A 71,370-nucleotide genomic window follows, 5' to 3' on the forward strand; every position below is an offset into this window, starting at 1 on the left:
GTAGCAAGACTTTTAACGGATAGATCGGTGGTACAGGAATTAGACGTAGGAAAGGAAACCAGGGCTTCGGAATCCCCGCCAGTACACGATCTAAGCAAAGGCCAAAAGGTTAGACTAGAATCCGTGATCCATTCGTTTCCTTCGTTTGAAAGGGAAGGATTAGGACGTACGAAAGCTATCCAACACACGATCGAAATGGTACCCGATAGACCAGTCAAACAACGTCATTGGCCGATTTCACCCGCGAAGGAAAAGTTAATGTTTGACGAAGTGGAGAAAATGCTGGCATTAGACGTGATCGAGGAATCGAATAGCTCCTGGAGTAGCAATTGCGTTTTAGTTAAGAAAGGTACGAAAAATCGATTATGTTTAGATTCTCGAGAAATTAATAAGAACACTCGCAAAGATGCCTACCCTTTACCACATATTGATGGCATTCTTAGTAGATTACCACCAGCCAAATACATAACGGGACTTGACATGAAACACGCATACTGGCAGATTCCTTTGGAAGAAAAATCTCGGCACTATACAGCTTTTACCATTCCCAATAGGCCGCTTTACCAGTATAAGGTAATGCCGTTTGGCTTAACTAATGCCGCTCAAACGTTGTGCCGACTTATGGATCAGGTGATACCTGCACACCTCAGGAATCGGGTTTTTGTCTATTTGGACGATTTACTGGTGCTCTCAGATGACTTTGATTCACACTTGGTGCTGTTACAAGAGGTAGCGATGCATTTGCGTAAGGCAAATCTCACGATTAATATAGCCAAGTCAAACTTTTGTATACGGGAGATTAAATATCTGGGGTTCATAATAGGTTATGGTCAGTTAAAGACAGATCCGGGGAAAATAAAATCCATAATGGAGTTCCCGATCCCAAAAACGGTGAAACAGATAAGGAGATTTCTAGGACTGGCTGGATGGTACAGACGCTTTGTCGATAACTATGCCACCGTCAGCTACCCCTTAACGGAACTACTAAAAAAGCATCAACCACTTAAGTGGAACGCATCAGCTGAAGAAGCTTTCAATAAACTCAAATCCTGCTTAACATCTGCTCCAATCCTAGCCACCCCCGATTTTAAGAAACCCTTTTTGTTAATATGTGACGCAAGCACCTTTGGTTTGGGCTGCGTACTAGCTCAATTAAACGAGGAAGGGATAGAATTACCTATAGCGTTTATGTCCGAGAAACTTTCCAAGGCGCAACGAAACTATTCGGTCACTGAACTCGAGTGCTTGGCAGTGATTAAAGGAATAAAGAAGTTTAGAGCTTACGTAGAAGGACAGGATTTCCAAGTTATAACGGACCATGCGTCCCTACAATGGCTTATGAGGCAAAAAGATTTGTCAGGTCGCTTGGCCCGCTGGGCTATAAAATTACAGGGATTTAATTTTCAAATATCACATCGAAAAGGGTCCGAAAACGTAGTGGCCGACGCGTTGTCACGCCAAGATGGACCCGAGGTAAGAGAGCTGAACGGCAACGGACCCATAGTCGACCTTACTTCTACAGAGTTTAAATCGAACGAATACATGGATCTAATAGAACACATAAGGCTTAATCAACTTAAGTTACCCGATTTGAAAATTGACGATAATTTGGTGTATAAAAGAACCGAACCATCTTCAGGGGACGTGATAGCAGATAAACAAACTTGGAAGCTTTGGATTCCATCAGGCCTTACCAGCGATATAATTTCCAGGGCTCATGACCCCCCAGACGCTTCCCACAGTGGTATTGGGAAAACCGTTGAAAAGGTGAAAAGGTACTTGTTTTGGCCAAAAATGGTTACACAAATACGAGCCTATGTATCAAAATGCGACGTTTGTCGCCAGACCAAAAGTGCTAATGTCGTGCTAAGACCACCAATGGGTAAGCCAATGATTTCAGAAAGACCTTTTCAAAAGCTTTATCTAGATTTGTTGGGCCCGTATCCGCGTTCCAAGCAAGGGAATATTGGTATCTTAATAATTGTAGATCACAACACCAAATTTCATTTCTTATGTCCGCTCAAAAAGTTTACCTCAAGTAAAGTGTGTGACTTCCTAGAAAATATGTTATTTAGTACTTTCGGGGTCCCTGAGACTATACTTACCGATAATGGTTCGCAGTTTGTCTCTGGGAATTTCAAGTCATTTCTTACCAGATTCGGGGTAACTCACCGCTGCACTGCCATATATTCACCGCAAGCCAATGCCAGTGAACGGTTAAACCGATCCGTGTTAGCGGCTATAAGAGCGTACGTCGGCAAAGATCATACTAATTGGGACAACAAGTTACCTGAAATTAGTGCAGCGTTACGAGCCAATATCCATAGAAGCACAGGGTATTCGCCATATTTTCTTGCTTTTGGGCAGAATATGATTCTTAACGGAAAGGATTATGAACTACTTAGACGACTAAATCTCCTATCGGATGACACCAGAGTCGAATATCCAAATGTAGTACAAGTATGTCGACAAGCCGCCCAACAAAAGGTAGCTGAATCACACGAGCAGAATGCGAGGACATACAACTTACGTAGCCGGGTCCGTCAACTTAAAGTCGGAGACGCCGTGTATGCCCGGAATTTTTGTCAGAGCAACGCTTTAAAAAAGTTCAGCGCTAAGCTGGCGCCTGTGTTTATATCAGCCAAGGTTATTCGCCGAGTGGGGACAATGTATTACCAATTAGCTAGCGAAGATAAGAAAAACTTAGGAGTCTATCACTTGAAAGATATTCAGCTTAAACCTTAGTAAATGGCCTTCTTCAGTTTAAGTCTCATTGTGAGAACAATTACGTCTTCAACTGTGGTGTAGGGGCCGGATTAAGGGAACGAGTGTAGAACATCACGGATAAGCATAGTTTTCTTTTGGTAATGCTTAAAAGTGCAGAGACATAGTAACTCCGAAAGTGGATCGTAAGCTGCAAGCTTTCCGAAAAGCTTTCTAAAGAGAGTCGGCGCGCAGCGCACGCATTTAAGCGAAAGACGTCACGTTTACCTTGACCCAAGAGAGTAGCGTAGCGTAGGGAGAGCATAGATTAAAAGCTTGCCCAAAAGTTCGCTCAAATGGGCGAAAGATCATCCGATTATGCAGTTTAAATTCCCAACATCATCCGATTATGCAGTTAAAGTTCCTAAGATCATCCGATTATGCAGTTAAAATTCCCCAAATATCATCCGATCTTCGAGCTTTTGGTTCGGTACCGCTTGGCTGAACTTGCAGAAGTTGGGCTGGAGTATTGACAAAGAATCGATTGATTAAAGCGGACGTGTTTGTGCTATACTCGGGAATAAATAAATATATATATATATATATTTAGCCAACGAACAGTTCTGGCAACTACGCCATACCTCGTGAACCGAGTTCAATAAAGACGCCAAATCAGGAGTAATTAACCAGGAAAGCAGTGTAAAGAAAAGAAAACATAGCTGGTATGTCCGTGATTAATTTGGAAAGTGTTCGTGGTAAAATATATATATATGAATTTGTGTTATAGGACGGCGGCCCGTAGCCACGGTACCGCTCGTGCGATCATCAGTCGCATAGGAGTGCATATACGGTGTGGTCTATGAGAGGAGTGTTGCCGGTGGATTGATAAGACAAGTAGTAAACCCGCGGGAGGCACCGAGCAGCGAAACCTGCAGCTTGACGTTGTCCGTAGAAAGCCTCAACAACCGTGTGGATGCACGGCGAAAACCAAGAGGCGCCTCCGGACCCTTATTTTTGGCGCCGTTGACGCCACCCGTTTATCGAGCCTCCAATGAGAGTGTAGTCCGCAGACCGACGTCAAATTTGATCGGCAACCTGAAGCCCAGCTAAGGAGTTAATTTACCCCATCTTCAAGTGATTTAGCTGCGCCAGCGACACCCAATAATGAACTCGAATTGATTGCATTATTGTTGGATTCTTCCGGAGGCGCAGTCCTACTCAGCCTGGCTGACATGTCTCTCGATCACGGCGATAGAGGACCATAGTTACTCGTGGATGTAACACAAGCCCCTTTTTCCTCTAGATTTCATGTGCCAGGCTAAAAACCATTATGTTGGCTGTGTTACATAACTAACTATAAAACTGTATACATCGTGTGACGAAAGAGAATGGTTTTTAGCCTGGCACATGAAATCTAGAGGAAAAAGGGGCTTGTGTTACATCCACGAGTAACTATGGTCCTCTATCGCCGTGATCGAGAGACATGTCAGCCAGGCTGAGTAGGACTGCGCCTCCGGAAGAATCCAACAATAATGCAATCAATTCGAGTTCATTATTGGGTGTCGCTGGCGCAGCTAAATCACTTGAAGATGGGGTAAATTAACTCCTTAGCTGGGCTTCAGGTTGCCGATCAAATTTGACGTCGGTCTGCGGACTACACTCTCATTGGAGGCTCGATAAACGGGGGGCGTCAACGGCGCCAAAAATAAGGGTCCGGAGGCGCCTCTTGGTTTTCGCCGTGCATCCACACGGTTGTTGAGGCTTTCTACGGACAACGTCAAGCTGCAGGTTTCGCTGCTCGGTGCCTCCCGCGGGTTTACTACTTGTCTTATCAATCCACCGGCAACACTCCTCTCATAGACCACACCGTATATGCACTCCTATGCGACTGATGATCGCACGAGCGGTACCGTGGCTACGGGCCGCCGTCCTATAACACAAATTCATATATATATATTTTACCACGAACACTTTCCAAATTAATCACGGACATACCAGCTATGTTTTCTTTTCTTTACACTGCTTTCCTGGTTAATTACTCCTGATTCTGGGTCTTTATTGAACTCGGTTCACGAGGTATGGCGTAGTTGCCAGAACTGTTCGTTGGCTAAATATATATATATATATATTTATTTATTCCCGAGTATAGCACAAACACGTCCGCTTTAATCAATCGATTCTTTGTCAATACTCCAGCCCAACTTCTGCAAGTTCAGCCAAGCGGTACCGAACCAAAAGCTCGAAGATCGGATGATATTTGGGGAATTTTATTCAAGGGTCTATACGGTCAGGTTACCTGTATAGCATAGGTCGGGAGGGTAGAGAAGATAGAGATACTCACTAACACCGGAGTTTCTCATCATTTGAGTAGAGTAATTGATAAGTATGTCCACACTTTCCACAACCAACTTGTTAGTCCCATAACCAATTCCTGGCTCCGGTTAAACCTGGATTCTGTTGTTAGTTTTATGTTTGGTTCTTCTTTTTTTTTATTATTATTTTATTATTTTTAAATGTGCACCTAAAACATTATGCGAGTGTGTGTCAGTATGTGATAGGAGAGAGTAGAACGAACCCCGACAATCCGGCGAGCTTAGTCAGAGCATAGCTAGAGGTGCACACGAAATCTCTTCATACTAGTATGGGTAAACGACAGCTATCCCACACCTGCACGCTACAAATCGCGAATGAAGATAATCTCATTATTATTTTTCTTTTAAAACTTGTAATAATGTCGTTGGACTCCCTTTCCTTTGTGACACACTTTATTCTCAAATTCCAGAGTGATACGAGTACTTTTTTTTTTACCAGTGTTATAGTATATACATATGTGAGCTCCAAGAGAAGGGGGAATAAAATTCCACTCCAGACTCCGTATACTCTGTGATTTCGACTGGTTTCCGTAGATGAAGCAAATGTTTAAGAGTTTAAGGGCAATTTGTGTTTTTCGAAGCTTTTCGCAATAAGTATAGATTACCTTGACTACATCAATATTTCTGAAAGTAGTGCTCTTAATTGCTAGGGTCAGATGCGACTGAGAGAGGCGTTGCTCACTTTTGAAATCGTTTGCTGTTAAGTTTTCTGTTAATTATTGTGATATTACGCCATTCTGTCAACCGATGTCTTAGTAAGACTTTGGGTCGAGCTTCAGCTTGGACAAACAATGAAGTTGTTTGTCAATTGTTTGGGCAAATACTCGTACTCAGGTGGAAAAACAAATACCAGAATGGGGAAGAGGTTAAGATGGGAGACAAGAAAATATCAAATAAAGGGCCAATTATCTTATCAACGACAAATTTTGACCCCAGGGGCGTCATTTACAATCCTCAATTTGTTTGCATACTAAAGCAACATTAGCCAAAGAGCTACCTACAAAAGAGAAGACGATGTTTCCTGATTCCCAATTCGTAGGCTATTGATAAACAATCAGTGGGGGAATATTCAAATTAGCCAGGTCTCATGTGTGATTAGCCGATTTCTCACACATTTCAAGCATCAAAGCAGACAGCAGACAGAACGGAACAGAACAGAACAGAACACAACAGAGCGGAGAAGACGCTGAGCTGACGGCTGGAGGGATCAGATCCCACAGAAGAAGCCACCTTGAAATTTACGAAAAGAGCCGCCTATAAATCGCAAGATTTCAGCACTGCCCAGGGCTTTATCTAAAGCTCCATTCGGAACAGTATTCAAAGCATAAAGCGTAACCAATTGATTGCTAATTGATATTGATGTGTCGATTATTTTATGATTATTCTTTATGATCGTTAAATTTTGATATACCAAAAGGCGACCGAGATCGAACACCAAACTTGATTCAAATTTGTAGATAACTTTGAACAATCAAGCCACTCCCTGAGTACTTCTCAGGCCTTGTCTTACCTTGTCTTCAGATTGATTGTTATAATTTAATAACTACACGGGAGGGCAAATTAAGTCTGCAGTTCGGGTACCACAAAAACCACTTAAAGACGCTTTCTTTAATTGCCCCCAAAACGAAGATTTGGTTTTTATTTTTCGAGAAACCTGTGGGGTAGCTTTCGGCTGCGGATGTGGCTGTGACTGTGGCTCTGACTGTGGCTCTGCCTCCAGCTGCTGGCCAGCTCCATGGACAGACAGTCATTTGTGTGAAAATCATCGTAGCATGAAGCGTTGTCAAATACCGTTTGATGCGGGGGTCGGTCCTCTCTCATGCTTTTGTTTCGGCCATTTCAAGGTCTGTACAGAAACCGTCTGTTGGGTCAGACCTTCCTCCATTGACCAGAGCAGAGCTCTAATAATGCGGGTTCTGGCATCATTTTCATAGAAACGGCATTAGAAGTTACTCATACGCAGCGTGGGTTGGATAAGATTAACGAAAGCCCACATAGACATATGTAGCTCATCCTCCCCATTTTCACTTGACTCTGTGCAGACAGCAGAATGAGCTCTAACAACTGCGGTTTCATCGATCCGCAGGGCCAGTTGAGCGCAGCCCTCGTTAATCGGGACATACGGGAATTCCACACTGCCCTGGACAGCAGTGCCCAGGCCAATCGCCAGGACGATCGAATGCCTCTCAGGTGGGCTCCTGCATTCAGCTGCTGCTCGAGTACGGAGCCTCTCCGAATTTGGTGGATCAGGGCGAGTTCACGCCCCTCCACCATGTGCTGAAGAATAGAAAGATTGAGGCAGGCACTAAGCTGGAGCTGATCCGACTTTTCCTGAAACAACCACAGTTGGACATTGACAGCTATCGGAACGGGAAGGTACGCCAGATGCTGAGGGATCAGTATCCGGAACTGCCGTTGCCGGAGCTGCGCGAGGCCGGAGCAGAGATCGACTGCGAGCGACTCCTCCGCACGCTGCGGGACGGAGACGAGAACCAGTTCGAGCAACAGTTCGCGGAGTACCACCAGAACGTCAGCGGAAACGCAGACAACCAGTGCAATGCCAACCAGGAGGAGTATCAGTCCATGCTGGCGGAGAGTATCAAGCGGGGCAAGCAGCGAGCCTTTGAGGCCATCCTCGAGACGGGCATCAACATTAATCCTTCAAAATTGAGCGACATCAGCCCCGTAGAGTTGGCCGTAATCTGGGGCAACCACAGGGCGCTAGAGAAGCTGTTGAAGCATCCGCAGCTGAGGCTGACATCGCATTCCAAACTGCTGAACGCGGTTATCAGTCGCCTGGGTGAGCAGCCGCTGGACGACTTCTGTGACCACCAGCGCTGCTTCCAGCTGCTGCTCGAGAGCGATCGTGTGGACATCAATGAGGCGGACAAGGCTGGCCTGGTGCCACTCTCCTATGCGGTCAAGTATCGCAACACAAAGGTGGCACAGGAGCTTCTACGGCAGGGAGCGTAGATCGGGGCGAGAAGCGCGTTCGGAGATCTTCCCATACAGGAGATGGACCCGAAAGTGCTGGAGGAGCACTTCGATTCCTGCATCACCACCAACGGGGAGAAGCCCGGTGACCAGAGTTTCGAGATCATCATCAACTACAAGAATCTGATGAGACGCCAGCGAGGGCCCGGGCAGTCGGACAAGCGGAGCATTGGCCATCCTCACCAATTGGAGGACGAGATGACTCCAATCGCATACATCGCCGATTCCAAGGAGCTGCGTTACCTGAGTGCTCTTAGTGAAATAAAACTGAAGTGCGAAAATAATAGCAATTTCGACACCAAAAAAGTATTCAATGATGTTCTTGCTGAGTAAGTTAATATATTAATTAAAATTTTAATAATACATACTGCCTTGCTACATATGGATGTATGTTTGTACAGTGGCTCACAGCATAAATGAACCAAAGCACGTTAAAAATTTAAAATTTTCATAACTTCTAAACCATCAAACTTACCAATGAAAATCAAATGACAAACAAAACGAACTTCTTATATTTTTTAACATTTTTCTAAGACGTTTTAAATAATAAATAACAAAAATACTGCCTTTTTCCACCCCACAGCTTATTTTGTTCAAAGAGAATTTGAGCCAAATAGGCTGTGGGGGTGTTTTCTAGTGCGCATTTTGTTTTTTTCCTTTTTGCGGGGTAACGGAGAAGAATATCGAACTTTTTTTTTTGGTTGGTAAGATAAGTAAAATTAAAGACTATACAATACCAAGATGTTGCATGAGGAACAAATTCTTTTTCAATTTTTGTTTGACGCTTGAAGGTACGGGCGCGCGGGGCTATTACTTCAATTCCCTTTTTCGCTACTCGGCTTCGTCAATGCCTCGGTCAGCGTCGAGTCGGTGTGTCTCGAGAGAAAGAATACAAGAACAAAATATGAATCGTCTGCGTGCCGAAACCGTAGGGCAGCGTGATCGCTGATGTCTTTGGCGCGGCACAGTGGGGACTCAGCCGAAATAGTAAAAAAAAATGTATGAGTGCTTTAGATAAATTTAATGTACGCATCTAATAGAGAATTTTCCAATCGAATTTTCAAGATTGTTTTAGTTTAAAGTTTAACATTTTTTCAGTGTGCAAATATTTATTGAACTCATATTCACTAACTAATTTAGCAAGCTGAGACGGCCATAGGTCCCACTGTGCCGCTCCAAAGACATCGGCGATCCCCGACCACCGCTTCGACGGTGATGAGGCTCGAGAGTCTAGAATTGCCGAACAGACGAAACCGATGGGCAGCGGGGTCGCGGTAGAGACGAAGTACAGTCGAAAAGGGAATTGAAACCCCGCGCGCTCCCTCGTGCCTTTTGGGTTCTAATGTTAGGACCCGCCATAGAACAGCTTTTTGGGCGCTCATGCAACATCTTGGTATTGTATAGTCTTTGGTAAAATCTTAACAGAATTGTATTACAATTTTTTTTATAGGACTGCTCAATTGATTTTAACAGGGGTTTGAAGTTTGAAAAGTGCTCTGGTTCATTTAAGCTGTGAGGCACATATGTACATACATATATACTTCAGCGGTCGGCACGCACACATTACATTACGTTTGTGTGCGTTGACAGAAGTCAAACTAAAACAAAAAGTATTATTGTGTTGCTGCCGACCACTGTTACAAACGCGTTGTGCCGGGTCGCAGTTTGACATGATCGTTCATGTTCTATTACGTGATCCGGTGTTTCTTGCGAATCATGCCCCTTTAAGTCCGTTTGCGAGACTTTGGTCGTCGCTCGGATTTTGACCGGTAAATGCTCGTTTCGAAGTCCGTCTGCGCGCATTAGCCGTGCCGTCCCCTGATGTACATATGTACATACATACATATGTATGTAAAGGACAGTGTATCAAGCAGTTAGCACTATACCATCTAAATTAACATTTGAACTTAAGATACCATCGATAAGACCTAACCGATATAACCAGACTTAATCGATGTTTAAAAGACCTAACCGATAAGGGGTTATCGATACGGGAGTCGGTTGTTGGAAGTAGAAGCAGAAAGTTGAACAAAAAGTCGGAAGAACAGACTCATTAATTGCACATCTTAAATCATACACTTTGTTCTCTTTTTCGAAAAACACTATTAATAAACGATACATTATTATTAATCTTACATGTATGTACATAGGTGTACATGTATGTACATATGTGCATGCGAGCAGACAAGAAATGCACACAGACTGATGTATTATTTTTCTATTCAATTAATTAGGAAAACAAAAGGTGAAGCGGAGATTGAAATAAATTATGACTCTGTCAAACGCACTTTGCAAAGAAAAAGACAGCCTTTCTTGCCCAAGCCTCCATCTTCTGCAGAGAATGTTCTGGAAGCTTTTCAAGACGAAAATATTATGAACCGTTTTGGAATAACCAAGGGAAATACTGCAAATCAGTTCTATAAAAAAGTGTACGCATCGAGCTCGTTTGCTTATTGCATATTTTCATCAGACAAGGTAATCACCTTGATGCAAGCCAACATTCCGGAGCATAATAGTCATTATTTAATTGATGCTACATTTAAAGTGTGCCCTTTTGGAGATTTTAAGCAACTTTTAATAATTTATATTAAATATTTGCAGAAGGTAAATTTCTTCTTATGCTACACTTTATTTACTAACTCTAATCAAAAATTTTTTGTAATTAAATAACCCCTTTTGTTTTTGTTTTGATGACTCGCAAAACGGAGCTGTGTTATCAGCACTTATTTACATATATAGACTCGAACATTTGCTGCCTTAAAGGAGCATCCTTTATATCAGATTACGAAAAGGCAATGCGTAACGCGTTAAAAGGTCTGCATCCCAACATGAATTTTTACGCCTGTTGGTTTCATTTTACTCAAGCATGCAAGAAAAATGCCAAGCAATCGAGTGGTTTTGAAAAGGCGAAGCAATAAACTTAAATAAGAAGCTGTTTTCTCCATTTTTAAAATACTTTAATAGACAGTGGCTTAAAAAGGTATATTTTATTTATTGTTTAATAATTGAGTTGTATTTTACTTATCAATTTTTAACCCTAATTTTATAGGAGGGACCAAAAAGCATATCCGTGTTTAAGAGGTCAACTAGAACCACGAGCTCAGTAGAAGCTTATAATTTGAATTTGGGAAATAAAATTCGAGCAAATGGCAATAAATTTTTTGTAAATTTGTTCAATGTCTTATTGATGCAGAAAATGAAAAAAGTCGCGAGTTTGCTTTACTCTTTCAAAATGGTGGTAATGGAAATCAGACACAGAAGAAGAAATTACGTGTAAGTTGAATAAATTTTAAGTTAATCGTTCAAAATAATATGTTAGCTTAATTATTTTTGTTCTCAGGATCGCTCAAAAAAAAATAATGGACGCAATGGATCTTTTTTAAAGAGGTGAAATAGATATACAGGGATTTCTGACATGCACTGTTTCCTTAGCTGACCGCTTTTCAAAGCAGGACTTCTTTGAAGGGGTGGACAATGAAAGCAATTTAACTGGAATGTCTTCTGATATGAAATCTTCCACATCGTCACTTTCATCGAATGCTTCTCATTCAAGTCAGTCCTCTGATAAATCATTGGTTCAAATGAATCCATGCAATGTGTGCCTATGTAACCCAAAGTCTGTGTTGATGCGCCCGTGCAATCACGTAAACATTTGTGGTACATGTTGGGATCAAATTGTGGCCCACAACCAAGCAAAAAAAGAGTTGGAAGAAAATGAAAATATAAAGCCAAAATGTCCAAGTTGCAACCGAGAAGTCGAAGAGGCCATACGCAATGTTTTTATTTACAATTAACTTGTGTAAGTTAAGAACGACAAAATTTAAGAAAACTTCTATTATGATTTCTGTGTATTTGGACTATTGCACATTTTTTAATTTCAATAAAATCATGTTATAAAATGAAATGCTGTCAAAAAAATATAAGTGTATTTTACATGCGAAATTAGTTAATTATTTTCTGGCGGACTTAAGTCGTTTTGAAACGACATATCTCCGCCGTTCCACAAACGACATATCTCCGCGCGGAGTTATGACGTTTTGAGACGACATATCTCCGCGCGGAGGTATGTCGCTTTAAAACGACATAATTTCGCGCGGAGATATGTCGTTTGTGGATCGGCGGAGATATGTCGTCGGAGATATGTCGCTACCCCCCCTCCGAGGGAAACAGAGAGATGAAGGGGGATCTGTGTGTGCGTATCCAATGAATTAATATTTCATTCTAGAACGCAGTTGTCTGCGTTAGTTGGGCACACACACACATAGTACATATATGCTGGCAGCGTTCCCATTCAATCTACTCGACGGCTGATGCACGCCAGTAGCCCCCGCTGGAAACTTCCGCAGATTCTGGACCGCAGAGGATGCGGGCTATCGGCGACAGGGGAATACTACTAAGCAGAAAGAGAAGGCGAGTTCATATTATTGCCAATTTAATGCAAGAAAAATGAAGAGAGTGGAGTGGGCGATGCCAAAGGCAGAAGAAAGGCCGTAAACCAAAAGAAGAAGGCCTGTCTCGCTCTCTCTCGTGGGAATTGACTTTGAATTTCGAATATTTCGGTATGTTTTCATTGCGGCCAAAAACGGAGACGATTCCGTGTATTGCGATGCCAGCATCAACGAAAATAGATGCCCAAATGGAAGTGCAAACATCTCTGAGGGGAGGGGTGGAGTGTCGGACGTGTGGCCGTGTGTCTTCTGTCAGTGTGTGATTGGATACTGCTTGCTGCTTTCTGCTCGATGGCTGCCCCTAGAGCACGAGGTGCAGGCGTATCTGGAACACCAGCTGCTCGACGGTCTTCTTCAGGAGCGCCGCCAGGGACAGGATGAATCCCAGGAGGCTGAGGGAGAAGAGCCAGGGCGTGGTCATGAGCACGGCAAGGAAGACGAGCGTCTCGTCGCCCCGGGCATTGGCCATGCGCCACAGCAACTGGCGCTGGATGGTGCGCAGCTTGAACTTGCTGTTCCACAATCGGTGGCGCTTCGAGCCGACGGTTTCGTTGAAGCCCACGGTCTTCTCAACCAGCCAGAACACCGCGCAGCACAGCAGTTGCAGCACCAGCAGCACGACCTTGACCACAGTGGTCTCCAAGACGAGGTGGAACAAGGCCACCATGCGCTGACGGTGCTCCGGCTGCATTGTGGAGAGCACGACTGCGCCGAGGGACTCCAGCGGAGAGACCCTGGGGAAGGGCCGTCGGAGAGCTCCCCACTCCGAGTCCGACTCGGTGCGCTCTATCGAGCTGAACTCGCTCTGGCTCTGACAGGTCTGGCTCTGACAGGTCTGGCTCTGACAGGAGCACGACTCCTCCTCTTGGTCCTCCTCGGTGGGCATCAAGTAGTCGCCCTCGTAGTCGCCCTCGTAGTCGCCCTCGTAGTCGTCCTCGTAGTCGCCCTCGTAGTCGCCCTCGTAGTCGCCCTCGTAGTCGCCCTCGTAGCGGCAGTCGGAGTACTCTTCGTGGTCATCGTAGTAGTCTCCGCGGCTGTCCGGAGAAGCGCCGCCTGTCCAGAGGGAGCTCAACACGGGCGGTAGTCCCATCGAAGCCATCTGTGGCACAGCATTGAATCTGCAGGGGTTGGATTCATCTTATTCCAGCACCTGTGAGGAAATATTCGTTCATGGGCTTTGTTTTGTATTTGTATTTTTATTTACTTTATGTTCCCTGTGCTTTCGATATTTGCTGCCGTTCTCTGTGTTGTGCCGCTCTCTCCAGATATTCGTACTGAATGATTTCCAGAGCCAGTTCTGAACGGCTCCAAGTGAAAGTTCAGGGCCCACTTCGATGTTGTGTTTCGAATCACAGGTCAGGTGACGTACTTTCCCTGGGCAGAGCTGCGACTTGCAATAGTTGATCGGCTTTGTTGGTTTGGGATAGGACTTGCGATAAATACCATGCCACCATACTCCTTGGTGTGGCCGAAATGTTGGCTACCATTCTGGGATTAAGGAGTTAAGGGTTAAGGGTTAAGGAAAGTGGTGGAGGGGGGGGGGGGGGTATATTTTTGCTTGGCTTTACATCTTCCTTAAGCTGCTGTTTTGTGTCACAGCCAACCTGTCATTTGTACATTGAATTGCTGTTCGAGAGGTCTCTTTGGAGTCCTCTGTTCCCCGTGTACAAATTTACATAAAATCACAGGAAGCACTTAGGATTAATAGGGGGCACTCATCCCCCTCTACTCCCTCTCCCCCTTGTGGTGGTGTCATGGGTTAGGCATTTGCTGTGTTCGGCATTCAATTTGTGGCTTGATTTCTTACCTTTTATGATGCGCTATACGGCTGTAATCCATGTAGGACATGCACTTTGTTTATCCATTCAAAGGCGCTAAAGAGGGTAGTCCTGTAATCCAAAAGGGCATCCAGTATATCCAGAGCGAAGGTTAATCCATTCGATGGAGCGCTCAAGCAGACCAGCCAGGCGGTTGACCAGAAGCTTAACGAGCCTTAAAATTTCCAAGAGGCCGCCAGCCGGCAATTGTCCTTGCAGTCCCTCCAGTCGACTCCACTCCAGTCCATTTTTTTCCCAAACTGTGCGACGTGAATAACTTTTATGATTTCTGATTTATGGGCCCAAAGGCGCCCACACAATATAAATACTCCTCCCTTTTTTGTCGATAAGTTTATTTTCAGTCGTTACATTTACGAATAACAGGCGAGTTTTTCTACTCCAATCAAATATTAAAATTTAAAAACGAAACAGTTATTGGTTGATGTCTTTCAGCTTCTCTGAATCCGTCTTGGCGGCCCACAAGCGGCACCCAATTTTTTTAAAGTCATCGCTGCACATGACTATCGCCCTCAAATACTCGGCCGGCACCCCAGTTTCCTCTGATAGTCTTAACACGAACACTTTTTTTTTTCCTTAAAAACGGCAGCAATTTTTTGCATTGTCTTCGAATTCCTTGAAACCATACCTCTTATTGCTGTGTAATGTTGGTTCCTTACGTGGCTTCCCAAGGTGCTCAACCTTCCAATCATTTTGCCGCATAGTTTGCACTTGCAGCCATGCACGGGGGGCGAAGCCTTAGGGAAATCCGTGTTTTCAAATTGTCCTTTCCACTTTCAGTACTAAGAATGTCTTCAGTAAACATGTCTGCAGAATTAAGAAGGTTTTATATGTATTTTTTTTAAATTTTACTTATTTACTTACTTAAGTCCGGATCCTCCCAAACCTCCTGCTCCTGCTTCTCCTCCACGTGGTGCACTGGCTCAGACGAATCATATATTTCATCAGAAATAGTACACTCCATATCATTGACTGTATAATCAGAAATATTGTGAATATTGTCAGAAATGTTGTTAATATTCTTCTCAATATCGTGAGTTGTGGCCGACTCCTCCGTATGACCGTGCATATTGTTGTCAATATCCTCAATATCCTGAGTTGTGGCCGACTCCTCCGTATCACCGTGCATATAGTCAATATCCTCAATATCGTGAGTTGTGGCCGACTCCTCCGTATGACCGTTCATATTGTTGTCAATATCCTCAATATCCTGAGTTGTGGCCGACTCCTCCGTATCACCATGCATATTGTCAATATCCTCAATATCCTGAGTTGTGGCCGACTCCTCCGTATCACCGTTCATATTGTTGTCAATATCCTCAATATCCTGAGATATCATCAGAACAGAAATATTCTGCACCGGAGTAACAGGCTCAGCCTACTTCGCGTGCGTCGTCCCCGCTGAATGGAATACATTATTAGAATATAATATAAATGTAACTAATTTACTTACCCTTACGTTGATGGTCCAGAAAAAAAAAGTACAAATTAATCACTTATGCTGCACTTATGTCGCAAACTTGGGCTCCACCGAACGACAACGTCATGTTGGCAATTTCCTGTGCTTTCGGGCTTTGCACTTTCCGGCCTTGCAGATGGTCCCAGTATATCCCGCATAATACATTAACAAGAGCACTGTCCACCCCGTCAATTCTTACACCTCCCAAATTAATGTACATCTTTGTCTTATTTTGTGTTCTTTATTTATGTTTTAAATAACGGGGCATGTATGGTTTTGGTATTTACTCATCGATAGTATTATAAGAAATACCAATGTACTCGATATGCCAACACACATTTATTCGAATACGATGATCAAGAAGGAAGAACGTTTACAGATATTTTGTCGCTATACGATACGGACCGATAAATATCACATAATTCCGCGTCTAGTTTCCTGATTTCAACATGTATAAAAATAAAAATAAAATAATTGTAAGGCAACATATATTAACCCTAACCGATCGAGATATTATACTGCAATTAGTTTTATGCGATATTATACTGCGATATGATACTGCGATAGATTTTATGCGATATTATACTGCGATAAGTCTGAGGCGAGTTATTCGACGATCGACAAAAATAGAGAAAAGAGTGAAATAAGTTAATAAGAGTAACCCAAGAACCGCGCCAAGATGGATAAAAAGATAGATTCAGAAATGCATAAATTGCCGTGTTTCGATGAGGACATAAATGAACTCAATCTGTTCGAGCCGTATCAGGACAAAGAAGCAGAGGAACATCTGCCGTGTGGACCGCTGGACCGGCTGGTTAGTACATTGCCTATGGATGTTGACGACGACGACACTGAAGGTGAGTAGATTGTGGCAATTACATTGGAGCAGGTGAATCAGACTTTTCTTCCTCCAGGTATCGTCGGTAACGATGATCTGGTCAACGATATTGGTCGCCTTCAAGCGAGCAATGAATTGCACAAAGGTACAGGCCCCCGAAAATCTGGTAACGGACGCATTGGAAGAACTGAAAATGCAAGGAAACATAATGAATGGACGCATTAACATGACTGTAAATTTACAGAAACTAAGCGACTCAGAATTTTCCATTTACATGGATGAGTATCACATGCCGTGGTACCAATATGCAAAAAAAGGACCGGTACATAAATGGAAAATTCTTGCAGTCGCTGCAATCCCAATTAACGGGAATGAAACTCATTATTTGTATTTCCACATTTGTCCCGTTTCCAAAACATCTGCACTAGGCAGGAATGCGGTCAAGGAAGGACTCGATTTAGTATTGAGGGAGGTTGAGAGTGGGGGCTTGTCAAGTCAACTGTTGGCAGTTGGATCCGACCACTGCTTGGCAAATTTCATGCCGTGCAAAAGTGTAAGGGGAAAATTCCCCATATTGTGGGATCTGCCCCACCTCAAAAAGGTTATCCTAAAAAATGATATACATGAGGATGTGTTGTTGTCAAATATGTATGTCAAGGAATACAGGAAAGAAAATTACAAGAGTATCTTTGAGGCTACGAAGTAGGTAGACAACTTGCCCGACTACCTAATGTCTATGGTTAAAGTTAAAGAAATCATTAAAAATGAAATAATGAACTTATTACGCGCTGTTGAAAAACATTTCGAATTTAGAAACGAACCAATATGTTTTAACAACATGAACAGCAATACCTTCGAGGATCGTGCAAGCATTTATCAACAATTTTTATAAACATAATGAAAGTATCGTCTAAAGAAGATTTCAACAGAAACCCAGTATATTATGCTACAACTGTAGTGTTCATGGCTCTCCAAATAATGGACCAAAAAATTAAATTATTAAATAAGACGTTAGAAAATATTTTGTAGTATGTAGTATAATAATAATAATAATAATAATAATAACAATAATAATAATTATAATAATTTGTTTTTTATTTTATTTATTTTATGTAGTATGTATTATACATGTACTATACATAATTAATGTATTTTCAGCTGTAGAATGTAGAATATTTTCAGCCTGTACAAGATTTTCAGCTGTAGAATGTAGAATATTTCAGACTGTACAAGATTTTCAGCTGTAGAATGTGGAATATTTTCAGCCTGTACAAGATTTTCAGCTGTAGAAGCCTGTACAAGATTTTCAGCTGTAGAATGTAGAATATTTTCAGCCTGTACAAGATTTTCAGCTGTAGAATGTAGAATATTTCAGCCTGTACAAGATTTTCAGCTGTAGAAGCCTGTACAAGATTTTCAGCTGTAGAATGTAGAATATTTTCAGCCTGTACAAGATTTTCAGCTGTAGAATGTAGAATATTTCAGCCTGTACAAGATTTTCAGCTGTAGAAGCCTGTACAAGATTTTTAGCTGTAGTGTTCAATTTTTGTTTGTTGTTTGATTGATTTTTGAATTGATTGTTGTTGTTTGATTGATTTTGTTGTTCTGAAGGCTTGATCCACCGGTGACCAGGGACGCAGGATGGCTCTAAGCTATAGTATTTATTGTACGAGTAATAATCAACTAGCACAGCACTAGCATTTAACCCGTATTCAGAGCAGACTGTAAGTTTAAGTTAGTCTGAAATTGTTTTTATTAACATACGAATAATGAAATTGAACAAAACCCTTAATAATTTGTTGTCAGTAAGTAAGTAGTATATAATGGTTATATAGACAGTAAATATTGTATAAACGAATATCTTTACTGTATGTACCGTTTTGTACCAGAGTAAATATTTTGTAATTGCAAATGTTAGATTTATGCATTCTTGGATTTTCATTTCTTTTTCTTTTCGTTATAATAGTTTTATTATCTTTAATTGGTTTTCTGTTTTCTGTTTTCGTTTTTTTATACCCGATACTCAAAATGAGTATTGGGGTATATTAGATTTGTGGTAAAAGTGGATGTGTGTAACGTCCAGAAGGAATCGTTTACGACCCCATAAATTATATATATTCTTGATCAGCATCAATAGCCGAGTCGATTGAGCCCTGTCTGTCTGTCCGTCCGTCCGTCTGTCCGTCTGTCCGTCTGTTCGTCCCCTTTAGCGCCTTGTGCTCAAAGACTATAAGAGCTATAGCAGCGATGTTTTGGATCCAGACTTCTGTGATATGTCACTGCTAAAAGGAAATTTCAAAACTTTGCCCCGCCCACTTCAGCTCCCACAAAAGGCGAAAATCTGTGGCATCCACAATTTTGACGATACGAGAAAACAAAAAACGCAGAGTCGTAGAAGATGACTTTATCTTCTAGAGGGCAAATTCTGAACCAGATCTTATAATTATTATAGCCAGAATCAAGAAAACAATTTCATTCTTTCTCGCTCTGTCTCTTTCTAACACACAGGTTTCATGGTCGGTTTTGCCAATTGCAAAATATGAGTACAAGGATCTCAGAACCCGTAAAAGCTAGAGCAACCAAATTTGGTATCCACACTCCTGTGATATCGGACTTTGACCGTTTTGTGTCAAAATTTCGCCTTACCCCTTTCCGCCCACACAAAGGACGAAAATCTGTTGCATCTGTTAATCCCTCGTAGTCGCCCTCGTAGTCGCCCTCGTAGTCGCCCTCGTAGCGGCAGTCGGAGTACTCTTCGTGGTCATCGTAGTAGTCTCCGCGGCTGTCCGGAGAAGCGCCGCCTGTCCAGAGGGAGCTCAACACGGGCGGTGGTCCCATCGAAGCCATCTGTGGCACAGCATTGAATCTGCAGGGGTTGGATTCATCTTATTCCAGCACCTGTGAGGAAATATTCGTTCATGGGCTTTGTTTTGTATTTGTATTTTTATTTACTTTATGTTCCCTGTGCTTTCGATATTTGCTGCCGTTCTCTGTGTTGTGCCGCTCTCTCCAGATATTCGTACTGAATGATTTCCAGAGCCAGTTCTGAACGGCTCCAAGTGATAGTTCAGGGCCCACTTCGATGTTGTGTTTCGAATCACAGGTCAGGTGACGTACTTTCCCTGGGCAGAGCTGCGACTTGCAATAGTTGATCGGCTTTGTTGGTTTGGGATAGGACTTGCGATAAATACCATGCCACCATACTCCTTGGTGTGGCCGAAATGTTGGCTACCATTCTGGGATTAAGGAGTTAAGGGTTAAGGGTTAAGGAGAGTGGTGGAGGGGGGGGGGGTATATTTTTGCTTGGCTTTACATCTTCCTTAAGCTGCTGTTTTGTGTCACAGCCAACCTGTCATTTGTACATTGAATTGCTGTTCGAGAGGTCTCTTTGGAGTCCTCTGTTCCCCGTGTACAAATTTACATAAAATCACAGGAAGCACTTAGGATTAATAGGGGCACTCATCCCCCTCTACTCCCTCTCCCCCTTGTGGTGGTGTCATGGGTTAGGCATTTGCTGTGTTCGGCATTTAATTTGTGGCTTGATTTCTTACCTTTTATGATGCGCTATACGGCTGTAATCCATGTAGGACATGCACTTTGTTTATCCATTCAAAGGCGCTAAAGAGGGTAGTCCTGTAATCCAAAAGGGCATCCAGTATATCCAGAGCGAAGGTTAATCCATTCGATGGAGCGCTCAAGCAGACCAGCCAGGCGGTTGACCAGAAGCTTAACGAGCCTTAAAATTTCCAAGAGGCCGCCAGCCGGCAATTGTCCTTGCAGTCCCTCCAGTCGACTCCACTCCAGTCCATTTTTTTCCCAAACTGTGCGACGTGAATAACTTTTATGATTTCTTGGCCCAAAGGCGCCCACACAATATAAATACTCCTCCCTTTTTTGTCGATAAGTTTATTTTCAGTCGTTACATTTACGAATAACAGGCGAGTTTTTCTACTCCAATCAAATATTAAAATTTAAAAACGAAACAGTTATTGGTTGATGTCTTTCAGCTTCTCTGAATCCGTCTTGGCGGCCCACAAGCGGCACCCAATTTTTTTAAAGTCATCGCTGCACATGACTATCGCCCTCAAATACTCGGCCGGCACCCCAGTTTCCTCTGATAGTCTTAACACGAACACTTTTTTTTTTCCTTAAAAACGGCAGCAATTTTTTGCATTGTCTTCGAATTCCTTGAAACCATACCTCTTATTGCTGTGTAATGTTGGTTCCTTACGTGGCTTCCCAAGGTGCTCAACCTTCCAATCATTTTGCCGCATAGTTTGCACTTGCAGCCATGCACGGGGGGCGAAGCCTTAGGGGAAATCCGTGTTTTCAAATTGTCCTTTCCACTTTCAGTACTAAGAATGTCTTCAGTAAACATGTCTGCAGAATTAAGAAGTAATTATATGTATTTTTTTTAAATTTTACTTATTTACTTACTTAAGTCCGGATCCTCCCAAACCTCCTGCTCCTGCTTCTCCTCCACGTGGTGCACTGGCTCAGACGAATCATATATTTCATCAGAAATAGTACACTCCATACGATTGACTGTATCATCAGAAATATTGTGAATATTGTCAGAAATGTTAATATTCTTCTCAATATCGTGAGTTGTGGCCGACTCCTCCGTATGACCGTGCATATTGTTGTCAATATCCTCAATATCCTGAGTTGTGGCCGACTCCTCCGTATCACCGTGCATATTGTCAATATCCTCAATATCGTGAGTTGTGGCCGACTCCTCCGTATGACCGTGCATATTGTTGTCAATATCCTCAATATCCTGAGTTGTGGCCGACTCCTCCGTATCACCGTGCATATTGTCAATATCCTCAATATCGTGAGTTGTGGCCGACTCCTCCGTATGACCGTTCATATTGTTGTCAATATCCTCAATATCCTGAGTTGTGGCCGACTCCTCCGTATGACCATGCATATTGTCAATATCCTCAATATCCTGAGTTGTGGCCGACTCCTCCGTATCACCGTTCATATTGTTGTCAATATCCTCAATATCCTGAGATATCATCAGAACAGAAATGTTCTGCTCCGGAGTAACAGGCTCAGCCTACTTCGCGTGCGTCGTCCCCGCTGAATGGAATACATTATTAGAATATAATATAAATGTAACTAATTCACTTACCCTTACGTTGATGGTCCAGAAAAAAAAAGTACAAATTAATCACTTATGCTGCACTTATGTCGCAAACTTGTGCTCCACCGAACGACAACGTCATGTTGGCAATTTCCTGTGCTTTCGGGCTTTGCACTTTCCGGCCTTGCAGATGGTCCCAGTATATCCCGCATAATACATTAACAAGGGCACTGTCCACCCCGTCAATTCTTACACCTCCCAAATTAATGTACATCTTTGTCTTATTTTGTGTTCTTTATTTATGTTTTAAATAACGGGGCATGTATGGTTTTGGTATTTACTCATCGATAGTATTATAAGAAATACCAATGTACTCGATATGCCAACACACATTTATTCGAATACGATGATCAAGAAGGAAGAAAGTTTACAGATATTTTGTCGCTATACGATACGGACCGATAAATATCACATAATACCGCGTCTGTTTCCTGATTTCAACATGTATAAAAATAAAAATAAAATAATTGTAAGGCAACATATATTAACCCTAACCGATCGAGATATTATACTGCAATTAGTTTTATGCGATATTATACTGCGATATGATACTGCGATAGATTTTATGCGATATTATACTGCGATAAGTCTGAGGCGAGTTATTCGACGATCGACAAAAATAGAGAAAAGAGTGAAATAAGTTAATAAGAGTAACCCAAGAACCGCGCCAAGATGGATAAAAAGATAGATTCAGAAATGCATAAATTGCCGTGTTTCGATGAGGACATAAAGGAACTCAATCTGTTGGAGCCGTATCAGGACAAAGAAGCAGAGGAACATCTGCCGTGTGGACCGCTGGACCGGCTGGTTAGTACATTGCCTATGGATGTTGACGACGACGACACTGAAGGTGAGTAGATTGTGGCAATTACATTGGAGCAGGTGAATCAGACTTTTCTTCCTCCAGGTATCGTCGGTAACGATGATCTGGTCAACGATATTGGTCGCCTTCAAGCGAGCAATGAATTGCACAAAGATACAGGCCCCCGAAAATCTGGTAACGGACGCATTGGAAGAACTGAAAATGCACGGAAACATAATGAATGGACGCATTAACATGACTGTAAATTTACAGAAACTAAGCGACTCAGAATTTTCCATTTACATGGATGAGTATCACATGCCGTGGTACCAATATGCAAAAAAAGGACCGGTACATAAATGGAAAATTCTTGCAGTCGCTGCAATCCCAATTAACGGGAATGAAATTCATTATTTGTATTTCCACATTTGTCCCGTTTCCAAAACATCTGCACTAGGCAGGAATGCGGTCAAGGAAGGACTCGATTTAGTATTGAGGGAGGTTGAGAGTGGGGGCTTGTCAAGTCAACTGTTGGCAGTTGGACCCGACCACTGCTTGGCAAATTTCATGCCGTGCAAAAGTGTAAGGGGAAAATTCCCCATATTGTGGGATCTGCCCCACCTCAAAAAGGTTATCCTAAAAAATGATATACATGAGGATGTGTTGTTGTCAAATATGTATGTCAAGGAATACAGGAAAGAAAATTACAAGAGTATCTTTGAGGCTACGAAGTAGGTAGACAACTTGCCCGACTACCTAATGTCTGATAAAGTTAAAGAAATCATTAAAAATGAAATAATGAACTTATTACGCGCTGTTGAAAAACATTTCGAATTTAGAAACGAACCAATATGTTTTAACAACATGAACAGCAATACCTTCGAGGATCGTGCAAGCATTTATCAACAATTTTTATAAACATAATGAAAGTATCGTCTAAAGAAGATTTCAACAGAAACCCAGTATATTATGCTACAACTGTAGTGTTCATGGCTCTCCAAATAATGGCCCAAAAAATTAAATTATTAAATAAGACGTTAGAAAATATTTTGAAGTATGTAGTATAATAATAATAATAATAATAATAATAACAATAATAATAATTATAATATTTTGTTTTTTATTTTATTTATTTTATGTAGTATGTATTATACATGTACTATACATAATTAATGTATTTTCAGCTGTAGAATGTAGAATATTTTCAGCCTGTACAAGATTTTCAGCTGTAGAATGTAGAATATTTCAGCCTGTACAAGATTTTCAGCTGTAGAATGTAGAATATTTTCAGCCTGTACAAGATTTTCAGCTGTAGAAGCCTGTACAAGATTTTCAGCTGTAGAATGTAGAATATTTTCAGCCTGTACAAGATTTTCAGCTGTAGAATGTAGAATATTTCAGCCTGTACAAGATTTTCAGCTGTAGAAGCCTGTACAAGATTTTCAGCTGTAGAATGTAGAATATTTTCAGCCTGTACAAGATTTTCAGCTGTAGAATGTAGAATATTTCAGCCTGTACAAGATTTTCAGCTGTAGAAGCCTGTACAAGATTTTTAGCTGTAGTGTTCAATTTTTGTTTGTTGTTTGATTGATTTTTGAATTGATTGTTGTTGTTTGATTGATTTTGTTGTTCTGAAGGCTTGATCCACCGGTGACCAGGGACGCAGGATGGCTCTAAGCTATAGTATTTATTGTACGAGTAATAATCAACTAGCACAGCACTAGCATTTAACCCGTATTCAGAGCAGACTGTAAGTTTAAGTTAGTCTGAAATTGTTTTTATTAACATACGAATAATGAAATTGAACAAAACCCTTAATAATTTGTTGTCAGTAAGTAAGTAGTATATAATGGTTATATAGACAGTAAATATTGTATAAACGAATATCTTTACTGTATGTACCATTTTGTACCAGAGTAAATATTTTGTAATTGCAAATGTTAGATTTATGCATTCTTGAATTTTCATTTCTTTTTCTTTTCGTTATAATAGTTTTATTATCTTTAATTGGTTTTCTGTTTTCTGTTTTCGTTTTGTTATACCCGATACTCAAAATGAGTATTGGGGTATATTAGATTTGTGGTAAAAGTGGATGTGTGTAACGTCCAGAAGGAATCGTTTACGACCCCATAAAGTATATATATTCTTGATCAGCATCAATAGCCGAGTCGATTGAGCCCTGTCTGTCTGTCCGTCCGTCCGTCTGTCCGTCTGTTCGTCCCCTTCAGCGCCTAGTGCTCAAAGACTATAAGAGCTATAGCAGCGATGTTTTGGATCCAGACTTCTGTGATATGTCACTGCTAAAAGGAAATTTCAAAACTTTGCCCCGCCCACTTCCGCTCCCACAAAAGGCGAAAATCTGTGGCATCCACAATTTTGACGATACGAGAAAACAAAAAACGCAGAATCGTAGAAGATGACTTTATCTTCTAGAGGGCAAATTCTGAACCAGATCGTATAATTATTATAGCCAGAATCAAGAAAACAATTTCATTCTTTCTCGCTCTGTCTCTCTCTAACACACAGGTTTCATGGTCGGTTTTGCCAATTGCAAAATATGAGTTCAAGGATCTCAGAACCCGTAAAAGCTAGAGCAACCAAATTTGGTATCCACACTCCTGTGATATCGGACTTTGACCGTTTTGTGTCAAAATTTCGCCTTACCCCTTTCCGCCCACACAAAGGACGAAAATCTGTTGCATCCACAATATTGCACTTTCGAGAAAACTAAAAACGCAGAATCATAGATATTGACCATATCTATCAGATTGCTGAATCTGGATCAGGTCAGATCATTTTTATAGCCAATAGGAACAAATCAATTTGCAGTGGCTACGCAAATTTTTTCTGTCTCTCTCGCACGCACTCTTTGTCGTGTCGTTTAATATTAGCGGCGTCTGCCGGAGGAGAGCCATACTGACTTAGTATCGGGTATAACCGTAGAGTTGCGGTGTCCGCAGCAACTCACAACGTTCCCCCTCGTTTTTTTTTTGCATTTGATATGATTCGGTTCAAAATGTGTGTGTTGTTTACGCACATATTATGGTTAATGGTTCTTAATCTTGTTCGTTACTCTTTTATTACCTTTTTTGTATATCTTTTGTTTTATAAATTAATTTTTAGCTAAGCTGAGGAGCGTAGCGTATCGGATCAAATCAATCAAAAGTTGATGGGTCTAAGGGGCTAGCTAACGCGGCAGTCAATTTCAATGGCAATGAAAATCCAAATGGAAATTTATGCAAACCATGCGGCAAAAATAAAAAAAAAATTAACTAAAAACGCAGAATCATAGACGAGGGGGAACGTTGTGAGTTGCTGCGGACACCGCAACTCTACAGTTATACCCGATACTAAGTCAGTATGGCTCTCCTCCGGCAGACGCCTCTTCAGAAAATCAGTCTGAGCGTGACGTCGGGCGCTGCGTAGCCACTGCAAATTGATTTGTTCCTTTTGGCTACAAAAATGATCCGATCTGATCCAGATTTAGCAATCTGATAGATATGGTCATTATCTATGATTTTGCGTTTTTAGTTTTCTCGAATCTGCAATATTATGGATGCAACAGATTTTCGTCCTTTGTGTCGGCGGAAGGGGGTGGGACGAAATTATGAGATATACGTTTTATAGTGAGATCTAACAGGAGTGCGGATACTAAATTTGGTTACTCTGGCGTTAATAGTCTCTGAGATTTGTGGATGCCCCAGATTTTCGTCCTTTGCGGTGGCGGAAGGGGGTGTGGCGAAATTTTGACACAAAACGGTCAAGGTCCGATATCACAGGAGTGTGGATACCAAATTTGGTTGCTCTAGCTCTTATGGGTTCTGAGATCCTTGAACTCATATTTTGCAATTGGCAAAACCGACCATGAAACCTGTGTGTTAGAGAGAGACAGAGCAAGAAAGAATGAAATTGTTTTCTTGATTCTGGCTATAATAATTATACGATCTGGTTCAGAATTCGCCCTCTAGAAGATATAGTCATCTTCTACGATTCTGCGTATCGTCGAAATTGTGGATGCCACAGATTTTCGCCCTTTGTGGGAGCGGAAGTGGGCGGGGCAAAGTTTTGAAATTTTCTTGTAGCAGTGACATATCACAGAAGTCTGGATCCAAAACATCGTTGCTATAGCTTTTATAGTCTTTGAGCACTAGGCGCTGAAGGGGACGGACAGACGGACGGACGGACAGACGGACGGACGGACAGACGGACGGACGGACAGACGGACAGACAGACATGGCTCAATCGACTCGGCTATTGATGCTGATCAAGAATATATACTTTATGGGGTCGGAAACGATTCCTTCTGGACGTTACACACATCCACTTTTACCACAAATCTAATATACCCCAATACTCATTTCGAGTATCGGGTATAATAATGCCATAAATTGGATAAACAATCCAAGCACAGTTTGCCAAAACTCAGACTTTATGGACAAGCAATTTAGTTTAGTGTTTACTCTGCTCTCCTCCTCCCACGCAGCTAGAGGGTCTCTCGATCTGATCACATCACGTATTCGGGAAGGGTATGGTAAAATATCATGTGAGAATGTTATAGCAGTGTAAGACAGTACGTATATAGTATAAATTATTGACAGACGATCGGAGAAACGCGGCTGATCCTGTGCAGCTGGACATATACATATTCAGTTTATCGCGTTAAAAACTTTACATTAATCACGTCTGTCCCTCTTCTACTTACTCTTTCCGAAGTGTTGTCATTTGCTGATTTCACTTTTGCAGCTGCACCAACACAAAGAACTTTAGAAGAGGATTCGGTGTGCAGCTCAGAGCCAATTTTGGTGGGCAATTTCCTAGGCTCCAGCTCTCTCAGTCTCCAAATTCCAGATGTTCCCACAGACAGAAAGAAGAACAGGGCTGAAAGGTTTATAAATATAAATTCACTCAAAGAAAAAATTAGAAGTCGAAACAGTTTTCGAATCGCGAATGAAGATAATCTCATTATTATTTTTCTTTTAAAACTAGTAATAATGTCGTTGGACTCCCTTTCCTTTGTGACACACTTTATTCTCAAATTCCAGAGTGATACGAGTACTTTTTTTTTTACCAGTGTTATAGTATATACATATGTGAGCTCCAAGAGAAGGGGGAATAAAATTCCACTCCAGACTCCGTATACTCTGTGATTTCGACTGGTTTCCGTAGATGAACCAAATGTTTAAGAGTTTAAGGGCAATTTGTGTTTTTCGAAGCTTTTCGCAATAAGTATAGATTACCTTGACTACATCAATATTTCTGAAAGCAGTGCTCTTAATTGCTAGGGTCAGATGCGACTGAGAGAGGAGTTGCTCACTTTTGAAATCGTTTGCTGTTAAGTTTTCTGTTAATTATTGTGATATTACGCCATTCTGTCAACCGATGTCTTAGTAAAGCTTTGGGTCGAGCTTCAGCTTGGACAAACAATGAAGTTGTTTGTCAATTGCTTGGGCAAATACTCGTACTCAGGTGGAAAAACAAATACCAGAATGGGGAAAAGGTTAAGATGGGAGACAAGAAAATATCAAATAAAGGGCCAATTAAGGAAGGTGATTGTGCGATTCTGTTTATCTTATCAACGACAAATTTTGACCCCAGGGGCGTCATTTACTATCCTCAATTTGTTTGCATACTAAAGCAACATTAGCCGAAGAGCTACCTACAAAAGAGCTACCTTCCTGATTCCCAATTCGTAGGCTATTGATAAGCAATCAGTGGGGGAATATTCAAATTAGCCAGGTCTCATGTGTGATTAGCCGATTTCTCACACATTTCAAGCATCAAAGCAGACAGCAGACAGAACGGAAAAGAACAGAACAGAACACAACAGAGCGGAGAAGACGTTGAGCTGACGGCTGGAGGGATCAGATCCCACAGAAGAAGCCGCCTTGAAATTTACGAAAAGAGCCGCCTATAAGTCGCAAGATTTCAGCACTGCCCAGGGCTTTATCTAAAGCTCCATTCGGAACAGTATTCAAAGCATAAAGCGTAACCAATTGATTGCTAATTTATATTGATGTGTCGATTATTTTATGATTATTCTTTATGATCGTTAAATTTTGATATACCAAAAGGCGAGCGAGATCGAACACCAAACTTGATTCAAATTTGTAGATCACTTTGAACAATCAAGCCACTCCCTGAGTACTTCTCAGGCCTTGTCTTACCTTGTTTTCAGCTGGATTGTTATAATTTAATAACTACACGGGAGGGCAAATTAAGTCTGTAGATCGGGTACCACAAAAACCACTTAAAGACGCTTTCTTTAATTGCCCCCAAAACGAAGATTTGGTTTTTATTTTTCGAGAAACCTGTGGGATAGCTTTCGGCTGCGGATGTGGCTGTGACTGTGGCTCTGACTGTGGCTCTGCCTCCAGCTGCTGGCCAGCTCCATGGACAGACAGTCATTTGTGTGAAAATCATCGTAGCATGAAGCGTTGTCAAATACCGTTTGATGCGGGGGTCGGTCCACTCTCATGCTTTTGTTTCGGACATTTCAAGGTCTGTACAGAAACCGTCTGTTGGGTCAGACCTCCCTCCATTGACCAGAGCAGAGCTCTAACAATGCGGGTTCTGGCATCATTTTCATAGAAAGGGCATTAGAAGTTACTCATACGCACCGTGGGTTGGATAAGATTAGCGAAAGCCCACATAGACATAGCTCATCCTCCCCATTCTCACTTGACTCTTTGCAGACAGCAGAATGAGCTCTAACAACTGCGGTTTCATCGATCCGCAGGGCCAGTTGAGCGCAGCCCTCGCTAATCGGGACATACGGGAATTCCACACTGCCCTGGACAGCGGTGCCCAGGCCAATCGCCAGGACGATCGAATGCCTCTCAGGTGGGCTCCTGCATTCAGCTGCTGCTCGAGTACGGAGCCTCTCCGAATTTGGTGGATCAGGGTGAGTTCACGCCCCTCCACCATGTGCTGAAGAATAGAAAGATTGAGGCAGGCACTAAGCTGGAGCTGATCCGACTTTTCCTGAAACAACCACAGTTGGACATTGACAGCTATCGGAACGGGCAGGTACGCCAGATGCTGAGGGATTAGTATCCGGAACTGCCGTTGCCGGAGCTGCGCGAGGCCGGAGCAGAGATCGACTGCGAGCGACTCCTCCGCACGCTGCGGGACGGAGACGAGAACCAGCTCGAGCAACAGTTCGCGGAGTACCACCAGAACGTCAGCGGAAACGCAGACAACCAATGCAATGCCAAACAGGAGGAGTATCAGTCCCTGCTGGCGGAGAGTATCAAGCGGGGCAAGCAGCGAGCCTTTGAGGCCATCCTCGAGACGGGCATCAACATTAATCCTTCAAAATTGAGCGACATCAGCCCCGTGGAGTTGGCCATAATCTGGGGCAACCACAGGGCGCTAGAGAAGCTGTTGAAGCATCCGCAGCTGAGGCTGACATCGCATTCCAAGCTGCTGAACGCGGTTATCAGTCGCCTGGGTGAGCAGCCGCTGGACGACTTCTGTGACCACCAGCGCTGCTTCCAGCTGCTGCTCGAGAGCGATCGTGTGGACATCAATGAGGCGGACAAGGCTGGCCTGGTGCCACTCTCCTATGCGGTCAAGTATCGCAACACAAAGGTGGCACAGGAGCGTCTACGGCAGGGAGCGTACATCGGGGCGAGAAGCGCGTTCGGAGATCTTCCCATACAGGAGATGAACCCGAAAGTGCTGGAGGAGCACTCAGGTGGGTTTATATCACCACCAACGGGTAGAAGCCCGGTGACCAGAGTTTCGAGATCATCATCAACTACAAGAATCTGATGAGACGCCAGCGAGAGCCCGGGCGGTCGGACAAGCGGAGCATTGGCCATCCTCACCAATTGGAGGACGAGATGACTCCAATCGCATACATCGCCGATTCCAAGGAGCTGCGTTACCTGCTGCAGCACCCGCTAATCTCGAGTTTCCTCTTCCTCAAGTGGCACCGCCTCTCGGTGATCTTCTATCTGAACTTTCCACTTTACTCTCTCTTCACTGCCTCCATTATCACGCATACGCTCCTTAAGTTCCACGAAAGCGACCACACGGGCCTGACTGCCCTCTTCGGCCTGTTCTCTTGGATAGCGATTGTGTATCTCATGATCCGAGAGGTCATACAGCTTGCCATGTCGCCGCTGCTGTACTTCAGGTCCATCACGAACCTGATGGAGGTGTCTCTCATTGTCTTGTCGATCCTAACCTGCATGGAAGCCAGCTACGACAAGGAGACGCAGCGCATACTGGCCGTCTTCACCATTCTGCTGGTGTCCGTGGAGTTCTGCCTGCTGGTTGGCTCCCTGCCAGTACTCTCAATTTCGACGCACATGCTCATGCTGCGCGCCGTCTCCAGCAGCTTCATCAAGAGCTTTGCTCTCTACTCGATCTTTGTGCTTACGTTTAGTCTGTGCTTCTACATACTGTTTGGCAAGCCCCAGGTGGATTCCTCCTCTCCGAAGGACAGCACGCCAGAGCCAGCAAAGGAGGGAGAAGATGATGGTCACTTCAACACATGATCCGTGCCCATCGAGGCGCTCATAAAGACGATTGTGATGCTCACGGGAGAATTTGATGCCGGTGACATAAAGTTTGACAGCGTCTACACTTACCTGATCTTCCTGCTCTTTGTGTTCTTCATGACCATTGTGCTGTTCAATCTCCTGAATGGTCTGGCTGTCAGCGATACTCAGGTGGGTTTATATTTCCTTTTCTTCCTCGGCTTTATCCAACTGTTTTCTCCCCTCTCTTTTCCCACAGGCCATCAAGGCCCAGGCGGAACTGAACGGCGCCATTGTCCGCACCAATATGCTGACCCGCTACGAGCAAGTTCTCACTGGCCGAGATGAACACGCTCAGACCTCATCGTCCCAGTTGAACAAAGGCAGTCGGTTCGCTCGAGGAAGACCATGAGCTAGTCACCGGTTCAATCGTAATTTTCTTCATGCTTTTCTTGAGTTTCACGCCCTCGTGGCTTTTCCCACACTTGGGACCCCACTAGGCAGAAAAGCGAAAGGAGAGAAAATCTTCACTGATGAATCGCCTGATCGGATCGGATGGGCTGTTATATACTCACAACACATACTCATTGGCCGCAATTGCGAATCGCTGGGCTGTGAACAAGCTTGAATTGAAAGAGTGTCGGGACTTCGGTGGGCCAAAGATACATATCTTTACCCCTTGAATCAGCTCGTGTTGATTTTTCTGCCGTGCATTGCACTTTTGAGCTCAGGTCCTAAACGAGAGTCACACACCACATCATCATTATGATAATGACTGTGAGCGAACGAATGCTGATGAAGCTTCATTGTCAATGTCGAAAGTTATGGGATTGGTTAAGGAAACCCAAGGTAGGATATGAAAAGTATTGCGTTCTGCTCTGGCATAGGATCTCAGCTTTAATATGTAACGTGTCACCTACGCACGTCTGTGTATATAAATCCTGTCAGGCTAGCTGTTATTCACACGCTTTGGGTTTCCGGCCTCTGCTCGTCGGCTATTGGAGTGATGTTCTTGCCCCCCTCCTGCTGGTGGCCTATACGCATAATACGACGAAAATGCTTAACCGGGAGACACTGTTTATCCCTGAATAGAATTGTGGATGTGTGCTGGAAAGGTATCTCAACTCCGCCTCTGGTGTTGTCGAGGTCGTGTCGCCCACCCTACCATGGCCATTCCAAACCGTTCGATTTATTGACGGAATGGCCCCTTTGTCCGGGGCGTCCTACATGGGGAATTTGCCAGCGAAAGCAAAGCGGTAGATTAATACATTATAAAGTTTATTCACTTACTGGCTAAAACAATAACATTACCCGCAAATACCATAATATAATCACCCACATTAAAAGAATAGCTAAATGAAATATATGTATAAAATTCCTACAAATACTTGGCTATGTGCCATACAAATGATATACAAAACAAGTCCGAAATGGACAAACTAACTTGCTTGCTGACTCCGTAATGTTACGAAACCAATTCGAGTGGGCACTTCTCCCTCTCACTCACCGACCGGCCCTAGTTCCCTTGTTTCAAGTTGTAATTTATTAATAACAGAATTTAAGTCCACTCATACCTTTTCTCCAGTTTATGGCTCCATCGGCGAAAGCGCTTTCCTCGATGAATACCTAAAGCTGCTGTGGCGGAAGAACACTTAAATGGGCACAAGGTTGGGGGAAATCATATTTGCAGATCGGCGAGAGTCACGAGAAGCCACTACCGGAATCAAATCTAATTCTCTCCTAATTAACTCCGCACAGAAATCATTATTAATTACACATTTACAAACACGAATACAATTACACCGTCAATCTGTTGCTTCCTCTTTTTTTTCTATTCTCTTTTTTTCCCGACTGTTATCTATGTTTCCTTTCCACCTCCTGGGCGAAAGGGAACAGCACAAATTCTTTTCCCCTGCTTCTGCAGGTGAAAGGTACGCGAAAGCAAAGAAAAGGCCAAACGGCCAATCACCGACGGTGCTAGATTAACACTTTCTCTCCGCCGATCTGCTCGCGACCAATGGACGGGCCCTCCTTATCTGCCGCGTCGCGCTCGACTACTAAAGTGCCGACGCCAACGCCTCGGGAAGCTAGCCGCTTGGGGGACCGAGCGTTCCCCAAATGTCTTCTCCCTCTGCTTCCACGCTCGCTTCTCCGATGGCTGAGCGCTTTCCAGACAGTCCCAAAGGTTTAAACGCCACTTTGTTAGGCTTGCGGCTGCTGTTGTTTGCTGGCTGGCTTCCTTGGACGATCGAATCCGCCCTGATTAACTCGATATACTAAGCGCCAAGACTACAAATGGACCAACTCTTTATTCTCCTTTAGCCCTTCTCTTCTCTTCCCGCAGCACTCACACCAACCGGACTCAGCGCTATACGGCTTCTGACGACTGAATAGCCTACTCGCCTTCAACCAAGAATCTCGCAGTCGAATCTTGGATTTAGATATTTAGATTCCCTAGAGTTTTTCTCTTCACTAAATTCTTGGTTTTTCCTTTCCGTCGGACCGATACGCAACCGACTCAATTGACTTTCACGAGGGAATAGCCGATAGGGACGCCAACGTTCTGGCGGCAAATCCTCTAACAGGTCCCTGGATGCATTTTCAACAGAGATAGCCTGACGTTTTGACCTGTTACCGTCTTTTTGGTTTTCCCTTGACCTGTCGTTCGCCTGCCACTCTGAGCACTAGATGGCGCCACAAAAAAACTCAGCATTTCCTGCTACAAGCGCTACAAAAGCACCCCCGAAAGATCAGGCTTGGCGGTCACACTCCCAAGAATGATAACAGGACAGCTTGAAGCAGTTGGTTTACTGACGAAGATCTTTCGCGTGAAACCGTCCTACGTAAGGACCCAGCAAATCCTCTAACTGCTAGTAGGCCTGCCCTATCTTCTTTTTGACCCTGGCCTTCAGAAAGGCCGGACCCAACTTCGCGCTGTCCCCTGACTGAAAATTGCTCTGCCTGAAATTTCTTCGGAACACCTCCTGGCCGACATTGTAGGATATGTCTCTCGACCGTAAGTTATACTGCCGTTCATTCTTATCGTTCTGTTTTTTCATGACTTCTAGAGCCTTGCTTCGAACCAAGTCTAATGAATCCTCCCGCGAGAAAACTGCTGACCTGTCGTCCATCACCCGCAATGCTCTCAGAAGCTTGTATGTTGCCCCGGAAGTGATGAAATGCTGTCCGAACACCATATAATAAGGAGTTGCATTTAGACTTGCATGCACCGCCGAACGCAATGCGCAGCAAATGCTGCTGAGGTGCTCGTCCCAGTCCTTCTGATCCTCGCGCACTCAAGATCGGATTGCTGCAATCAGCGAGCGATTTACACGTTCGGAAGCATTAGCTTGGGGTGCGTACAGGGCCGTGAGAGTGTGCGAAACTTTATATTCCCGGAGTAGCTTTTGGAATGCCTCAGACTTAAATTGTGTGCCATTGTCGGATACTATTGTCTCCGGAACCCCGAAAGCATGAAAAAGATCTTGCTGCATGGATTTGACTACCACGTCCGCGGTCAACTTCTTCACTGCCTTAAGAAACACATATTTAGAATAGTGATCGAGGACGATAAAGATGCCTATATGTCCACTTCTTGAACGGGGATATGGCCCCAGGAAATCTACATATAATTTCTGGAAGAAACGTTGTGACTCGGGCGCAATTCCAATCTTCGGTCTCTGGATTGTATTGGGGGCCTTGGTAGTCTTGCAGACATCACAAGCCTGGATATACTTCTTCACATCGGCAACCAAACCAGGCCAGTAATAATACCGCCGTATCCTTTCTAGGGTTTTGTTAATGCCTCCATGGGAAGCCAGTGGATTGTCGTGCGCGTTACGCAAAACGTCAACCACTAACCCTTGAGGAATCCAGAGTTTCCAAATGAACACATCATGTAGCACCTCTCCTGTTGCGTGATCTGACCTACGATACAACAAGTTATCTACAATTTTGAGATCTGGCAACTTATCAATATTGGCCCTAACCCTTCTACGATCTCCACGTAATCTTCTGCCTTGAATTCTGGCGATTCCAAATCTACCAACAACCCATTGCTCGCGTCTAGAGTCGCCACTTCCTCCTCATTTACGTGAGAAAGAGCATCCGGAACCACATTAAGCCTTCCGCTACGATGCTCGATTTTAAACGAGAAACTCTGCAGCTTGAATGCCCATCGGGCTAGACGTGAGTGTAAGTCAGTTTGTGACATGAGCCACTTTAAAGAGGCGTGATCAGTGATTACAGTAAATTCATGACCCTCGATGTAAGCTCTGAACCTATTTATGCAAACTATTGCGGCCAGACATTCTTGTTCGGTGACCGAATAATTCTTTTGGGCTTTGTTGAGTTTTTTCGATACAAACGCAATCGGATATTCGTCTCCCTACGGCGTCTTCTGCACCAGCACTCCCCCAACGCCTGTCTTGCTAGCGTCACAGTGAACATAGAATGGTTTGCTAAAATCAGGACTACGCAAAACTGGCGCTGAGCAAAGCATCTCCTTCAACTTTTTAAAAGCCTCCTGACCCTCTGGAGTCATTGAAAATTTCTGTCTGGGTTTGAGCAAGTCCGTGAGAGGCGCGGCTACTGATGCGAAGTTGCTTATAAACTTCCTGTACCAGCCTACCATACATAGGAAGCGACGCAGAGACTTTAGGGATTTTGGCAAAGGAAAATCGGACATAGCCGAAATCTTATCCGGATCTGTACGAATCACCCCTTCGCCTACTATATGCCCCAAATACCGCACTGACTTCATGCAAAACTTGCTTTTCTCCACATTCAGCGTTAACCCTGCCGCTTTTATGTAACTTGCCACTTCACTCAACACCCTCCGATGTGACTCAAAACTGTCCGACACAATCAAAAGATCGTCCAGGTACACAAAAACTTCATTTCTTAAACTGGCCGGAATTACCTTGTCCATCAGCCTTGTCATGGTCTGCGAAGCATTAGTGAGACCAAAAGGCATTACCTTATACTGGTAGAGAGGTTTCCCCGGAACCGTGAACGCTGTTTTATCGCGTGAGCTCGGCTCTAAGGGAACTTGCCAATAGGCATCCTTAAGATCCAGGCTCGAAATAAACAACGCCTTAGGAAGACGTCCTAGAATCCCATCAATTTGTGGTAACGGACACGCGTCTTTTTTGGTCACCGCGTTAACTTTCCTACTATCTAAACATAGCCTCACCTTTCCTGGCTTCTGCACCAATACTACCGGTGATGACCACGCACTATCGGATTCCTCTATCACCCCTAAGCTGAGCATCCGATCTATCTCCGCATATAACAATTTCTCTACCGCAGGAGATACAGGGAAGTGTCTCTGCTTCACGGCTTTTGCATCACCTACATCAATTGAATGCGAAAGCAGAGCCGTCTTTCCTAGACCGGAAACGGAAAACGAAGGAAATAAATTGATGGTCGCTTGCAACTGGTCCATTTCCCCTCGGCTGAGGTTCTGCGGTTCATGAACTATCTCTGCCAGCGACATGCTGGGTGGTAATAAATCGAAACTTGACCAAAAATCGATCCCTAAATACAAGTCCTGGCTGAGCGATGGAATAATGTGCAGCTCAAGGTCCTTCACTGCACCCTTATACTGCACCGGTGTCCGCAGTCGTCCCACTACCTCTTGCCTCCGTCCATCCGCAGTGGAAGCATTTACAACTCCTCTCTTAAAAGGAATTCGGCTTTGGATTACGCGTTCTGCTAACTTTCCGCCTATAACACTCATAGCTGCTCCGGTGTCTAATAGACCAAGGACTGTTTGATCCAACAGGCGAACTTCCGCATATGGACGCTTGTCCTTCTGCTTGTAGCGAATTCAATTTATCGCTTTCGCCGCCTGCCGGAACGCTCTCATCCTTCTTGCACTCCTTGTGAGGGACTCATTACTGGGTTGGTCGTTGGTGAAAAGCGAATGGGATCTGGCATGGACTAGTTGTGGCCAGACTAAAGCTTGGTGTATGTCGGATTCTGATTTCTCAGACGGAAGCTGGGCGGTAGTTTTAAGTATCCCTACTGGGATTTCGCCTTTGCACTCGACTGCTTGCGCTGAACACTGACCGGCTGGCGAGGCTGGGTGTTCACTTTGCCGTTTTTTTTGGCATTTGCTACACGACGGCTTATATTTATTAGGTGCTCCGCACCCAAAGCAAAAAATTTTCCTTTTGCTATCGCAATCGTGGTAGCGATGCCCCTCCTTTCGGCAGTTCCAGCAAATCAGTGCCATGGCTGCCACCCCGTCCTCTTCTTCTACATCCGAGAATTCGGAGTCCTCCTCTAATTGGGCTTCCTCTACCAATTCCGCAACCTGTTTCCGGAAAGGAATCAATTTCTGGTACCCATGACTCCGCCTAACGTCGTCGAGAAAACCCTCCCTTCTACGACAGACTTCTCTCAAACGTTCTACGCAGTCGATTTGGACATTCAGAAGCTCATGTCTAATTTCAGGTCGCAAATTGCGCCGTAAAGTTTCCACAATCGCTTTCTCTGACATGGGAGTTTCCAAATCATCCATCAGCTGTATCAGGGCGTCGTGAAAGGAATCGAAATTTTATTTTTCTTTTTGCTTCCTGTCCCTTATCGCTTCTCTTATATCCACATCGGTTCGAGAATCCCTAAACTGCTTTCTTAGGGCTTGGCATAACCAGTCCCATCTCATCGATCCGGAAGTCTTGTGGTAACGCCAATAAAAATCTCTGGCCTTTCCGTCAAAAAGCAGACTGGCGTTACTGCACAGAACTGGAAAATTTCCCTCGAGAGTCTGATGCGTCAAAGCCTCTACCCTATAGAGAAAATTATCAATGCTCAATCCTTCTTGGGTCCCATTAAAACGTTATTTCCAACTATTGAGGATATGGGCGACTTTGTCCGGTCGCTGACTCAGATCTGAGACTGCACTGCTTGGACGGTCGTAGCTCGGAAACTGTGCTGAATACTGACTATTCAGTCCCTGTCGGAATGTTTCCTCCACTTCTCTGTCCCTATTTTGTTGGACCAGATTATCCGCTTCCCCACGTCTATTCCCTTGAGGAATGCTATTGCCAGTCTCTTGGAAATGTGCTGCTATGCTGGACTGAATGATTTGAGCCATTTTGTCCGTGAGCTGGGCTACCACCTCGTTTTGCATCGTGCTGATGGCCTGTGTAACCATGCTCCTAACTCTTTCAGCGGTTATGGCTGCTGCATCGTTTTGCTTGGCCTGTGACCTGGTATTATGAGGAGTACTTCTATCGACGCATAGCGTCTTGCATGTGGGACAGGTAGTATGGGTCTTGACATGTGACTCAATACAAGTTTTGTGAAACTCGTGGCTGCACTTTGTTTTCAATGTAGAAGCCGAAGCCAAAGTTTTCCCACACAACTGGAATTTTGGCGCCGGAGCCGGTTCAGGCTCGTTATCGGGGTTCTCCATTGTACAAAAAAATAAATCAAACTTAATTCCTAACTGTCCTGACAAAAATATATCCCACAAAAACTACACGACAAAACCTAAACACTTACTTATCAAACGCAGACAAAACCAAAGTTAAAAATGTATTAATAGTAAAACTAAATTAAGTATTCTAGTTAAAAGTCAGATAACTTATGCTAGCAAACCTAAGATGACCTAAAAATTCAAAAATAATAAGTAATTGTACGTGAACTCAAATTGCAAAGAGAACTGATTCCTCGTGTTATAATTCATAGCTTCCTACGTTGCCAACTTAGGGTCAATGGCTCAGCAACCGCCACAGCTGTTCTCAAGTCCCGCTTCCCTTGTACAGCGAGAGAGCTAGCAAATCAACAGCCCTACCAAATAACACACATGGAATGTAAACCACAAGAATAGAACGCAAAGAATATGATACGATAAAATAAAGTCATACAAATTTTTGCCTTACGCATAGCTAATCCCCATGCGAAACGGACCCTATGCTAATGAGACCCCAATTCCTAAGCACAAAAGAAAATGAAAAGAATGTGTACGCGCGCAGACGCCTTGCACTTGTCGCTGTCTAATCAAAACCAACAACAACTTCATGCGCGAGCCGTGGCCAGCTGCTGCTTTGATTCGCGCCGCTGTCGTCCAAACATCTCGGCTCGGCACTCTACACTTGAAATGCTGCTTCTGATTTCACTCGTGGCCAACGGAATTCTATAATCAAGATTAATCCGAGTATGTCCAACGCGCTAAAACTCATCAGCAGCAATGGCTAAGCCTTCCGCACAGTCCTTCAGCCGTGGGCAGGGGTCCGTAAGTAAACGAGATTCCCTCTGCAGTCCTATGCGCCCGAAAGACCATGTTTAAGACTCCTGCCTCAGAAAAAGTAGGGTATTATTAAGATCGATGCACTTTTCGAAACGCTCCTCAGACGTGGCCGGATGAAAAGTCAAAACTTCTGCTTCCGTTTTCCGAATCGTCTGACGAGCCCTCTACTTGGTGTTGAGAAAAGAAGATATTCTTGAGCAATGACCACTTCCAGAGAAACAATTTTGGTCAATGCCGTCTATGCTGAATCGGGAAGTTTTAAAAACAACAAGAAGGATGTCACAGTGTTGATGGTGTCACACCTGAATAGGTGTGGCCCCACGTTGGGCGCCAATTTTTAGTTATAATACTATATCTATGATTCATAAATGTAACGTGTCACCTACGCACGTCTGTGTATATAAATCCTGCCAGGCTAGCTGTTATTCAGCGAAGGGAAGCACACGCTTTGGGTTTCCGGCCTCTGCTCGTCGGCTATTGGAGTGATGTTCTTGCCCCCCCTCCTGCTGGTGGCCTATACGCATTATACCGCGAATGAAGTAGCGTGTCACGACGAAAATGCTTAACCGGGAGACACTGTTTATCCCTGAATAGAATGGTGGATGTGTGCTGGAAAGGTATCTCAACTCCGCCTCTGGTGTTGTCGAGGTCGTGTCGGCCACCCTACCATGGCCATTCCAAACCGTTCGATTTAATGACGGAATGGCCCCTTTGTCCGGGGCGTCCTACATGGGGAATTTGCCAGCGAAAGCAAAGCGGTAGATTAATACATTATAAAGTTTATTCACTTACTGGCTAAAACAATAACATTACCCGCAAATACCATAATATAATCACCCACATTAAAAGAATAGCTAAATGAAATATATGTATAAAATTCCTACAAATACTTGGCTATGTGCCATACAAATGATATACAAAACAAGTCCGAAATGGACAAACTAACTTGCTTGCTGACTCCGTAATGTTACGAAACCAATTCGAGTGGGCACTTCTCCCTCTCACTCACCGACCGGCCCTAGTTCCCTTGTTTCAAGTTGTAATTTATTAATAACAGAATTTAAGTCCACTCATACCTTTTCTCCAGTTTATGGCTCCATCGGCGAAAGCGCTTTCCTCGGTGAATGCCTAAAGGTGCTGTGGCGGAAGAACACTTAAATGGGCACAAGGTTGGGGGAAATCATATTTGCAGATCGGCGAGAGTCACGAGAAGCCACTACCGGAATCAAATCTAATTCTCTCCTAATTAACTCCGCACAGAAATCATAATTAATTACACATTTACAAACACGAATACAATTACTCCGTCAATCTGTTGCTTCCTCTTTTTTTTCTATTCTCTTTTTTTCCCGACTGTTATCTATGTTTCCTTTCCACCTCCTGGGCGAAAGGGAACAGCACAAATTCTTTTCCCCTGCTTCTGCAGGTGAAAGGTACGCGAAAGCAAAGAAAAGGCCAAACGGCCAATCTCCGACGGTGCTAGATCGACACTTTCTCTCCGCCGATCTGCTCGCGACCAAGGGACGGGCCCTCCTTATCTGCCGCGTCGCGCTCGACTACTAAAGTGCCGACGCCAACGCCTCGGGAAGCTAGCCGCTTGGGGGGACCGAGCGCTCCTCAAATGTCTTCTCCCTCTGCTTCCACGATCGCTTCTCCGATGGCTGAGCGCTTTCCTGACAATCCCAAAGGTTTAAACGCCACTTTGTTAGGCTTGCGGCTGCTGTTGTTTGCTGGCTGGCTTTCTTGGACGATCGAATCCGCCCTGATTAACTCGATATACCAAGCGCCAAGACTACAAATGGGACAACTCTTTATTCTCCTTTAGCCCTTCTCTTCTCTTCCCGCAGCACTCACCCCAACCGGACTCAGCGCTATACGGCTTCTGACGACTGAATAGCCCACTCGCCTTCAACCAAGAATCTCGCAGTCGAATCTTGGATTTAGATATTTAGATTCCCTAGAGTTTTTCTCTCCACTAAATTCTTGGTTTTTCCTTTCCGTCGGACCGATACGCAACCGACTCAATGGACTTTCACGAGGGAACGCTATGGAACGAAAGCCTTAATTTGAATTGGGACGAAAGCCTGCCCCAGGATCTACATACGACTTGGATTGAGCTGACTTCGCAGTTGTCGATGGTTGAAAACTTTAAGTTTCCACGTTACGTGCTTCGGCAGCAAGCCAGATTAGAAATGCACGCGTTTTGTGATGCGAGCCAAGCAGCATATGGCGCCTGTGTATACATGCGTTCGGAAGCTCTTGGCATTGTGCAAAGTCATCTCTTATGCAAAAAATCCAGAGTCGCGCCCTTGAAAAGTATGACTATCCCCAAGCTTGAGCTATCCGCTGCCCTCGTATTAGCCGAACTAGTGTCCACCATAGTTAAGGGATTATCAGCTCCATGCCAAATACATTGCTGGGCGGATTCGTCCATAGCCCTTGCCTGGATTCGAGAATCACCACTGAATTTTAATATATTTGTTTCTAATCGAGTTCAGCGGATTCAGGAGCTCACCGCTGGAATGACTTGGCATCACGTGCCCACAAAGTTGAATCCTGCCGACATCATATCACGTGGATCCACGCCCGCTGAACTAATGGATAGCAGCCTTTGGATCTCTGGACCACCATTCTTGCGTCTTGAGAGCTCAGAGTGGCCTGCAGGCTTGCCATTGCCGACCGATGTACCAGAACGTCGTCATGCAGCATTGGTTGTTTCAAACGAAAGGGATGTATCGTACGATTGCAAATTTCAAAACTCATTCGGATCAATGCAGCGCGTCTTTGCTTACATATATCGATTCTAAATTCTCAAGGACAAAGGCATAGCTTTGGATTGCTGCGGGTTGGAGGCCGCCTCCAAAATGCCGAATTGGACGACGACGCGAAGCACCCGATCCTGCTTCCTAAAGGACATCCTGTCACTGTCTCTATTATTATCTTCTTTCACGAAAGGTTTCTCCACGCAGGAGCTCAAGGATTGCTCGGACTGCTTCGGCAAAAATTCTGGCCTATTGGTGGACGCAAATATGTTGCGGGAATCATTCGCAAATGTGTTAGATGCTTTCGTTTGAAGCCAGTGCTGAGGGAACATATCATGGGAAACTTGCCTGCGGATCGCGTAAGGACTAATCCAGCATTCCACACAACGGGCGTTGATTTTTGCGGACCCTTTTATCACAAGTCGGAAGTCAGAAGCAGGCCTCCTATCAAATGTTACATCGCTGTCTTCGTATGCTTTAGCACCAAAGCAACTCATTTGGAAGTCGCTCGGGATCTATCTACAGAATCCTTTCTGGCAGCATTAAGGCGTTTTATAAGTCTACGTCCCAAACCTCGAATCATCTGGTGAGACAACGCTAAAAATTTTGTAGGAGCAAAAAATGAGCTGTTGGAGCTTCGGAAAATGTTCCTCAGCGATCCTCATACGTCGGTTGTGTCACATCTCTGCGTTTCTAGTGGAATCGATTGGAAATTCATCCCCCCTCGCTCAACTCATTTTGGGGGTTTGTGGGAGGCGGCTGTTAAAGAAGCTAAATATCATTTTCCTCGCATCGTCGGGACCTACATTTTTACTCTTGATGATATTCAGACCTTGGCTTGTAAAATCTCTGCTTTGTTAAATTCCCGTCCGCTTTATGCAATTACAGAAAGTCCCGATGATCTAGATGTGCTCACGCCAAACCACTTTCTTAATGGAGCCCCGAAAGCTGCATTCGACGAATGCGATCGTATTCGTTTCCTTTCTTTTCTCACAACAAGAAGCCAAACTCTTCTTGCCTCGCTCTAAGTCAACGGGCAAGATTAATGGTGGTTTTTTGGGGGCATCCGGCTGTTGTTGGATGCACCCTTCTGACGGTTTTCCGAAGCTCTACGAATGCATGTTTGGCACTGCGGCTTATAGACATTCGGAGCTCCACAGCCTGTAGTGTACCAGAGTTTAAATATATATATATGTAAACAGATATATAGGCCCTCGGTATCAGCAGATGACCATGACTGACTTAAGGACGGCGTACAAATAGGGTTGGTCGTGTGCACTCTTGCTAGGCTCGGGTCTAGCTCGCCGGATGGTCGGGGTTCTTCCTCGCCTAATTGTACTATCGTACTCCACTACATTTAATTAGTGCACTTTACGGGAACTATAAGTGATTATATAAAACAAAGGAAACTGAAATACTGATAGCGCCGACACGCCAAAAAAAAAAGCCCTACTGAACCATTTCTATTTAGAGAGAACCTAGGTGTTGATTGTCCCTCTCTTCTGTACCCTCCCTACCATGACATTGCGTTCGAGTTCTTGCATTGTCCCTTGATCAATCCTTTATGTCGTCTTACCACATTTTATAAGATCCTGGCACGGATACTCGACAGGCCATTTTTATGATTTTAAAGATTCATTTCAATCCAAAAAGATTCATATTTTAATATAATGTGAGACTTCAATTTCAATATTCATTACGTTGCAGTTGTAGAAACACAACAATTGACTTAGCTTCTAATTTGTGGGTAATATTTCCTTAATCCTAATTATCATATAAGTTTAGTTATAAATTCATTATTTTAAAGCATGAAAAACATTAGGGTATAGATATATATATATATATAAACGAGAGAATAAGAATCGAAATCGTAAACAAAAGCTAGATCAGACTGGGGTGCATTATACACACTGAGCAGACGGGTTTGAATCATTATACACTGTATGCATATCTACACTTTCAAGTTAATAGGCTCTTTTGACCAAACTACTTTTTGCTGTACATAATTACTCACTCCGGCGTTATTGTCTTACGCTGATCGTTGGGCCCAATGATGTCGTAGATGTTGACCGCAGCTGTTTAAAATATGGAAATCATAAATATATAATGCATACAATACAATTACGCTACAAACACCGTCGCATAGTCATCAGTCAGTTGTTTTGGTTTTCATAATACAGACAGAAATTTAATTGTTATGCTCTATCGCGAAAATTGAACCAAAAGGTAGCAAACGAAGACAATTTAGTGTGCATATGCACATATGTATGTAGGTATGTACGCGCGTAACATCAAAGAGGGGTGTTAATAAAGTTTCAGTTACATTACGTTAAACTGCTGATGTTTATGCGTTGGAACTTGATAATGAATTAAATGTAAATTGGACAAAACTCGATCCTGTGCTGCTGCTTTGTAGACTGTTGACCGCCTGAAGTTGGTTAGAGGTCAACAGGTGCGATGTATATGGTTCCGGGCCGTACTGACGAATCTTCCGCCAAGCTTGTATTTAGTTATTTATGTCTGAGCAGCACTAAATATTCTTGGCGATTAAGGCTGATCTGTTCCACTTGGATCTTTGGAGATTCCGACTTGGTGGCAATATAAGGTCCAGAAAAGATGAATTATGGATGGGGTTGGAGAAACCTCGACAACTGTTCGCCTAAGCCAGCTCCCAGGGTAGTCTTCTCGAGACTATACCGCGATGGGGCAGCTTAGGTACACCTCCCTGCAACATAGGTTATGTCAGCACGTGCACGGCACTAATATGAAAACGTACCTCTTTTCCCAAATATATCTGCACTAAATTCTTGTCATTCACTGACCACTGAACTGTACGGCACTTGTAACTATATGCTTCCAGCATATATTTGTGGAAATATATATATTTTCCGGATAGCACTATATATATGTGTGTGCAATATGTATGTTGCTCGCACTCGGAAATTATCACGTCTTTACAGATCGATCAACTTTCTTATATTGTTCAAAGCAGTAATAGACGATGGACTGAGTAGCCAGTGCAGCAGAGCTTTTGAGCTTTTTACTAACTGTGCAATCGTATGATCCAGAACATTCGCAGCAGCATACAACGATCGTCTAATGCACAGCATAGCTTAACTGTGCAATCGTACGATTGCCGTCTATGCTTCCCACTGTCCGTCGCTTGTATGTGTTCGTGGGCGTTCGGGCTTAAGAGCGGCTAAGGCTTTGATCCAACCTTAAGAGCGGCTAAAGCTTGATCGTTCGAAGTATCACTAGGGGGTCTCACGAGACGAAAGAAGATAACCAATTCCCTATATTTTGTGCTGGCTACTACAAGCCGTAACAAAATATCCGCCTATCTGCCATACAATTTTCCCACACATGTCCAAGCTCCTCACAATTCCAACAAGAACGCTTAGCCGTCGAACTTTGAATGGCCTCTACGCTGATATCCTCATACTCTTCTTGATCGCTTTCAGGGCGCGATTCCTCCAGACTATGTATCGAACGACGGCCGACCGGTGGCCGAGACTTGTCAGATTTCTGTAACTCCTGCACTAGATTTTCATGCATCTGTACTAATCTTCTCAATTGACCAACTGAGCTAATGGACTGATATAAAATTTTGTGACGGGTTTCAGGAAGCAAATTTGCTTTTAATTTTTCTATTAATTCCTCTTCCGCCATTTTAATGCCAAATTTATCTATAAGAATAGCCACGGCGTCGTGAAAAGCGACGAAGGGTTCTCCGACGTGTTGCTTTCGAGCTCGAATCAATTCCTTGCTCATAAACTCAGAACGATAGTCTTTATATTGTTGTCTAAGAGCTGCACAAAATTCTGTCCAAACGATGCGATCTACCTGCTTGTGGTATCTCCAATACCAATCGCGCGCTTTGCCAACCAGTAAGATGTGCAAATGTTTGCAAAGGCCGAGAAAATCGCTATCCAAGGTTTCATCGGTTAATGTTTTTGTGGAGATAATGTTTTTTATCCCCAATCGGCCGACTAATTATTTCGAATTAAATAAAACTCGGCGCAGAAATAAAATTACGATATGTTCTTTAATGCGTGACATCCAAATTGCAAGTGTGGCTTGCCTGCCCTTTACATTGCCGCTCCGATCGCTAAGCGCAGCTTCGCTCTGCCGACGTCGGTAGGCAGACGCAAAGCGGAGATAGCCAAGAGCGAGCTGGCAGAGAGCGTTTAGCAGGGCAAGCAAGCGCAAAGCTTTAACTAACAAATGAGTGACATAGACATAAGTAACAAACAAAATAAGCGGCTGAGGGCCAAGAATTAGGTGCTATTTGGCAAGCAGCTAATCGGCTGGGTTCTGCTCCGAACATTCACCCCCCGTTGGAAGGCAAAGGCTTTCAACAGATCCATCCTGAAGGGGCAGAACCGCTATTTTTCCAACGGCCCTCTTGAAGATGCTTGCTTGGGCGCAGCTGGCGGCTACGCTGGGATGATCGTCGAACGCAGCAATAGGCGCTTCTTTACGAAGGCGGCTTGTCGTGATTACGTCTTGATCATCGGGAGCCCCTGTAATTGCATAGAATGGCAGAAATTTTGGCAATGTAGAAACTGTTGAAAGTTGAATTTCATTTGGCGTGGATATGTAGGTTTTTAATATATGGAAAAGTTCGCGCTGCAGTTCCTGATTCTCCGATCGCAGTTTTTCCACTTGCACCTGGCACTCGAGCAGCTGCTTCCTGCATTGCTGCTCTAAGTTTTGGTACTCCAGCGTTGTGGGTCGAAAATCGTCAATAGAGATGCACGAGGAATTTTCAAAAGCGGCTAAAGCTGCACGCTTATTCTCCGAGCTATCAATGCTTCCTGATACTATCCAACCAAGTTTTGTCTCCTGCAATGTTGGCAATTGGGTTGATAGTCGAATCTGTCCGACGCACATTAAATCGAAGAACAAACCAGAACCTATCAACAGATCGATACGTTGGGGCTTGGAGAAATTAGGATCAGCTAGTTTTAGATTATTCGGCATTGGCCAATCCTTTGCGTCTACGCCGAAGTTAGGCTGTATTGCCGTAATTGAGTTGGTGACAATTGCAGCGAAGGAAGCTCGATAGCTTGCGTCCTGGGATTGTACAACTATATGTACAGACTTGCTCGAAGGTAGAATGGAATCTCCGATTCCAGAGATGTGAACATAAGACGAGCGATGATCCAACTGCAACTGATTAGCAAGTCTAGATGTTACAAAGTTTGCCTGTGATGCAGAATCCAAAATGGCACGACATGGGATAAGTGCTCCATAACGATCTGTTACATGGACGAGGGCAGTAGGTAGCAACACGTTCTGGCTAGGCTGAGATTTCTGGATCGAGGGGGGAGGGCTAGAACACCCGCTTGCTAGAAGCACAGTCGCGGCCTCTTGCTGGATCGATTCCTTGGCCGGTGAAGAGGAAGATGAAGCACCAGTTCCCGATGGAATGTGGAGTAGCGTGTGATGTTTGGCCTGGCAATGCCTGCAAAGTCCTGACCTGCACCTCTGCAATTCATGGCCTTTGTTGAGGCAGTTCAAACACAAGCGGCTCTTCTTTGCTTCTTTGTATCGTTCAAACGCAGAGAGATTCAGGAATTCCTGACATTTAGATATGTAATGCTCGGAGGAATTGCAATGGTTACATATGGGGTTAGGATGGTCGTTACTGAAGGTGATAAGGGTGACAGGTTTGTCTTCTCCCACCTGCTGGCTAGGAATTGTTACCATAGCTTCCAAGAATGAGGCCATGCTTGACCACCGAGGCAACCCTGACGTCGGCAAGTTCTCTTCCCATTTCTCCTTGGTCTTGTGGTCCAATTTCGTGCCTAAGATGAAGATCAGCAACCCATCGGATATCTCCTGCGGGGTCGCCAAGGTCTGAAGTGCACGCAAGTGCGAATTGATTTTGTCGCTGAGCGCGCGCAAGCCGATAGCCGAGCCCTTCTCCACCCCTTGCAGCCCGAAAATAGCCTTGACGTGTGCCTGAAAATGTAACAGTTTATTATCGAATCGCAACATTAGTAAATTCAACGCCTTGTCGTAATTCTCCTCAGAAAGTTCAAAGGAACGAATCGTATCCAGCGCAGCACCATCTAGACATCCACGAAGATATTGGAATTTTTCGATGATTGGTATACGATGATCTTTGTGCACCATTGTCGAGAACATCGAGTGGAATTCTGGCCAATCCATGTAGTTCCCACCGAATCGCGGAAGCTGCAACTCGGGCATTCGAGAACGGCCTATACTATTATAGGCGAACAACGACGAATTCCCCTCGAGAGTATTCCGAGCCGTTGAATTGGCAACATTTACCGTGCGAGCAGCCATCAACTCCCGCGACAGCCTGGACCTAACCTTGACATAAACATTCGAAAAGTCCAGCCGGGCATCATGGGCTAACTGCAGGAAGTCCAGCCTGTCAAGGCTCGTTTGAGCGGCATCGAAATCCGCATTCATTCGCTCGATCTGCTCTAAGCGAGCTTGAAGTTCTGCCTCATCTAACTCGGCAAGCTCTTCCTTGGTGAGAAAGCGATCCATGGCCTTTAGTTGGCGCGCGATGGACTCGGCCTTGTGCTTGTAGAAATCTACATCACTCGGCATTGCTGCGTTCGCGACATTGGTAGGCTCAGGTGCTGCCATGTTGAGGTTTTAAAAGAGTCACTCAGCACGACCGAAAAAGACACCCTGTATACGTATAAACGTGGGAACCGAAAGCAAAGGGATTACAGCTAATGCCTTTAGCTGTGCGGCTTTGCGAGCTGTCCGATTCCGCTTTGTACTCCGCTTGTGTGTATTAGTGAGTTCGCTGCACTGCCTACCGCACTGCACTGACCGAATTGTCGCGACAGAGAAATTAATAGCCAGCAATGCGTGTATGTAGGTGTATGTAAGTGTGTTTTAGCACCGAATTGTGCTTAACCGCCGAAAATTTGCTAGGGCTAACGAATGTCGATCGCGAATGATTATTAATTGACACTGCAACTCAGAGATCAGGTCGGGGTCACCAAATTTTATGTGGAGATAATGTTTTTTATCCCCAATCGGCCGACTCATTATTTCGAATTAAATAAAACTCGGCGCAGAAATAAAATTACGATATGTTCTTTAATGCGTGACATCCAAATTGCAAGTGTGGATTGCCTGCCCTTTACATTGCCGCTCCGATCGCTAAGCGCAGCTTCGCTCTGCCGACGTCGGTAGGCAGACGCAAAGCGGAGATAGCGAAGAGCGAGCTGGCAGAGAGCGTTTAACAGGGCAAGCAAGCGCAAAGCTTTAACAAACAAATGAGTGACATAGACATAAGTAACAAACAAAATAAGCGGCGGAGGGCCAAGAATTAGGTGCTATTTGGCAAGCAGCTAATCGGCTGGGTTCTGCTCCGAACAGTTTTGACTCGGTAAATAAATTCTTCTACCCCTAAACCTTCGGTAGAACCATCAAAAGGAACATTCCCCTTTTGCATAATGTTGGCCGTCTTGGCCGTTCGCAGGCTAGTCATGCTGTTTATACATGAAACTGGTGTTGGGATATTTGGCCTCGCATCCCCTTCCTGCGGACTCGCTGGCGGCTGAATCTGCAAAGTGGATATGGCTCTGGCCACAGTGCGCTTAATTATCTGTTGGAGGACATCCAAGTCCAACCCCTGGCTTAGAGGGGCTGTCCGTGCATTGGGTGCTTCCCAAGGGCTAGATTGAGTGGCGACATTAGCTGACGGAGCTTCAGTCTGGTTGGAGCTACGGCTAGCATCCAATCCCGACAAACACTCTACTTCCTGACCGGAAGATCGACCTGGCGGGAACTTCGGGACCTGCTTTTTGGCTGGTGCTCGAGTTCTTTTGGAACGAGTTGGCCTAGTGGTTCGTTTTACCGGGACTGAACCTACAGTTGGAATTTGGCTTAATTGGGTATTCTTGCCATTTCCGTCGAATATCTTTCCCGTCTCTGGCTGAAAATGTCCATTTGCCGGGGTCTGTACGACCTCCAAAGCTTTGGCAAGACTTCGAGTAGTAATTCCCGAGGGACCGGGTAATTCTGTTGGTTCCGGCTGCGGCTTGTTTGGAGAACAATTGCCAACAACTAGTTTTGCTTGAGATAACGTACATACTCGGCTACAGTTCGGACAATCATCGTGATGAGGGAACCATTCTTCCAGACATGCTTTATGGAAAACGTGATTGCACGGAGTACAAAAACACGGCTGAGTATTGGACATTTCGGAGCAACAAATGCCGCAAAAGTTTTCCGAACTCAGCGGATTGTTTTGCTGAGGACTATGTCGCAGCGGCATTTTTTATAAGATTTTTTTTTTTTATTTTTTTGCTATATTCTACCAAAATTTTCCTAGGGTGACATTTAATGGGTGACATAATAAGATAGGGATAGGAGTTGCGAATCTTTAGAACAGCGACAAAAGAATTGATTTTGTTTGGGCTATGGTTTCTAATTTGCATTGTCTTAGTATCAGTGCACTGGTTTAAGTGTCCACATATGATTCGGCAAGGATACGCAAGCAGCATACGCGCTAGTTCCAGACAACCATATGCAGCCACCGCTGCCGCTGGAATAATACCCGCCAATGGTAAGGGTATGAGTGAAGACCAAATCTGGCACCGCCATCTCTGTGCTTCCATCACCCGTACAGGGACAATCAGTTCTGATATCCGGCCGAAACCAAATATGCAATATTCTGCAATTGTATGCAACCGTATGCTATGCGCAAAGAGTAACAATACCAAATCCGAATCAACCTCACAATTCAATCTATTGAAACTAATATCCGCTGAATTAACTGTAGCTTGGAGGACGCGACCTAAACCAATCTCGCTTGTTCGGTATTAATACGCAAGCAGCATATATACACATTCCAGACAACAAGTTTGACTAGCCCGACAGGATGCGTCAACATGGGAACTACTTTCTCAATTCCGGATGATCACTCAAGCTTCCCTTCGTCGTAGACTCGACGACTTCCCCATAAAACTCAGAGGAACAACCAGTATTAGGATCCAAGCAGAATCCGCAATATTCGTTTTATAAACTAAAGTCAGCATTAAGCATATGAATACAAACGAGCAATAGGTGGGACGAGCCAATAGCTGATTTTGTTGCTAAAGTTACCAATACTTTTTACTGTCACTATAACTTTGGCTAGTGACCCACGTTGGGCGCCAAAAATTTATATAACAACGTTACACCCTCGCGTCCAACTGGGTATAGACAGTAGCTAGCATTGAAAAAAAACCTGCCCCACGTTGGGCGCCAAAAATTTCTGTAACATTTCCACGATATATTTCTATACGTGAGTAGGGGATGGATTGGAGGGGATGTCAAGGTCACGGCCGGGGGCGATTCTTTGGTTCCGTGCTCATTCGGTAACTTGGGGGGGTTCGTTTGACCGCGTCTCGACTCCTACTACATAAACTTTAAATTTTTTAGAATCCCGTGACTCTACCGGGAGCGAACTCCGAAAACAACACTATGCCTATTCCGAGCATAACGGACATTAAATGGCACAATCATAGGGCGTACCCGAAAGTACTAGGGGCTTTCGTCGGCGTGTTCCAAACTCTCGCGGGCGTGAGGTCTTGCGATGGAAGTCGACCCACACGATTCTATACCCACCCTTCCATGATTTCCAGTGGTGCAAAGGTTCTGGATATCGCTAAAATTCTTACCCTACCCCATTACGGCACCCTGTCCCTAGGAAATTATAAGTCTACTCCATGTTCATTGCTAATAAAATTCAATATATTTCGTTGTACTTCCTCATAGACATGTTGCTTCAATCAAAAACTAGAAAACCAAGTTTCACTTCCAAAAATAACACAAGTATTGAACTACAATCAGCAGGCAACTCAAGAAAAAAAATTAGTGGAATGAAAAAAAATAGGAGGCTTAATCCCTAAGGAGGAAAAAAAAAATTATAGATATAGGTATATATAAACGGTGGAGTATAAATAGAAAAGATAGGAATATAATATAGGATATTCGAAATAAGTAAATTAGGTATGTATAACGGAAAAAAAATAAAAATCAAAAAAATTTTCAAAAGCAGCGGGGGTCCTACCAGCGATCAGCAATGGTGAGCCAAAACGAAATTTAATTAAACATTATAAATTTATTTTTTTTTTTTTTTTCTGTGTTGAGGAGATTTTTTTTCAATGTTGGTTAGTGTATGGCTTGGCTACGTTTCCATGCATTAAAAGAATGCAGGGTGTTCAGGCCAGCAGCAGACGATTGCCGCGCACTGTGCCAACTTCGTGCGCTCCGGTCTCAACTCGCTCCCGCGCGCTCGGAGGGGCTCTCGGGAGACTTTACGACCCACGATCCACCCGGCGCTCAAGCCATCATGGAGCATAGATCGTAAGGCCTAGTTTTAGTTACGTTTCCCACCCCGCTACAAGCTGGCGTCGTGCACATACGCGCACCTACAGTCCACATACATATATACCGAAATACAAGGAACATATTTATTGGAACAACTCTGACTTCTTCTTTTGGATATTTTCCCACTCGTCGCTGGAAAGCCGCTCCGGTGATCCGCCCTCCTACAAACATTGGTCCTTCGAGCCGGATCTTCGCCTTCCCCATAAGGAGAAGCTTACCCCAGCCAGCATCGGCGGATCGCTCTAAGTTCAAGATAAGTAAGCCCAACACCCGGGCAGTGATTTTGTGCGAGTTTTCCATCCCAGTCCGAGTACCCGTGGCATACATATGTACATACATATGTATTCATTTCTCGCTCTAGCTCCAAATTAAACCATACTTCGTTCTGCCAACGGTTGTGGCCACCTACTTCTCCAAAGGTTTAATTTGATCCGAGAAAGCTCCTGCGGTCAACCTCCGATCCAGTGTATATATTCCTACCTCTCCCAGCTACCAGCTGAGCTTTGGTCGCTGACATATGCACATGCATACAAGCACATGTACACATCGCAACGCAATCCAAGCGGCTGACAACAATCATAAATTCATATGCTTGCAATTGGTTTATTGTTTTTTTTTTCCATGCTCAACGTTCCGTCGGTTCGGTTTTATAAATAAAGAAAATAAATCACTGCGCCTCCTTATTTAACTAATTATACTACCAACAAAATAACGATCCATACATACTGCACATACATATGTATGTATTTATCTTACATATCTATACGTACGCATTTTAAATTAGCATATTCTTGCACATCTATATAATATACATATTGTATATAAAACGGTTATCCACCGTTTTACCCGTTGTTTGACATCTCTTCAACCCAAGCCGTGGTACATAGCACTTACAGCCATACATACACACATACGAGCAGCAGCAGCGGTGCATTCTTTTCGTTTTTCTTTTCGCTTTCGCTTCTCCACCGTTTGCCTGCGTTGGTAGTTGTTGGGAGAATATTTTTCGGTTCCGCGCTTGACTGTAACGGAACGCCAAGTGACGCGCTACCCTGCATTTCGAGAGTATATTGTTTTCAACCGTAGTTCAATCGTAGTATTTATATCTATATATTCCGGCCACGGTGTACTATTTCCAAAATTTAAATACTCGCAATAAATTCCACCAAAACCACATATCCACGATCCATCAGCAAAACATGCCCACTGTTGAGAAGAAATCTCGCAAGAAGTTTAAGCGGGTGAGTTCGCTGAGTTTGACCCATCCACCCAGCTCCAACGGCTCAGCCACTACGTCCACATCTTCCCGTCCGGCCCCAGCTGAGCGAGGTCCGACCACGTCCAGGGCTCACGCACCACATGCCTTCGAGGATTTGTTGCTCCCCTCGGGAGTCCCTCGCACGGCTCCTAGCACTATGGCCGCCAGTTCCGCACAGTCTAAGTTTGCCTTGGCCGCAAGCAGACTGACCCGCTTCGACCAGAAGCTCAGCGCTCCAGATGCTAGCACACCAACCCGCTCGCTCTCCCAAGTTCATCGAGAACAACTCCGAAGCCTGTGGGCAAAGGTGGACGCGGAGTTCGCGGCCTGTTCGGTGACGATGGCGGAAGAGGATGCAGAGGGTGTAGCTTATGCCCAAGAGATGTACGATGACTGCTACGCGGTCTACGCGCAATGCCTGGCCGAACTGAACGATCAGCTCGAGCCCCCGACTGTCCCTCACACGCCGCAACTGGCCGTTCAAGTGCCGACTTCCGGCGGTTGCCGCCTCCCTCCATGTGACACTGAAGTTTTCAGTGGGGACTTCCAGCAGTGGCCCACGTTCCGAGACCTGTTCACCGCCATCTACATAGAAAACCCAAGGTTGGCTCCAGTGGAAAAACTGTTTCACCTCAACAAAAAGACCAGCGGTGAAGCCCACGACCTAGTGGCCCAGGCTCCCCCTACGAACGAGGGTTTCGCGTCCGCATGGAACGCCCTCCGTGAGCGTTTCCAAAACAAGAGGCTCAGCTGAAGATCCTCTTCAGTCTGCCCCAAATCCATACCGAGTCAGCAGCAGCGCTAAAAGAGCTCCAGAGGGCCGTCCACAAGTGCCTCACGACACTCACCCATTCCGAGGTCTCCACAGACAGCGTTTTCGCTGACGGAGTTTTAGTGTACCTCATTTCCGCTAAGCTGCCAAAGATGACCTTAGAGCTTTGGGAGCAATCCGTGACGCACAAGTCCGAAATTCCCGCCTGGCACGCCATGGACAAGTTCCTGGTGGAGCGGTACCTGTCTCTCGAAGTGACCGAGGACGACCATCCAGGCATGGAAACTCAGGCCCACTCCAGGGCGAGCATACGCACTGCAGACAATTCGAGAAGCAATCCGTTTCGGTCTCAAGGAAGTCCTTATCCTAGGAGTGCCCACTCGTTTGAGACCACAGTGAATCAAACGAGGAGCACGTGTGATCTCTGCTCCAAAGAGTATCATCCAATCCGGTTATGCCCTTACTTCCTTCAAATGCCCGCTGGCGCTCGCTCCGACTACATTCAGCAAAAGCAGCTTTGTTTGAACTGCTTTGCAAGGGGCCACCAGATACGAGCATGCCAAAGCGCCCACAATTGCATAACTTGTGGAGACCGGCACCATACGCTTCTGCACCGTAGCAATCCAGCAAACTCCAGCGAGGCGATTTCCACAACGGCACAAAATTCCTCAGCGTGGCCCGAGCTAGATCTACGAGTACCAAGCGTACAAAATCCAAGTTCGTCCGAAGCCCAGCCAAACGTTCAGTCATATTTCGCCTCCGGCACGAGTGCAGTCCTCCTAGGCATCGTTCATCGTTCTCGAGTCAAATTTCCAGACGACCTATCACACTGGTAGAAGACTCGGGGTCTTTTTACGACAGCAATTTCCTTCCAGCTCCCTCCGCAGAAGTTCTCGAACGGTCTCCTGACCGACGGAAATACTTCCAAAATATGCACTGTATGAAAGCTCTACGCTCCGGTCCGAATTCAAGCCTGAACTCGAAGGTGAATCCGTCCTTAGATCAACATAGCCCTGCCAGTCTATGTAACCGGGCGGCAATTTCCAATGTCTTAAATGTGCCTCTCACCCGTTCCAAGATCGTTACTAATGTGTCTTCGACGCCCTTATTTCAATTTAGTTCTCAGCACCCAGATATGGCCCCACGTCCCCGCGCCAACCGCACCGGGGAGAGCCGGCATCCACGGGGTAGAGGCACCTACCGTTGCCGAGTCTGCTCAGGAATACACCCGCTACGGACCTGCCATGCGTTTCTGCGCCTGAGCCCTGAGAAGAGGCTCCGAGCCGTCCTGAGAAACAAATACTGCGCCAACTGCCTGGCGCACCAGCACTCCGGGAAGGACTGCCTCAGTGGCGGGCTGTGCGGGGTGTGTGGCAAGAAGCACCACACGCTACTCCACATCTCCGCGCCTCGCTGTCCAGCCCGCTCAGCCTCGCGAATACAGTCGACAGCTACATCGGCCCACGCCGGACGCCGCCCTCGTCGCCCATCCCGTCCAGACCTGGCTGCACCGCCGCCATCTACGCCGGCTCACGCCGAACGCCGTCCTCGTCGGCCCGTCAGCCGACCGGTCGTAGGAACCGCGACCTCATCGTTTGCGAGCCCAGCGGCTCAAGCTGAGTGCCGTCCCCGTCACCCCGTGAACCGCCCCGTCGTAGGAACCCCGGCGCCCTCCGTAAGCTCCCTTCTACAACATAGGAGCCTCAATATCCTCCCGACGGCGCTGGTGGTCCTGGATACGGGCTCGAAGGATTTCGAAACGGGCGCGCTCATCGACCCATGCACGCCGGTGAGCTGCATTGACGACTCATTGGCCTCCGCCTTCACGATACCCACTACGCGCGTTGGCAACGAGAAGGTGTGCACCGCGGTCATTCGTACCAAGACGGGCGACTTCCGACTGGAAGCCATCCTGAAGGTCGAGCCCCGTTTGCGCATCCGCACGCCGATCCGACCTTTGAGCGATACGATCCGGGCTCGATTTGACGACCTGAAGCTCGCAGATGCGCAATTCCATCGACCAGCCACCATCTCTCTGGTCTTAGGCGCCGACGTCTACCCGAAAGTGATCCAACCTGCCGGCCTTCCTGTGGCCCAGAGCACGGTGTTCGGATGGATCGTATCCGGTGCATGCACACAGCCATAGACACCGATTGGGCTTTGCATCCTGCAGGGGGGGGAGGATGTTCAGGCCAGCAGCAGACGATTGCCGCGCACTGTGCCAACTTCGTGCGCTCCGGTCTCAACTCGCTCTCGCGCGCTCGGAGGGGCGCTCGGGAGACTTTACGACCCACGATCCACCCGGCGCTCAAGCCATCATGGAGCATAGATCGTAAGGCCTAGTTTTAGTTACGTTTCCCACCCCGCTACAAGCTGTCGTCGTGCACATACGCGCACCTACAGTCCACATACATATATACCGAAATACAAGGAACATATTTATTGGAACAACCCTGACTTCTTCTTTTGGATATTTTCCCACTCGTCGCTGGAAAGCCGCTCCGGTGATCCGCCCTCCTACAAACACAGGGAATGCGAGCAAGGCAAGCTTAGCAGAATTGGCACCGAAGAGACCGAAAAGCTTCGAGCGTGTGGAACGCAAGCGTTGCGCTCTCTTATCAGCAGCGGCTGGCCGCTGCGCATGCGTTTTAGATTTTGACGAAGACAGGCGCAAAGGAGAAAATTGAAATTGGGTCACTTACGGCTTTAATACAGTGGTCCCTCGCTGAAGGCGCCTTTCGTTGTGGAGCTGTGGAAACCATGTTAATGTGTGCCCTGGTCGGAGGGGGATTGGTAAATAGGGGGGGGGGGGGGGTATGAAAAAGGTTTTTTTTTTTTTTTTTTTTTTTGTAGTCTGTTACTTTATGATTAAGTTTTTCGGTCTCCAACCCGCAAAAATAAATTCCGTTTTGGGACCTTTCACATTCCCGCCTATCGAGGTAGGACTGTGACGCAGAGTTAAGGAAAGTTACATAGGCATATAAGTGCTCAGAAGGAACCAAAAAAAAAATTACAATTAAAACTACACTATGCTACGAAATCTGCGTCCGGCGCAAGGGTTATGGCCGGTGGAGGTTATGTCGCCGGGCAGGTGGATGCTTCAACGACTCCAAAAGGGAAAAAAAATCTCGGCCCCACACCAAGGTCGACTCCGAAGAGTACTCCCGTCAAGGGTGGGAGTTTGGTGTGGGTGGGGCAGAACTTTGGGAGAGACGGGTGGCTACCGCTCGGGGACAGGGCCCTATGGGCGAAACAGAACCAAAACCACGAGGGCTAAGAAAAAAATCTAAATTTTCCCTACAGGGCACTTAAACATACCGGTTTTTCGGACTTTTCCACGGAGACACGAGCGTTGGGTTCTCCTGGCAGAGCTGCGGGACGCACGGGTTTGCAACAAGAACAACACTTGCTGGCGAGGCGAGGCAAATATGCACTTTTCGCCAGGGTAGTTTCTTGCCAGTTTTCTCGGCGCACGGTTATTAGTTTTCGCCCGATTTTTGCGGCGCGCCCACCGTGTGGGATTTTCCCCGTTCCGTTTTATTTCTTTTCGGTTTGTCTTTGTGGCACTTATTTCTTTTCTTTTCTTTTGGGCTTACACGTGGTCGATTTAGTTATATATTTGCTACCGACGCGGAGATAACCACCGGCTGCACAGATTCAAATTTTCGAAAGAGAACGTTCTGGTGCTTTTGCACTGCTTAAATAAGAGCTTACCGATCTTAAATCTCGGCGTCGAAAGCTCCGTTGCGATGCGCTGCACAGCACTTACGGCAGCTCAGCTCAGCTGTTCCCTACCTCGAGCTTGCTTGCACCCACCCCAACTATACTATGCCCTGCAGCGATAATTGGCGCAAGGTTATTGCATGCGATATCCGAGCACCATAGCGATAACCTATTTTGAATCGGTATTGCCCAACAGCAACCGTTACACATTAAAAATGAAACGAGGGGGAACGTTGTGAGTTGCTGCGGACACCGCAACTCTACGGTTATACCCGATACTAAGTTAGTATGGCTTTCCTCCGGCAGACGCCGCTAATATTAAACGACACGACAAAGAGTGCGTGCGAGAGAGACAGAAAATCAGTCTGAGCGTGACGTCGGGCGCTGCGTAGCCACTGCAAATTGATTTGTTCCTATTGGCTATAAAAATGATCTGATCTGATCCAGATTCAGCAATCTGATAGATATGGTCATTATCTATGATTCAGCGTTTTTAGTTTTCTCGAATGTGCAATATTGTGGATGCAACAGATTTTCGTCCTTTGTGTGGGCGGAAGGGGGTGAGAAGAAATTTTGAGATACACGTTTTATAGCAAGATCTAACAGAAGTGCGGATACCAAATTTGGTTGCTCTAGCCTTAATAGTCTCTGAGATTTTTGAATATCCCCAGATTTTCGTCCTTTGCGGGGGCGGAAGGGGGTGTGGCGAAATTTTGACCCAAAACGGTCAAGGTCCAATATCACAGGAGTGTGGATACCAAATTTGGTTGCTCTAGCTCTTATGGGTTCTGAGATCCTTGAACTCATATTTTGCAATTGGCAAAACCGACCATGAAACCTGTGTGTTAGAGAGAGACAGAGCAAGAAAGAATGAAATTGTTTTCTTGATTCTGGCTATAATAATTATACGATCTGGTTCAGAATTCGCCCTCTAGAAGATATAGTCATCTTCTACGATTCTGCGTATCGCCGAAATTGTGGATGCCACAGATTTTCGCCCTCTGTGGGAGCGGAAGTGGGCGGGGCAAAGTTTTGAAATTTTCTTGTAGCAGTGACATATCACAGAAGTCTGGATCCAAAACATCGTTGCTATAGCTTTTATAGTCTTTGAGCACTAGGCGCTGAAGGGGACGGACAGACGGACGGACGGACAAACGGACGGACGGACAGACGGACGGACGGACAGACGGACGGACGGACAGACGGACAGACAGACATGGCTCAATCGACTCGGCTATTGATGCTGATCAAGAATATATACTTTATGGGGTCGGAAACGATTCCTTCTGGACGTTACACACATCCACTTTTACCACAAATCTAATATACCCCAATACTCATTTCGAGTATCGGGTATAATAATGCCATAAATTGGATAAACAATCCAAGCACAGTTTGCCAAAAAACAGACTTTATGGACAAGCAATTTAGTTTAGTGTTTACTCTGCTCTCCTCCTCCCACGCAGCTAGAGGGTCTCTCGATCTGATCACATCACGTATTAGGGAAGGGTATGGTAAAATATCATGTGAGAATGTTATAGCAGTGTAAGACAGTACGTATATAGTATAAATTATTGACAGACGATCGGAGAAACGCGGCTGATCCTGTGCAGCTGGACATATACATATTCAGTTTATCGCGTTAAAAACTTTACATTAATCACGTCTGTCCCCCTTCTACTTACTCTTTCCGAAGTGTTGTCATTTGCTGATTTCACTTTTGCAGCTGCACCAACACAAAGAACTTTAGTAGAGGATTCGGTGTGCAACTCAGAGCAAATTTTGTTGGGCAATTTCCTAGGCTCCAGCTCTCTCAGTCTCCAAATTCCAGATGTTCCCACAGACAGAAAGAAGAACAGGGCTGAAAGGTTTATAAATATATGTAAGAAGGAGTGGGCCAGCTGGCCTATTGAGGGGGCAGCGGAGATAAGCAACAGCAGTAATAACAGCAGCAGAGGAACAGCTGATTAGCAGCAACAGCAGTAGTAACAGCAGCAGCAACAGCAGTAGTAACACAAGCAGATCAACAGCGGACAGAGAAGAAGAGGAACCGAGCGAAGCAGTGAAAAGGAGAGAACAGCAGCATACGGACGCGACTCAAGCAGCAGCAGAAAATCAGCAGAAACACTAAGAACTTTTGTAAGCACACATACCAGGCCACCGCGATAATAATACGAATAAACAATACTCTAAATAATATCTTACATTTGGGGGCTCAACCAGTCGCGTACTGCCTGTGTAAAGTGGAAAAAATCAAAAATTGTGTGGCTCATGTCTCAGAAGCCGGCAGCAGACGAAGCGAGACGGAAAAGCAAGAATTCGGTGCAAAAAAACTGCGCATTAGACTCTCAGAAGCAGCAAGCAGAGGAAGCGAGACAGCGAGTGGGTGAAAAGAAGAACCGAGAAAAAAGGGTTGTTTCAAGCCGGCTGCCCACAAGAGTATTGCGCAGTAGAATTATAATGGAAAATACAAGTGGACCACCAGCCGGGAATATGCAGCAAAACGCGAACGAGGAAGCGATGAGGTCAACACTCCTAGAAGAAAACACACAGACGCTCCAACAGCTGGTTCAACTGCTCTCGATGAAAATAAATGCTGATGAAATAGACAAGAAAAATGATGCAAAGCTGGTAGTGGAAAATTTTGCCAAAATTATTCCAGAATTCAACGGAGAAAATATGTCGGTACAGCAGTCGTTTATTAACTTCGAGCTAAACGCTGAAGCATACGGACTAAATGACAAACAAAAATACGTGCAAGCCCGAGCAAAAATGACAGGTACAGCCGCTCTTTTTCTCGAGTCCACAGCAGTGTATGAGTACGGCCAATTGCGTCACCAACTTTTACAGGAGTTTGAGTGTGAGCGTTTATGCAGTGCGCAAATTCACAATCAATTGTCTATGCGAGTGAAGATGGCCGGCGAAAGTTTTCACGAATATATACTACAGATGAAACGCATTGCTGCACGTGGGACAACAGACACGGAGTCGGTGATTCGATACATTGTCGACGGACTGAATTTAAAAACGGATTATAAGTACACCTTGTATGGATGCAGCTCATACAAGCAGCTGCGAGAGAAGTACGAAATCTACGAAAGAACGCTCGTGGTTGATGGGGGTTTGGCCCCGAAACAAAAAGACTCACAGCCGTTCGGAAAGAAGTCCAATTTCACCAAATATGAAAGGAAGCAACACTGCTACAATTGTGGATCCCAGGAGCATCTACGCAAGGATTGCCGAGCTGCATTAAAGTGTTTCCGCTGCAATCAGACTGGACACATGTCTAAGTATTGCCCGAGTGATGCTGCCGTAAACGTTGCATACGAGGAAAAACGCCTGAAGTCTCTTAAAATTAACGAGGTGCAAGTCAAGGTGCTCATAGACACCGGTGCAGATGTTTCCCTATTGAAGATGTCAGTGTTCGGCAAAATGAGTGGTATCTATCTGCAAGCCAGCTCGTCAACTTTGAGGGGACTTGGAAACAACATCACACGCTCCGCTGGGCAGTTTACGCCAGAAGTGGAGATCGACGGAATGCGACTGGCACACAAATTCCTTGTGGTGGCCGATCATGCCGTCGGATGCGAATTGTTTCTTGGACACGACTTTATATCCAAGTTCACAATGACATCAACGCCAAGAGGATATAAGTTTTCTCCCCTGCCGGGGGAGGAAACTGAGGACACCAAACAGATAAGTATTTACAACGTGGTCGAAGCAAATACTGACATAAACATTCCATCGCAGTTCAGAGATGCCGTCCAATCAATGATTCAGGACTTTACTGAAAAGAAGCAGACTGCAGTGTGCCCGATCATGCTGAAGATCGTACCGGACGAGAAAATAGCGCCGTTTCGACATTCGCCAAGTCGAGTGGCCATCAGCGAAGCCGACGTTGTCAAGCAGCAGATCGATGAATGGGCCAACGCTGGGATAATACGACGCTCATCATCAAATTTCGCCAGTCGGACTGTAATTGTCAAGAAAAAGGATGGGAGCAGCCGGGTCTGCGTGGACTATCGTCAGTTGAACAAGATGGTCTTGAAAGATTGCTTTCCCGTTCCAATCGTTGAAGAGGTGCTGGAAAAACTGGAAAATGCTAAGGTGTTCACCATCATGGACTTAGAAAATGGGTTTTTCCAAGTTCCTGTGGAAGAAAGCAGCAAAAAATATACGGCGTTCATAACGAAGGAAGGCCTCTTTGAGTTCAACCTTGCGCCTTTCGGTTTTTGCAATTCGCCAGCAGTTTTCATCCGTTTTATAAGTTTTGTATTTCAAAACCTTATAAATGAAAACATTCTTGACCTGTACATGGACGATATCGTTATACACGTTGAAACCGCCGACGAATGCCTAGGAAAGCTGAAGAAGGTTTTTGATGCTGCAGCTGAATACGGGCTGAAGATGAAGTGGAAGAAGTGCCGATTTCTGCAGTCGACCATAACATTTTTGGGTCATCAAGTTGGAGGAGGGGAAATCAAGCCTGGATTGGAGAAAACCAAAGCCGTCAGCAAGTTCCCGATGCCGAAAAACATAAAGGCTGTGCAGTCGTTTTTAGGATTAACTGGGTTTTTCCGTAAATTCATAACAAACTATTTGCTAATCGCCAAACCACTGACCAATCTGCTGCGAAAAGATGTCCCATTTAAAAGGAGTCTGGAGGAGCAGCAGGCGTTCGCTACATTAAAGGAAGCATTGGTGAAAGAGCCGGTCTTGAAACTTTATCGCAGGAATGCAAAAACCGAGATACACACTGATGCGTCAAAGGACGGGTTTGCAGCGTCGTTGTTACAATGGCACGAAGGACAATTGCATCCGATCTTATTCTGGAGTAAGAAAACCTCGGAGTCTGAAGCACGACAGCATAGCTATATACAGGAAGCCAAAGCAATTTTCCTAGCGTGCAAAAAATTTCGTCAGTACATACTTGGAACCAACTTTAAGCTCGTAACGGATTGCGCTGCTTTCAAGCAAACGTTAAGCAAGAAGGACGTTCCGCGGGAGGTAGCCCAATGGGTCCTGTACTTGCAGGACTACGACTTTGAAGTAGAACACAGACCAGGAGAACGGCTGAAGCATGTGGATTGCCTGAATAGGTACCCAATTGATGTCATGATGGTATCTTCGGAAGTCACAGCAAGAATTAAGAAAGCCCAGCAGGAGGATACGATGCTCAAAGCAGTTTCCGAAATTTTGAAAAGTAAACCATATGACAACTTTAAGTTGAAAGCTGGTCTCGTGTACAATGTCGTGCAAGGCACGGACTTGCTGGCAATACCGATATCATTAGAAAAAGAAATAATAACCGACGCTCACAACGCAGGACACTTTGCCGCTCAAAAAACAATGCATACCGTACAGCAGAGCTATTGGATTCCACATCTGGAAGGAAAAGTAATGCAGATCATAGGAAACTGTATGAAATGTATAATCTACAACAAAAAGCTTGGCAAAAAAGAGGGATTTCTGCATCAAATTGACAAAGGATAACAGCCGCTGTATACTATACACGTGAATCACCTTGGGCCTATGGATGCTACTTCAAAGCAGTACAAGTACATCTTCGCAATGGTTGATAGCTTCAGTAAGTTCGTATGGATGTATCCCACAAAAACAACAGGAGCAGGCGAAGTTCTCAAGAAGTTAAGGGAGTGGTCTGATGTATTTGGTAATACAGCACGCATAGTAAGCGATCGTGGAGCAGAATTTACATCTTCAAGCTTTGAGGAGTTTGTCAAGGAAAAGAACATCGAACACTATGGAGCTTTTCTGTAGAAAACGAGGACGCATGGTCATCAGGGACTGATGACTAATCAGGATGACCGAGTGTAAGAAGGAGTGGGCCAGCTGGCCTATTGAGGGGGCAGCGGAGATAAGCAACAGCAGTAATAACAGCAGCAGAGGAATAGCTGATTAGCAGCAACAGCAGTAGTAACAGCAGCAGCAACAGCAGTAGTAACAGCAGCAGATCAACAACGGACAGAGAAGAAGAGGAACCGAGCGAAGCAGTGAAAAGGAGAGAACAGCAGCATACGGACGCGACTCAAGCAGCAGCAGAAAATCAGCAGAAATAAGCCGTAACATTAAGAACTTTTGTATGCACACATACCAGGCCACCGCGATAATAATACGAATAAACAATATTCTAAATAATATCTTACATATAAATTCACTTAAAGAAAAAATGAGAAGTCGAAACAGTTTTCGAATCGCGAATGAAGATAGTCTCATTATTATTTTTCTTTTAAAACTAGTAATAATGTCGTTGGACTCTCTTTCCTTTGTGACACACTTTATTCTCAATTTCCAGAGTGATACGAGTACTTTTTTTTTACGAGTGTTATAGTATATACATATGTGAGCTCCAAGAGAAGGGGGAATAAAATTCCACTCCAGACTCCGTATATTCTGTGATTTCGACTGGTTTCCGTAGATGAAGCAAATGTTTAAGAGTTTAAGGGCAATTTGTGTTTTCCGAAGCTTTTCGCAATAAGTATAGATTACCTTGACTACATCAATATTTCTGAAAGTAGTGCTCTTATTTGCTAGGGTCAGATGCGACTGAGAGAGGAGTTGCTCACTTTTGAAATCGTTTGCTGTTAAGTTTTCTGTTAATTATTGTGATATTACGCCATTCTGTCAACCGATGTCTTAGTAAGACTTTGGGTCGAGCTTCAGCTTGGACAAACAATGAAGTTGCTTACTCGTACTCAGGTGGAAAAACAAATACCAGAATGGGGAAGAGGTTAAGATGGGAGACAAGAAAATATCAAATAAAGGGCCAATTAAGGAAGGTGATTGTGCGATTCTGTTTATCTTATCAACGACAAATTTTGACCCCAGGGGCGTCATTTACAATCCTCAATTTGTTTGCATACTAAAGCAACATTAGCCGAAGAGCTACCTACAAAAGAGAAGACGATGTTTCCTGATTCCCAATTCGTAGGCTATTGATAAACAATCAGTGGGGGAATATTCAAATTAGCCAGGTCTCGTGTGTGATTAGCCGATATCTCACACATTTCAAGCATCAAAGCAGACAACAGACAGAACGGAACAGAACAGAACAGAACACAACAGAGCGGAGAAGACGTTGAGCTGACGGCTGGAGGGATCAGATCCCACAGAAGAAGCCGCCTTGCAATTTACGAAAAGAGCCCCCTATAAATCGCAAGATTTCAGCACTGCCCAGGGCTTTATCTAAAGCTCCATTCGGAACAGTATTCAAAGCATAAAGCGTAACCAATTGATTGCTAATTGATATTGATGTGTCGATTATTTTATGATTATTCTTTATGATCGTTAAATTTTGATATACCAAAAGGCGAGCGAGATCGAACACCAAACTTGATTCAAATTTGTAGATCACTTTGAACAATCAAGCCACTCCCTGAGTACTTCTCAGGCCTTGTTTTACCTTGTCTTCAGTTGGATTGTTATAATTTAATAACTACACGGGAGGGCAAATTAAGTCTGTAGTTCGGGTACCACAAAAACCACTTAAAGACGCTTTCTTTAATTGCCCCCAAAACGAAGATTTGGTTTTTATTTTTCGAGAAACCTGTGGGGTAGCTTTCGGCTGCGGATGTGGCTGTGACTGTGGCTCTGACTGTGGCTCTGCCTCCAGCTGCTGGCCAGCTCCATGGACAGACAGTCATTTGTGTGAAAATCATCGTAGCATGAAGCGTTGTCAAATACCGTTTGTTGCGGGGGTCGGTCCACTCTCATGCTTTTGTTTCGGCCATTTCAAGGTCTGTACAGAAACCGTCTGTTGGGTCAGACCTCCCTCCATTGACCAGAGAAGAGCTCTAACAATGAGGGTTCTGGCATAATTTTCATAGAAACGGCATTATAAGTTACTCATACGCAGCGTGGGTTGGATAAGATTAACGAAAGCCCACATAGACATAGCTCATCCTCCCCATTCTCACTTGACTCTTTGCAGACAGCAGAATGAGCTCTAACAACTGCGGTTTCATCGATCCGCAGGGCCAGTTGAGCGCAGCCCTCGCTAATCGGGACATACGGGAATTCCACACTGCCCTGGACAGCGGTGCCCAGGCCAATCGCCAGGACGATCGAATGCCTCTCAGATGGGCTCCTGCATTCAGCTGCTGCTCGAGTACGGAGCCTCTCCGAATTTGGTGGATCAGGGCGAGTTCACGCCCCTCCACCATGTGCTGAAGAATAGAAAGATTGAGGCAGGCACTAAGCTGGAGCTGATCCGACTTTTCCTGAAACAACCACAGTTGGACATTGACAGCTATCGGAACGGGCAGGTACGCCAGATGCTGAGGGATCAGTATCCGGAACTGCCGTTGCCGGAGCTGCGCGAGGCCGGAGCAGAGATCGACTGCGAGCGACTCCTCCGCACGCTGCGGGACGGAGACGAGAACCAGTTCGAGCAACAGTTCGCGGAGTACCACCAGAACGTCAGCGGAAACGCAGACAACCAATGCAATGCCAACCAGGAGGAGTATCAGTCCCTGCTGGCAGAGAGTATCAAGCGGGGCAAGCAGCGAGCCTTTGAGGCCATCCTCGAGACGGGCATCAACATTAATCCTTCAAAATTGAGCGACATCAGCCCCGTGGAGTTGGCCGTAATCTGGGGCAACCACAGGGCGTTAGAGAAGCTGTTGAAGCATCCGCAGCTGAGGCTGACATCGCATTCCAAACTGCTGAACGCGGTTATCAGTCGCCTGGGTGAGCAGCCGCTGGACGACTTCTGTGACCACCAGCGCTGCTTCCAGCTGCTGCTCGAGAGCGATCGTGTGGACATCAATGAGGCGGACAAGGCTGGCCTGGTGCCACTCTCCTATGCGGTCAAGTATCGCAACACAAAGGTGGCACAGGAGCTTCTACGGCAGGGAGCGTACATCGGGGCGAGAAGCGCGTTCGGAGATCTTCCCATACAGGAGATGGACCCGAAAGTGCTGGAGGAGCACTTCGATTCCTGCATCACCACCAACGGGGAGAAGCCCGGTGACCAGAGTTTCGAGATCATCATCAACTACAAGAATCTGATGAGACGCCAGCGAGAGCCCGGCCAGTCGGACAAGCGGAGCATTGGCCATCCCCACCAATTGGAGGACGAGATGACTCCAATCGCATACATCGCCGATTCCAAGGAGCTGCGTTACCTGCTGCAGCACCCGCTAATCTCGAGTTTCCTCTTCCTCAAGTGGCACCGCCTCTCGGTGATCTTCTATCTGAACTTTCTACTTTACTCTCTCTTCACTGCCTCCATTATCACGCATACGCTCCTTAAGTTCCACGAAAGCGACCACACGGGCCTGACTGCCCTCTTCGGCCTGTTCTCTTGTATAGGGATTGTGTATCTCATGATCCGAGAGGTCATACAGCTTGCCATGTCGCCGCTGCTGTACTTCAGGTCCATCACGAACCTGATGGAGGTGGCTCTCATTGTCTTGTCGATCCTAACCTGCATGGAAGCCAGCTACGACAAGGAGACGCAGCGCATACTGGCCGTCTTCATCATTCTGCTGGTGTCCGTGGAGTTCTGCCTGCTGGTTGGCTCCCTGCCAGTACTCTCAATTTCGACGCACATGCTCATGCTGCGCGCCGTCTCCAGCAGCTTCATCAAGAGCTTTGCTCTCTACTCGATCTTTGTGCTTACGTTTAGTCTGTGCTTCTACATACTGTTTGGCAAGCCCCAGGTGGATTCCTCCTCTCCGAAGGACAGCACGCCAGAGCCAGCAAAGGAGGGAGAAGATGATGGTCACTTCAACACATTCTCCGTGCCCATCGAGGCGCTCATCAAGACGATTGTGATGCTCACGGGAGAATTTGATGCCGGTGACATAAAGTTTGACAGCGTCTACACTTACCTGATCTTCCTGCTCTTTGTGTTCTTCATGACCATTGTGCTGTTCAATCTCCTGAATGGTCTGGCTGTCAGCGATACTCAGGTGGGTTTATATTTCCTTTTCTTCCTCGGCTTTATCCAACTGTTTTCTCCCCTCTCTTTTCCCACAGGCCATCAAGGCCCAGGCGGAACTGAACGGCGCCATTGTCCGCACCAATATGCTGACCCGCTACGAGCAAGTTCTCACTGGCCGAGATGGACACGCTCAGACCTCATCGTCCCAGTTGAACAAAGGCAGTCGGTTCGCTCGAGGAAGACCATGAGCTAGTCACCGGTTCAATCGTAATTTTCTTCATGCTTTTCTTGAGTTTCACGCCCTCGTGGCTTTTCCCACACTTGGGACCCCACTAGGCAGAAAAGCGAAAGGAGAGAAAATCTTCACTGATGAATCGCCTGATCGGATCGGATGGGCTGTTATATACTCACAACACATACTCATTGGCCGCATTTGCGAATCGCTGGGCTGTGAACAAGCTTGAATTGAAAGAGTGTCGGCACTTCGGTGTGCCAAAGATACATATCTTTACCCCTTGAATCAGCTCGTGTTGATTTTTCTGCCGTGCATTGCTTTTTTGAGCTCAGGTCCTAAACGAGAGTCACACACCACATCATCATTATGATAATGACTGTGAGCGAACGAATGCTGATGAAGCCTCATTGTCAATGTCGAAAGTTATGGGATTGGTTAAGGAAACCCAAGGTGGGATATGAAAAGTATTGCGTTCTGCTCTGGCATAGGATCTCAGCTTTAATATGTAACGTGTCACCTACGCACGTCTGTGTATATAAATCCTGTCAGGCTAGCTGTTATTCACACGCTTTGGGTTTCCGGCCTCTGCTCGTCGGCTATTGGAGTGATGTTCTTGCCCCCCTCCTGCTGGTGGCCTATACGCATAATACGACGAAAATGCTTAACCGGGAGACACTGTTTATCCCTGAATAGAATTGTGGATGTGTGCTGGAAAGGTATCTCAACTCCGCCTCTGGTGTTGTCGAGGTCGTGTCGCCCACCCTACCATGGCCATTCCAAACCGTTCGATTTATTGACGGAATGGCCCCTTTGTCCGGGGCGTCCTACATGGGGAATTTGCCAGCGAAAGCAAAGCGGTAGATTAATACATTATAAAGTTTATTCACTTACTGGCTAAAACAATAACATTACCCGCAAATACCATAATATAATCACCCACATTAAAAGAATAGCTAAATGAAATATATGTATAAAATTCCTACAAATACTTGGCTATGTGCCATACAAATGATATACAAAACAAGTCCGAAATGGACAAACTAACTTGCTTGCTGACTCCGTAATGTTACGAAACCAATTCGAGTGGGCACTTCTCCCTCTCACTCACCGACCGGCCCTAGTTCCCTTGTTTCAAGTTGTAATTTATTAATAACAGAATTTAAGTCCCCTCATACCTTTTCTCCAGTTTATGGCTCCATCGGCGAAAGCGCTTTCCTCGATGAATACCTAAAGCTGCTGTGGCGGAAGAACACTTAAATGGGCACAAGGTTGGGGGAAATCATATTTGCAGATCGGCGAGAGTCACGAGAAGCCACTACCGGAATCAAATCTAATTCTCTCCTAATTAACTCCGCACAGAAATCATAATTAATTACACATTTACAAACACGAATACAATTACTCCGTCAATCTGTTGCTTCCTCTTTTTTTTCTATTCTCTTTTTTTCCCGACTGTTATCTATGTTTCCTTTCCACCTCCTGGGCGAAAGGGAACAGCACAAATTCTTTTCCCCTGCTTCTGCAGGTGAAAGGTACGCGAAGGCAAAGAAAAGGACAAACGGCCAATCTCCGACGGTGCTAGATCGACACTTTCTCTCCGCCGATCTGCTCGCGACCAAGGGACGGGCCCTCCTTATCTGCCGCGTCGCGCTCGACTACTAAAGTGCCGACGCCAACGCCTCGGGAAGCTAGCCGCTTGGGGGACCGAGCGCTCCTCAAATGTCTTCTCCCTCTGCTTCCATGATCGCTTCTCCGATGGCTGAGCGCTTTCCTGACAATCCCAAAGGTTTAAACGCCACTTTGTTAGGCTTGCGGCTGCTGTTGTTTGCTGGCTGGCTTTCTTGGACGATCGAATCCGCCCTGATTAACTCGATATACCAAGCGCCAAGACTACAAATGGGACAACTCTTTATTCTCCTTTAGCCCTTCTCTTCTCTTCCCGCAGCACTCACCCCAACCGGACTCAGCGCTATACGGCTTCTGACGACTGAATAGCCCACTCGCCTTCAACCAAGAATCTCGCAGTCGAATCTTGGATTTAGATATTTAGATTCCCTAGAGTTTTTCTCTCCACTAAATTCTTGGTTTTTCCTTTCCGTCGGACCGATACGCAACCGACTCAATGGACTTTCACGAGGGAATAGCCGATAGGGACGCCTTTTTTTTCTTGTAGGTCCAGCTTTATTGGTCCGCCGGCCGCCGTCTGCTGCTTAGTTTTACTGAACCTTAGTTGTAAGAGCATCCTGTACGGCCTTGTCCTGCGTGGCATCAAGTTGGGCCACCCGCTCCTCCCTTGTGGGCGATTCATGTCCTGCGTGACACGCGTGGTTCTTAGTTTTATTGAACCTTAGTTGTAAGAGTATCTCGTACGACCTTGTCCTGCGTGGCATCCAGCTGGGACTCTCCTTTTTGCCCCTGCCGTTAGTCTCTGTCTTCCGTGCTCGTCCACCCTTCTCCGTATGCCTCGCCCGTTGCCCCTCCTTGTGCGTCGTCTACGCTTCGGCTCCACGGCCTGTTTTAGGGGTTCCTTCCCCGGGTTGTGGCTTCAGGTCCCCTATATGGGCGGTCCGCGTCCGTTTCTCGCTGTCCTTCTTTAAGTTACAAATGACCGGGGACACGAAATCCATTATGGTGTAGGGCCCGTCATATTTCGGGGCCAGTTTTGCCGCAGTTTTTCCTCGACGTAATCCGGATATTTCCTCGGCTCCGTCCTCATCCTCTCTTTGACCTTTTTAATCCATCCGCACTCTGCCTCCGGTTCGTGTCCCTTTTCTGCTTCCTCCTCGGTGGTTCTCAGGCATCGCTCCGCCAATGGCTGTCGGGACAGTGCGTCCGCCACTACGTTCAGCTGCCCTTTCCTATATGCCACTTCGAAGTCGTATTGTTGTAGCTCCAGCGCCCACCTGGCGATCCTCCCTGTTGGGCTCTCGATGCTGTTCAACCATTTCAACGCCATGTGACCCGTGACCACCTTGAAATGGTATCCCTCCAGA

The 71,370-nt window shown here is 45.2% G+C and overlaps 5 protein-coding genes, 3 long non-coding RNA genes and 1 pseudogene across 8 annotated transcripts in view; 3 read left to right on the forward strand and 6 right to left on the reverse strand.

The window, feature by feature from the left end:
- Positions 1 to 7,751: 7,751 nt before the first annotated feature.
- On the forward strand, positions 7,752 to 31,423 carry LOC117194416 (annotated as a pseudogene).
- Positions 10,742 to 12,011, forward strand: LOC117194422. The gene is made up of 3 exons (XR_004474819.1): positions 10,742 to 11,049; positions 11,119 to 11,342; positions 11,410 to 12,011. It is a non-coding gene; the product is annotated as an uncharacterized LOC117194422 (long non-coding RNA).
- LOC117194419 lies at positions 14,980 to 15,449 on the reverse strand. Its single transcript, XM_033398988.1, has 2 exons — positions 15,217 to 15,449; positions 14,980 to 15,159 (listed from the first exon to the last, which is right to left on the reverse strand). Exons 1-2 carry the CDS (start codon positions 15,419 to 15,421, stop codon positions 15,041 to 15,043), a joined length of 324 nt encoding a protein of 107 aa, XP_033254879.1. The 5' UTR covers positions 15,422 to 15,449; the 3' UTR covers positions 14,980 to 15,040.
- Positions 20,771 to 21,292, reverse strand: LOC117194417. The gene is made up of 2 exons (XM_033398986.1): positions 21,087 to 21,292; positions 20,771 to 21,029 (listed from the first exon to the last, which is right to left on the reverse strand). The coding sequence occupies exons 1-2, from the start codon at positions 21,286 to 21,288 to the stop codon at positions 20,773 to 20,775; spliced, it is 459 nt and encodes a 152-aa protein (XP_033254877.1). The 5' UTR covers positions 21,289 to 21,292; the 3' UTR covers positions 20,771 to 20,772.
- Positions 31,424 to 31,992: 569 nt separating the features above from the next.
- LOC117194421 lies at positions 31,993 to 32,756 on the reverse strand. Its single transcript, XR_004474818.1, has 3 exons — positions 32,664 to 32,756; positions 32,139 to 32,312; positions 31,993 to 32,005 (listed from the first exon to the last, which is right to left on the reverse strand). It is a non-coding gene; the product is annotated as an uncharacterized LOC117194421 (long non-coding RNA).
- Positions 32,757 to 43,135: 10,379 nt separating this feature from the next.
- On the reverse strand, positions 43,136 to 45,715 carry LOC117194418. The gene is made up of 2 exons (XM_033398987.1): positions 45,432 to 45,715; positions 43,136 to 43,272 (listed from the first exon to the last, which is right to left on the reverse strand). Exons 1-2 carry the CDS (start codon positions 45,664 to 45,666, stop codon positions 43,154 to 43,156), a joined length of 354 nt encoding a protein of 117 aa, XP_033254878.1. The 5' UTR covers positions 45,667 to 45,715; the 3' UTR covers positions 43,136 to 43,153.
- A 20,631-nt stretch (positions 45,716 to 66,346) lies between these two features.
- LOC117194415 (transient receptor potential cation channel protein painless-like) lies at positions 66,347 to 68,312 on the forward strand (the record flags this gene model as incomplete). The annotated part of the gene is made up of 2 exons (XM_033398985.1): positions 66,347 to 68,170; positions 68,238 to 68,312. Coding segments are annotated over 2 exons (1,899 nt in total), but the record flags the coding sequence as incomplete, so codon positions are not given.
- Positions 68,313 to 68,881: 569 nt separating this feature from the next.
- LOC117194420 lies at positions 68,882 to 69,645 on the reverse strand. The gene is made up of 3 exons (XR_004474817.1): positions 69,553 to 69,645; positions 69,028 to 69,201; positions 68,882 to 68,894 (listed from the first exon to the last, which is right to left on the reverse strand). It is a non-coding gene; the product is annotated as an uncharacterized LOC117194420 (long non-coding RNA).
- Positions 69,646 to 71,020: 1,375 nt separating this feature from the next.
- The window catches only part of LOC117194639 (proteoglycan 4-like), a 7,276-nt gene continuing 6,926 nt past the window's right edge, over positions 71,021 to 71,370 (reverse strand). The window contains exon 3 of the mRNA XM_033399156.1: positions 71,021 to 71,054. Coding sequence (XP_033255047.1) covers positions 71,021 to 71,054 — 34 coding nt within the window. The remainder of the gene's footprint in view (positions 71,055 to 71,370) is intronic.

The sequence above is a fragment of the Drosophila miranda genome (genome assembly GCF_003369915.1).
Source record: "Drosophila miranda strain MSH22 chromosome Y unlocalized genomic scaffold, D.miranda_PacBio2.1 Contig_Y3_pilon, whole genome shotgun sequence".
NCBI classification, from domain to species: Eukaryota; Metazoa; Arthropoda; class Insecta; order Diptera; family Drosophilidae; genus Drosophila; species Drosophila miranda.

Excerpts from the sequence above, each read along its gene's own strand:
- LOC117194419 (XM_033398988.1), bottom strand. The coding sequence starts at position 15,421 with ATGCACGGTCATACGGAGGAGTCGGCCACAACTCACGATATTGAGAAG. Across the intron at positions 15,160-15,216 it reads TTGGGAGGATCCGGACTTAA|ACATGTTTACTGAAGACATT; the intron begins GTAAGTAAATAA and ends TTAATTCTGCAG.
- LOC117194417 (XM_033398986.1), bottom strand. The coding sequence starts at position 21,288 with ATGCACGGTCATACGGAGGAGTCGGCCACAACTCACGATATTGAGAAG. Across the intron at positions 21,030-21,086 it reads TTGGGAGGATCCGGACTTAA|ACATGTTTACTGAAGACATT; the intron begins GTAAGTAAATAA and ends TTAATTCTGCAG.
- LOC117194418 (XM_033398987.1), bottom strand. The coding sequence starts at position 45,666 with ATGCATGAAAATCTAGTGCAGGAGTTACAGAAATCTGACAAGTCTCGG. Across the intron at positions 43,273-45,431 it reads TAGGCGGATATTTTGTTACG|GCTGTGGAGCTCCGAATGTC; the intron begins GCTTGTAGTAGC and ends GGTACACTACAG.